The following is a 70,312-nucleotide window of genomic DNA, read 5'->3' as shown; positions in this document are numbered from 1 at the left end:
GGAAGTTTAAAACGAACTTCCTCGATGCGACTTCACGCCGAAGTGCAGCATTTCTATTCAGTACAATCCAGAAGCTCGAGGGAATAAAGATGCTGTATGGAATCCTCAGTCGAAATTGAAATAGAAAAGCGTCACGGCGAAATGCCATCTGACAACGTTCACCGCAAGGCGCAAGCATCCCTCTGGGCCGCTAGCATACTTAAAGTGACAGAATATGAAGCAGATGGACGTTTCAAAAAACGCTTTTCAAGAAAAATCTATTGAACAGCATTGCCCCTTTACTCAGTACGATTCTACAAAAAAAAAAAGAACAGGCCTGTTCTTGTCAAGCCTGTAGGGGATTAATTAGCATGCGGTCGTGTTGGACGCCGCCAATGACTGAAAAATGGCTAAGGCCGAGATGGTAGGAACCCTTCTCGAAACTATAATATGAATCCCACAGCAATCCCGCCATAACGGGATAGAGCTGTTCTAACTATATACGGCTTTGTTGAGTCTCCCAAGGAGCCCAAAACGATGCCACGCTATTGAAACGCCGCTATGTCTTCGCCGGCTGTCTTGTCGGAGTCCATCTGAGGTGAATTTTAATGTTGAAACACTAGCTACAGCTACTCGTAAAGAAACTTCTTTAACTTCAGTGCGTCTTTCTGCACCTACTCGCAGTTTCCTTCAGCGGTAATAAAAGCGCCTGGATTGGAAACAAAGGCGAAGACGGCACTGGTCTCGGCTAACACTGGTTTCTTATAACATTGTCTTCCAATTCAAATACCACACATGTTAGCCCACACTCTAGCTTGTTTCTCCAGACCTGCTTTGTTAAAATGTAGCGTAGCTGGTATTTTTGAATTTGTTCTGTAGCGCCTCCCATGGTGAATGCATATTCCACCACTATGCAGAGTAGACTAAAAGTCTACGCAACCTGATTCCACTCATTTGATCATCTACTTGCCTGCTGCCGCACTTACTGTGGTAATTGCTCCCTAGCTTGCTTGCCGTTTCCTTTGATGGTTGACCTTTTGGTAATGGCATCTCATGACCTGTTTAATTTTAAAATGTAATAAACTGGGATTCGTGAACGAAGGACATTCAGCTCTGTCGCCCGATTGGCCACGATTACCGATTGGCCCGATTGGCCACAACATCAGATCGCAGTAGTACAATATATAATAGAATGCGTAGTATGTATAACATGTCTTCTTTGTACGGCGTTCCACAAGGCAGCCGTTGCTACCAGGACCGACATCGAGTCGCCTGAAGAACAAGGTTTTCTTGGGCCAGATGACTTTGATTAGCGACTACCATATTGATTGCTCGTCCCATGTCACCATCCCCGTCACGCCCATTTGCCGTGCCGTACATTTTGTGTGCTTTTTGATTTTTTTGTTATTTCCCTTTTGCGGAATTGCGTTACGGGGCCCCGACTTTTTACAGGTTTCACCATCTCACTTAAAGTACACACATTTAAACAGATTCCTTGCGCCATACGTTCAGCATAACAAAGCAATTTCTAAAGAGAAAACACAGAACATAGGCTCATGCATTTAAGCAAATGAAGTTCAATACTTCTACTCCTATATCTATGTGCTTAGATGAAGCGTTTATGAGGCCTGTCCAGCCGTGTAACGAAATACAAGTCAAACAAAGTCATATAAAGATACATCCCAGAAAAGCGCAGAGGGAACGAAGTGTAAATAAGGGAAGAGGCATGCGTTTTTAATAAGTACAGTAAATTCTCGATAAACGGAAATCACTTAAACGGAATTGCTGCCTAAACGGAGCAGTAGCCTGTAAGCTGGTTGGTTTTGTATTCAGACAACAAAAAAAAACTCTCGGTGATCGGAACTAAAATTTTTGAGTCACCGTGTAAACGGATCCACAAATGGAACTTCTTCTTAATCAGCCTTTTACTGTTACGGCTGTCTCGTTTTTGCGTTTTTTCTTCCTGCAAGTTTTTTTAAGCATCGGTGGCTTCGTAAGCCTCGTCTTGTCAGGGTTTAGCCGTGTTAGCGCAACGAATGCAACATCGTAGTTCTTGTTGCAGTCGTTCGATCTCGATTCAAAATGTTGAGTTTACGGGGCTCAGCTCCTCCCCCCTCGTTTGTGCCATTGTGGTGCTATTCACACTTCATTTTCGCGTTGCCGTCTTCTAAATTCGGTGGCTCGTAAGCACTCGTGAAGTTGAGGCATCTCGCTTCCGTGATGATGCAGTTGCAAGGGCTCAAACAAAAATAACTGAGGCGTTTTGTAGTGCGAAGCGACTGATTGTTGCCAAATTAACTTTGTGAATGCTGTGCCTAAACTTTCTTGTAGTTTTTTTGCTTTCTGAAAAATATCAGCTACATTCACCCTCTAGTGCTTGGAGTTCCATGAAATGGTATTAGGAGTATGTACGCACACAAATTAGCACTGTCCCACATCTGTATCACTAAACGGAGCACCTGTTAAATGGAACTAATTTTTTCGGTCCATTGAAGTTTTGTTTATAGAGATTCTACTGCAGCATGTACTCAATGAATCTAGTTGCACTATAACAAAGGCAGCACAAATGGGAGTTGCGTGTTGGAAGAAATATAACGATGGTATTGAGGTTAAAGTAAAAAGAAACAATGCTTCACAGTGTCCCGGCTTTTATAGTAGTACCAAGAAAAGAATGCAATCGCTATTGAATTAACCAAAGGGTTTGTTAAAATTTATGGTTACGTCACTCCTTTTACATATTCTGGTAGCTTCATAGGAGATGTTGTATTTACCATATATAATTGGTATTGTGGACGCTGTGGAGAACATGTATACCGCTTACGGGCATCGGCGGAAAATAGGGCTTCCGCACCACTTTGGCTGCCACACTTTAAGGCAAGTATATGTAGTCACCCAATAAATGGTACACGGAAACTTTATATCGTCAGGCACTTCACTATGGTCGTTTCCAACGAAACTCCGAAAAAACACTTGAAGTATTGGGTGCAAAGTATAGCAGGCGTGCTAAAAGCTTGTGCTTGAATCAACTAAATAATACAGCTCTTTTTCTTTTCTTTGGCACTATTGCACCTAATTGTGCCTAAAGAGTTGGGTGTGTGGAGAGGTAAAACACTGTACTGGCATCTATGTAACTTTAGACTAGGCGAGAAGCACGCGGATTAGCATTCAAACCCATCAAGACAATCAAAGGCACCACTGCGAAATAGACCATCGGATGATTCAGAGGTACGTCTACCCGCATGGTCCAAGATGTCTTTTTACTCATTGAAAATTGGTTTGAGATCCCACCCGTGCTCAAAAAGAGTTGAAATGGCTTTCACTACAAGAAGGTTCATACAACGATATACAATAATAATATACACGCTTGGTCAAAACGGAAGAAGTGTGATTTATTAAAAAGAAACCTTTTGATGCCTCATTGATGGTATGTAGTGCGCGGAAATACGCACTACAGGAAAGACATCTTCACACAAAGGACGTCTCAATGATTGAGCCATTCCTAGATGGCCGAAACAGTTTAGTTTTTAAAGAGCGGCTTCCTGTGCTTCACAGATGGTGACCGTCAAAACCGAAACGCACCGAGGGAAATCAAGCTTAAGTGATGATTATGATGATTATAGATGAAGTTAAAAACGGTTGAAACGCGAAGCTTTGTCTGGTCGAAAGCCAATATCTGCAAATTTCAAAGTCAAAATCCAAAATCCTAACCGCGTCGCCTAAAGTCCACTGCACCAACACCAACTTACGCAATAGGTTTCTACAACGGCCCATCAAGCGGAGTGCACAGTCAACACTTTGTCCCTGGCCAATCCCCCCGAGTGGCCACGTGTCACTCACTTCAAGATCATCATGATCATTTTCGTTATGTTCTTCATTCGAGCACGTGGGCAAGGTGGTGTGGGCTACACGAGTTTCCGCATGAAACGGAAATGCACATAGTCGTGGGATCGCGACCACCAGTCACTGCATCGCTGGTTGCTGTCGTGGGCAGACGACAACGAACCAATCCGTCTGGAGAGGGGGCTCGGCTTGCGCAAAAAAAGCTTCGCGTTTCAACCATCTTCTTTGTTAGATGAAGTGACTCTCGTGGTTGTAATGTTGTACGCAGAAAATACCAGGCGAATGAAGAGCGCACGCACCCACATGGATGAATGGCCAAGAATCGGGCGTTAGGAGGACTACTGTACCGGCTACATATAATTGAAAATTCGAAATTCAAGCATTTCAGTGATGAAGGGCATGCAATCGCAACCAGTGGTGGCGCGGGGGCTTGCACTACCTGAGGGCTGGCAAAAAAATACCCACATGGGGGACTGGCCGGCAATCAAGTGTTAGGAGGACGAATGCGCCCACTATACAGAATTGTAAATTAGAGGTCAGAATATAAAGAATAAAAGCTAACAGGGCACGCACCTAGTCTCAGATACGTATCCACAGTTGCACGTGGGCTTGCACCACGTGGGGAGATCGCTAAAACAAAAGAAAAATTTCCCCGCATTTCCCCGAGGGGAAGAATGTGAAAGTGCGAATGCACGAGTTGAATTTGCGCGGTTCGGTAATGTTCGCGAAAGAGAGATCACACACACACACACACACAACTACAAAGAAAGAAAGATGCATTTATTCACAGACACCTATTTGTGTTGGTTGTCGTTGTACTTGATTGCTAGAGCGGATCTCAGCTTTGAAATTTCGTGTCAGTACTCCTTTAAGCGGGTGCATTAGCCCTTCTCACGCCCGATTCCTGGCCAATCCCCCACGTGGGTATGTGCCATGTCAGCGGCCAGGCAGCACGCGCCCATCTTTGAAATTTCGTGTCAGTACTCCTTTAAGCGGGTGCAGTAGCCCTTCTCACGCCCGATTCCTGGCCAATCCCCCACATGGGTATGTGCCATGTCAGCGGCCAGGCAGCGCGCGCCCATCTCCCCCCGTTGCTAAGGAAGACGAGGAGCGCGCGCACCCGCAGCTGTTGCTATGCGGACTACGGCGGCGGACGATTCAGGCTCGCTTAAGAAGTGCATTCGCACTTAAAAAATACTGAGCCTAGGAGCCAGTCAGCGTTAGAGCGAACAACGTCGCCGACAAAGCGACTGTCGTCTGCTCTTAAAGTCACTCGCTGGGCTTTGAAGGGGCTCTGGCGAAGGTACTCTGTTCGAGTCGGTGCCATGAACACGTTAGATGGGGCGACCAAAGAAGATCCCGACGCCCAAAGAAGAGGTGGGTGATACGGCCCACGCACTGCCAGGCGAGAATGCAATCTCGCAGGAGAACGTGAAGAAAGAAAAGAATTTCAAGGCAAAGGTTTGGGCCAGTTCGTATATCATACTTGAACGTTTAATGCGCAAACTACACGAAGTCGAAAAAAAATGACGAGACAATGCGGAAGCTTGAAACTAACTTTATTATGAAGGAAAGCTTTTTTACATACACAAAATAATGATGTCATCTTACATTATCTCCCACACAAGAGTACTTGGTTACGTGTTTAGACCGTCTAATCATTACAAAGAGTCACTTTCTCTTAAAAAGTACATTTGTTTCTCGGTGAGACTGAGGGAGGGCACACTCACACAATTATCACCAGCGTGTGTGTGATCCCATGTTCCTCAATAATCTCGCGAGACCATTGACTCCTGTGTTTGGCGCAAATGCTGCTCTTATGAAACAAAGGCGTACAACGTACAACCATGGTCACGACAGTGGTCGGCCAAATGTCCAGTATGCCTTTACGCACGTTGTTATCGTGCTCACGCCGTCGTTCCTGGAGGCAACGGCCAGTCTGCCCAACGTACTTCTTGCCGCAATCTAACGGGATGACATAGACAACGATGTCCCAGAAATCGACGAACTTGGCCATCTTTTTAATACCACATTCACGTTTGACAGTGGTACGATAACTCTTCTTGCAGACAGTGACAAATCTTTGTGGTCCTGAAAAGATAACGTTGACGTCTGCATTTTCACCAATCTTTTTAAGACGGTTGGAAACGCCGTGCTTGTACGGAATGACTGCCTATTTTGTTTTGCTATTTTCGTGAAGCTAAACGATTTTTCGTGCAGCCTAACACGCGGCAACCACCAGCGCATGATGTAGGTATAAAGAAGCCGAAACCTTTTATTATAACGCCATTCGAACCGTTAAAAAAACCTTTTTTTTCATACAGATCTTCTGAAGTTCAGTGAATTTTAGTGAATAAGCCTAGAAAGTTTTGGGAAGTGATTAACCCTAAGAAAATACAAGGTATCATTTCGAATAATGCTTCGGGTGGAAACGTTAGCTATTCTGAATGGGCACAACTATTCAATGCAGCATTTCCTTCCGTGCTCCCAAACGAACTAACAGTCCCCTTCCGATTTTTCGGTTTAGCATCGTCTCAGTACTGCCCAGTATTCATTTCGTCGCTGCCGGAATAATACCGTTAATCGACAAACTAAAACTCTCTTCTTCAGCTGGATCACACGATATTAACCCTAAATTTCTAAAAAATACCGAACACATTTCTGCTATACATTTTTCACTGTTGTTCTGTCAGTCATTATCCACAGGTAACCTACCGATTCATTGGAAAATAGGAAAGGTCATTCCAGTCTTCAAATCAGGTGATAGATCATGTCCTCTCAATTATCGCGCGATTTCCTTAACAAGCGCGCCTTGCAAGCTCATGGAACACGTCATTTACACCGAAATCATGCACTGATTGGACTCTAATAATTTTTATTATCCAGCACAGCAGTGATTTAGAAAAAAAATTCGTGTGAAACCCAACTTGCTTTTTTCGTTGATGACCTGCACACTAACCTGGACAGACTGACGGTAATCAGACTGACGGTATCTTTCTTGACTTTTCAAAAGCATTCCACAAAGTACCCCACAACCGCCTGATGTTAAAACTTTCGAATTTAAACTTATACCCTAAAATTTTAACTTGAATTCCAGAAGTTTTGACTAATCGTCCCCAATTTGTTACTGTTAATGGACATACACCCTCTGGCAGTAACATCAGGCGTCCCGCAAGGATCTGTTCTCGACCCCGTATTATTCCTACTATATATCAACGATCTAGTTTTCGATGTATCCTGCAGTATTCGTATGTTTGCGGACGCTTGTGTAATATACCCGTACCGTTACTAACGCATCAGCTCAAGTTGCATTGCGATGTGATACTAACTATGTACTTAACTGGTGCAATCGTAGGATCATGACACTAAACACTAATAAATGCAAGTCCCTCTCTTTTCACTGTCGCCGCAGCCCCCTCACCTATTCTGATCAAATCGGTAACGTTGCATTGGAAAATGTCATCACTTATAAGTACTTAGGAGTCACTTTGAGTAACGATTTATCATGGCGCGCACATTACCAACATCATATCAGCTAACAGATCGCTTGGTTTTTTGAAACGACGCCTACGTCATGCACCCCTTCATGTAAAACCGCTAGCCTACAAATATTTTTTTCGCACCTAACTTGAGTACGCGTCGCCTATCTGGAGCCCTCATCAAGCATACTTAGACGAAGAACTACAATCAGTCCAGAATCAAGCAGCTAGATTCATTCATTCCTCATATTCGTAGAGCGTGACTGTTTCATCTATTAAACAAGGATCTGATCTTTTGAAGCTTAACATTCATCCCCGAGTTGCCAGCCTCGGTTTATTCCACAAGTTCTATCAGAGTTAACTCAGTCACCCTCCCGATATCTTGCCTCGTGTCCGCAAATCTCACCGCACCAGTCATTCTTTTTATGTCGCCCGGCCACGTGCCCGTACCACAACATTTGACGCCTCCTTTTTTCGCGCAGCCTCCGACTGGAATGGCCTTTCCGCTGTTCTTGCCACCATAATGTGCCACTCAACATTAACACAAAATGTCACTCGGTTCTTTTCAATTTGAATATTCAAGAGTGCTCCTTTTCGTACCCCTAGTTCTCGCTGTATTTTTTCTTCTGCTTTTCTGTCGGCAAGGTGTTACGCCTGTTATTGATTGATTGTAGGGTTTAACGCGCCGACGCAACGCAGGCGATGAGGCGCGCCGTAGTGGAGGGCTCCGGATTAATTTTGACCACCTGGGGATCTTTATCGTGCGCCGAAATCTCGTACACACGGGCGTTTTTGCTTTTCGCCTCCATCAGAAAAGCGGCCGCCGCGGCCGGGAATCGAACCCGCGACCTCGTGCTCAGCAGCGCAACGCCTTAGCCACTGAGCCACCGCGGCGGGTGTTACGCCTGTTATTATTTATACCGATCCTGTATGTGTATTCTTTTCTTTTCTGTAGTGGTTACCCCTGTTCGGACTTATACCCATCCTGCATATGCATTGCATTTGTTGCATCTGTTTCCCACCACTTATGCAGTACCCCCTCTAGGTGTCTTTAAGGTAATAAAGGGATGTGATGTGATGTGATGTGATGTGATAGTGACCTACTTTTCGCTGAGAGCCATGTTACCTTCGTTTCTTTATTTCAGTTTAAGTTTTGAGTGGCAAGTTTTCTTTGGCACGTGATTGTGACCACATCATCAGGGCGGTAGAGCCCAGGTTTATTGGTATTGCGACGGCTGTGGCATGGCGAGGACGACAACCGCACAAGAGGGTGCCACTCCAGGGCAGGTGCCAAGTGTGATATGAGTGGGAGCTATTTGGCTGTGATGATTGCGACGCTGATGAAGACATTGATGAAAGCGTCGCTAGAGAGCTGTCCCTTACCGCGGAGCGCGTAAAAAAATTATGCACCCTTCCGTCACACGACGACGACGATTGAACACGAAGCTTTCTCGTGCTCGATTCTTTGGTTGTCGTCTAACTTTTCCAAACCGCTTCGGCCATGTCAGCATGGAGCAATGAGAAAGGCGCCAGCTGCCTAAAGCGAGGGACCCAGGCTCGATTCCGCCTACCGAAGGCGTTTTTCTCTTTCACTTCAACCGTTTTCGCGTTGCGCACGCAATCAGTACGAACACCAAATCTTCTCTTTAAAATGAAGCGACTCATTGTTGATACAGCGCGGGAAACAAAACGATAGCTTGGTAGGGTATTGAGGAGCGGACGAGAAAGTAGATAGCGGAAAGTGGATGCGGTGACGGGGGTGCTGAAAGGATACACTTGTAGATATATACAGGTATACACTGTGTTTGTCTGTAGTCCCAAATATTCTTTCGAGAAGTCGGAAGTCGAATGACTGTGGTTGGCTAAATGGTACGACTGTACACGGCGGCGGCGAGGTAGCATCCGCGATGTTGGTACTCTCGGGGGGTCGGACCTGGGAGTGCGTGGCAGATGCGGGGTTGGTAATGGCCGACTGAACCTACGGTAGGTGGTTTGAGCAGCGGGCACAACTGCAATGAAAAATACAGGAGGAGCACCTGTGCAGTCTCACGTGACTTGAAGCACCCGCTTCTGAGGGCTTGAGTGGATACTTCTTCATCGACTGCTAGAGTAATTATAAGCGTCATTCATGTTTTTCAGATATTTTAGCGGCTCACAAATTTTACAACCAGGTATAGCGGAGCGCAAGAGAAGGTTTTTTAACTGCACCCGCACTGAATGGTGTTTCAGGCGAGAAAGGAACTTTTCCTTCGTATTGGAAGGAATATGGCCCTTGTTTGTGCCCGGCAAACGCGGTATGCAGAATGAAAAATTGCGTTGGTTTGAACTAAGGCTGAATGATAATCGCGTGAGGTAACTGCTCTTATTATACTTTCTCAAACGAAGCGAACCAAAACTGTTGAAAGGGACAGAAAGACCTAAAAACACCCGGATTTTCTGAAAAGGTTCTAGAGCGGCCCTTAGACCAAATGGGCCGTTAAAGCGGCGGCACTTTGAACAGAAACTACTAGCCAGCAACGCAATACCGTAAGAGCCCGTCTACCGGAGCTTGAAGTCTCGCTTCACCGTTTCACCATGTTAAAGCGAATACAAACACACACACAAAAAGGCTAACCTCGTCGTGGTATGCTGCTCGGCATTAGAGCGCGCACAACTTCAATGGGTAGCAAAACGGGGTGCATTAAACATGCCGAGCAACTGTTTCTACGAAAGCTACGCACGGGAGAGTACCTGTGGAAAACTAGGCTATTTTTCCCCGCACTAGCGAGGCACTGTTCAAAAAAGAAATGAATTAAGGGTTGCAGTAAATATCGCCGAGGTAGGCTGTTTCTGCTTGGTTATTTTTATGCTAAAGCCCAACTCTTTATTCTACGCGCTCTCATGTATACGTATTGAAGAAAGGTGTAGGAGGAAAAGCTGCATTGCCCCGTGTTCACTTAAACACCAGCTGAGCCGAGCGTCCTGAATTAAGCGGCGCCCCGGAGAATCCATTCGGTTATTTTTGCCTTTGATAAGTGCTTCATGCAGTTCTAAACAACAGCAAGCTTAGTCATAAACGCGTGCTGTAGAAAAAAGGGCAGCAGATGTTGTGCAATACCAAAAGTCCGCTGTTTCCTCACAAAACCTGATAAAACATTTCACGCGGATCATCTAACACGTAAACCCGCCCTGTGCAGAGTTTTCTAACCAGAATTATAACAGCAAATTCTGCGTGACATTGAAATCGGATTCAAAGTGCTTTTTCTGAGAATCTACAATCAAACTACGCCACTTAAAATTGTGCCAGCTTTTGACTTACCACTCTTGCTACTTCTGTAACACATAACACATTACATACATTACACATTTATACACACTGTGATTGTTTTTGCGTTTATTTCTTTGCTGTAGCAATAAGAAGTGTTTATTACCGCAGCGTATGTTTTTCCTTACTTCCAGTGTACGTGCACCTACATCCTTTGAGTAATCTTTCATCCGCACAGACCCATTGATTTCTTCTTGTGGGGCGAAGTAGTCTCCACGGCCCACGGAGGTAATCTTTTCTGCAATATATTGCCGCGAACCATGCATTGGGTTTGTTTATTTGTGTTTTGCTTTTACCGCCCGGCTACGCCGGCCTGTGTTATCTCTGTGCCAAGGGAAGCGCGTGTTCCATTCTTTCTTTTTTTTGCCGCATGTGTTATCTGTTCTGATAGGGAGAGCATTCCGATCTAACGTGAACAGCCTGGAATAATCTTCTTGGATCTACAATGTTCTCGATGCGAATCGACGGTTCGAGAACCACGCGCGCCGAAAGATATAAAGCCTGGGAAGAAGTTCAAAACGCTTTGGGAACTTCTGTGGCATCCGAAGTACACTGCGAGCCCCAAGCTATGACGTACTCCGCGGCTGTTCATCGACTCCGCCCTGCTCCAACACGTCGTCAAGAGGCACGTCGTCAAGATGCCCCGCCCTACCGCCGCCCACTGTCACCCGCCCTACCCATACCAGTCGCCCAACCGCCGTAGCAATGCTGAGTTCTCACGTGGAAGGTCCCCCAGCCCACGCGGGGGAAACTAAAGGAAGCAACTTCTGGAGGTGAAGTTGCTCTACGGCGAAAAACTGGAAACCCTCCAACGACGCAAGGACGCGCCGAAGACACCAATTCACGACATGCCCTCATCCCGACGACCCGACCTAACCCTGACGAGACTCCCGAACACGACGACAGCTACACGGTGCGACGCGTATCCGACATGACCGAGGCTGCCGCTGAGAAGGCAAGTACGACGCACAGTGCCCGACCGTCAATACGCACAAGCCGAGACGCGACGCCCCGACGCACCCGGAACTCGAGGAAGGCGGCGTCCGACGTCCAGTTGTCCATCGACGGCTTTGACGTAGTCGCCCTCATCGACACGGGAGCCGACTACTCGGTAATGAGCGGGTCATTCGCGTCTAAGCTGAAGAAAGTTACGACAAGATGGGACGGTCCACATATACGCACAGCAGGAGGCCACCTCGTGACGCCAAGTGGAACGTGCACATCGCGCGTCCCCATAGACGGCACGACGTACCCAGCGGCGTTCGTCATTTTGCCTAACTGCTCCCGCGACGTAATTCTCGGAATGGACTTTTTGACGGACAACGGCGCAATAATCGATCTGCAGACGAAGTCGATAACTTTTTCCTCCGATCACTCCATGACGCCGGAATCAAACCCCGATCACCGTGCTGCTGTCAGGATCGTCGACGATCAGGTCACCCTGCCACCCTGCGCAAGCTTGATGATCGCCGTCTACTGTGAGGATGCTGCTCCTGACATCGACGCTATCGTAGAGGGTGACCAAAGGTTGCTTCTCAACCGCGGTGTCTCCGTCGCAAGAGGCATTGCGCGCTTTAAGCAATGCAAATCCCATGTTTTGGTCACCAATTTCACCGAGGAGTACCAGCATCTAAACAAGGGCGCTGCAATTGCGTTCCACCCGCCGCGGTGGCGCAGTGGCTAAGGCGTTGCGCTGCTGAGCACGAGTTCGCGGGTTCGATTCCCGGCCGTGGCGGCAACTTTTCTGATGGAGGCGAAAAGCAAAAACGCCCGTGTGTACGAGATTTCTGCGCACGATAAAGATCCCCAGGTGGTCAAAATTAATCCGGAGCCCTCCACTACGACGCGCCTCATCGCCTGCGTTGCGTCGGCGCGTTAAACCCCACAATCAATCAAGCAATTGCGTTCCTCGAAGAAACGCAAGAAGCAAGTCAAGTGATCCCCGATGGTGACTCCGGCACATCACGATGAAACATGCGGCCCGAAGGCGTTCACGTGGTTCGCTTAAAACCTTTTTACGGACGAGGACGAACTTAAATTTTTATTTGTTCGGACTGTCGCCTATGTTAGCATCGGGTCGATGCACTCTTAGAGGGGGGGGGTAATGCCGCGAACCATGCATTGGGTTTGTTTATTTGTGTTTTGCTTTTACCGCCCGGCTGCGCCGGTCTGTGTTATCTCTGTGCTAACGCGTGTTCCATTCTTTCTTTCTTTGCCGCATGTGTTATCTGTTCTGATACGGAGAGCATTCAGATCTAACGGGAACAGCCTGGAATAATCTTCTTGGATCTACAATGTTCTCGATGCGAATCGACGGTTCGAGAACCACGTGCGCCGAAAGATAAAAAGCCTGCAGAGCAGACGCCGGTGCATTCGATTCTGGGACGCTCGCCGACGCAAGTCACTTTGTTGACCGCTGCTTCGCCGCCTCTGTATTCTTTTGAGTTGTTAGGGGAGCACAAGTTCGCCCCAAATAAACTTGTTTATCTTTCAAGACATTTGATTGATTGATTGATTGATTGATTGTAGGGTTTAACGCGCCGACGCCACGCAGGCGATGAGGCGCGCCGTAGTGGAGGGCTCCGGATTAATTTTGACCACCTGGGGATCTTTAACGTGCGCCGAAATCTCGTGCACACGGGCGTTTTTGCTTTTCGCCTCCATCAGAAAAGCGGCCGCCGCGGCCGGGAATCGAACCCGCGACCTCGTGCTCAGCAGCGCAACGCCTTAGCCACTGAGCCACCACGGCGGGTATCTTTCAAGACAACTGCGTCGTCCCTGGCTTCGTGACAATATGTTCAGCATAGACTTACTACATGAACATGTACCCCTAACTTTTGCGTAGAGGACGGGCCACACTGTTCAAACATCATCACTCTTGTGATGTAAGTGTCCCCTAGTTTGAAAGGAGCACTTTTACAAATAAATAGATATACTAATCTTTTCAGTGTAAATTGCGGTACATAAGACCCCGCTTCTTGATAGGGGACTCGATGGTGCTTCATCCGGAGATGTCAGCAAATGGTAAATGCAGCATGGGAATGGGGCGGTGGAAATATACATTATTTAGCGCTAAAATTGGGAATGTGAGTCAGCGACTGACCGGGTGAATGAGTCAGTGAGTGGCTGACTGATCGAGTGACGGAATGAGTGAGTGAAGGAAACGGAACAAGTGAAGTATCGTCTAAACCAAAAATAACCTCGCAAACATTTGAAGAAGACTTCGAAAACCAAATGTCAACTTGTCAATCACGTCCTTCTGAAAAAAAAAAATCTTTTGTGCCATACCATAAGGATGGACTGGCAGTCTGAAAGAGCAACGTTTCAATGAGAAAGACACAAGTTCGGCAAACTTTTAGGCAGCTCATATAATTTACATGCTTGCATCATCTTCAGGTTATATCTGACGATATCACGTTTGTCTTCACAAAAATATTACGGAGTGTAGAGTTTACTTGCGTTAGCACGGAGATTATGACGCTTAAGAATATTCAGACGCCTTCTGTGCTAAGAAATATGATATAGAAAACTGGGCCTTATTACAGCATTTGGAAAGGATTGGGAATTTCTCCAAGTTTAATCGCGATATACAGAACAACTCGTCTAAGCGATCACCCTGTCCCGGAAAAACTCATGGCAAAGCTTTCGTACCATGAGAAGGCATAAAAGACAGTGTTTGTTCAGAAATTTTTTATTGACGACCACTTCATTGGCCACCGGGAGAAGGCGCGCACGGGGCAGAAATTACCTTTTCCAGCTGAAAACGCGAGCACGGCAGTGCACCATAGGCGCCGTAGTCGTCGCTGATTTTCCGACCTGTACGGACCGGGTTTTCCACTGCGAAAGCCCGGTTTATACTACGACTGCCACCTCGTCAGCACAAGAAAAGTCTCACCGACTTCACACCTATGTACAGAATTCACTGTCATTTCATCTTTGTTAGTAATCCACATTCACATACTTGAATGGCTCATGCTTTATTCTCCGATCATGTTTCAAATTCAGACGCACTGACGAAGTTGATTTGGCTGAAATCCTGCTTTTAGTTATAATATATGTAGATATATAGTCAGCGAATCCCTTTCATATGCCTAAATCTTCGATGTTTCAAAATCGGGCCGGTGTCGCCACGTTTAAAACGAACGCTACAAGAAGCCCCTTTGCGACATAGTTTTAGGGCTAAAAATGGACGGACACGAGAAAAAAAAAAACAGGACAGGAGGTAACTAACTGGTTTTTTGCCTTCACGTGCAACGATATAAATAGGAAAAGAAAGGAGGAAGACGCGCAGATGAGCTGTGCGCACTACTTCATAACCCCATTTAGAAGGCTACCGGAGGGCGATGTCAAACCAACTAATCTCGCAGGAATACAGAGATATGAATGTAAGGCTAACGCAATCGCCTCCTTTTTTCTTCATGTTATAGGCCTCCAAGCGTTCACGGGCTGTTGGGTATCGGCACCTGCTTAGAATTTTCGTATGGCCAACCATCGGCTCACACGCTGCGCATTTTTCGTCAGTGAACGATAGATGGGCCCCATCGCTGCAAAAAATTTATATTACGCGATCAGCTCCTTTCACATTACTAGTCTGCTGCCATTATTTTTTGCGATCACTAGTTATCTCCGAGGAATTTAGCCATATACCGGTAATAGTAAGCCCAAAGGGAATAGCTTCAATCACGCATGAACATGCATAGAAAACAATACCTTCCCGACGAACTAGGCGCTAATTGGTTCCGTTCCGCCTGTCTCCCATTCTACATCAAAGGTTCTACAGAAATACCCGGTCATAATGAACACGCACTGCTCCTCATACGTGATTTGTGCGGCCCCTCGTAACGCTTGTCAAGTTGTGTTCCGTTTGAAATTTCTTCCCTCTGCCGGTGCTCCATTAGTAAGACGAAAGAGCAAAGCAGCTGCCCAGCGGTCATCATTTTCACCAACCATAGTTTTAGTTTCTTTTCGTCGTCCCGGCGTCAAATTTTCCCCACGTGCGCTGTCCTGAGTCGTCCTCTCCAAATGAAGCCTATTTCCGCGCTGAATGGTTGATGAGCGACTGGAATGAAAGTTCAGCAGATTACTGAGACTTTTCTGTCCAAGACCCCGCTCCGCCTCCTCCGCTCATGGCCAGTTCGTTAGAGCCGTTAGGAGCACGCATGTCAAACTTTTCAGTCGGTTTGTATTTACTTATTTTGATCACCCATATATATTCGGAGGTATTTTTTTGCTTTACCTGTGCGAACACAAAGAATGAGCGAAGCGCCCACTTCTGGGCTCTATATTGTTACGGGGAAGGTATTGTATTCACCAAAGGTATTTACAGGGGAAAAGCCAGAGTAGAGTGTCTGGATTCACGCACCAACCTAGTCGAGACGGATCGTCGTCATCTTCCTCTTCTACCTGCTCAGCTCTCATCAGTCCCTCTCTCCAGCACAGAAACCGAAGCATACCCGTCGGCTCAGTACATAGCCCAACGTCCTCGTCACATAGGCCCCCGGCCAGGAGAGCACCGACTTGGTGCTGACTAAGGTGTTGCGTCCAAGCTGGGAGAATTGTAGGGCTGCAGCCGCAGCACATGCACGATGTCGGTCTTCGGCGTGGAAGACGATGTGGACTCTGCAACAGGACTGATCTCATACGTCACATCGGTGACCATCCGCAGGACCTTGTAGGGGTAATGATAAGGTGAAAGAAGCTTTTCAGAGAGGCCCACACGGCGAGGAGGAGACCATAACAATACGAGCGTTCCAGGAGGATAATAGATGTTGCGGTGCTTTAGGTGATAACGTGTTTTCTGTGAAACCTGCGAGGGCGAAAGGCGGGCGCGGGCGACTTCACGGGCTAGAGTTGGTGTAGAAGTAGCTTCGAAGGCATATTCAGTCGGTGGAGTGATCGATGAGGGTATCAAGGTGTCAAGCGGCAAAGTGGGCTCAGGTCCATAGAGGAGATAAAAGGGTGAAAAACCAGCCGTATCGTGGCGCAAGGAGTTCTACGCAAACGCCACGTACGGCAACGTCAAGTCCAAATCTTTGTGATCCGTGGAGGCATACATAGACAGCATATCCGTAAGGGTGCGGTTAAAAGGTTCCGTAAGTCCACTGGTTTGGGGATGGTAAGAAGTGGTGAGCTTGTGTGCCGGGGAACTTAAACGAAGGAGATCAGCGACCACTTTGGACAAAACGTATCGTCCCCGGTCGGTGCGAAGTTGATGTGGAGCGCCGTGGAATATGACGTCGCGAAGGAGGAAGTCGTGAAGGAGGAAGGAGAAAGTTTTGGGGTAGTACTTTTTCAAAAGTAAGTTTTCCTTGTAGTTATTCTACAGAGATTGAATTTCGGCGATTTATGATCGCTTCCAAAGGGACCGTGCAGGTAAGTGCAAATGCCTAATGCTTTTATTTTGCATGTATATATCTGTGCGTATCCATGCACAATTGATTTATTGATTGATTTACTTATTGATTACTTGATTGACTGATTGATTGATTGATTGATTGATTGATTGATTGATTGATTGATTGATTGATTGATTGATTGATTGATTGATTGATTGATTGATTGATTGATTGATTGATTGATTTCCGGGATTAGCGCACTAAATCTACACATGGGCTATGCGACGGCCGTAGTGGAAGGCTCGGACTACATTTGACCATAGGAATCTTAAAATGCGCGCAAAACTCGACCCACGGACGTTTGCGCTTTTCGCCGCATCAGAAAATCATCCACTAAGGAGGATATGTATGTATGTATGTATTGCTGTATGTATTGTGTGCCTAGCAGTATTCCCTAAAATGAGTTTGTTTTCCGCAATAACGTCGGAGAAGCACAAATGCATTTCTGGAACTGGTTAGAAGACACATCCAGCCACCATGCAGAAGCAACGTGAGGTGCTGTTGCCGCACAGATGCTCCTCGCAATGCGAAACCATGCTGCGTGTAGCCGGACACTCCTACAAGTTCCGGAATAGTGTGTTCGCTCCGAATTCAATCCTGGGAAGACACGTGCATGGCTACGCTCCTCCCGGGTGTGACAGGAAGAGGTTATCCGCGTCAACAGGAGGCTTAGACCCACCGGGAAGAAGAGAAATGTGAAGGTATTGATGGCTAGTACTCGAGATTCACGTTCAAGAAATGAGACAGGCACTTAGGGCGGGCGTATAAGACGCAGAGGAATATTTATCGAGGCGGAAATTATAATCACAAATTGAATGCGAAACTGAAGTCAATCCTAAAGACGCACGTTTCCGCGACGGCAAGACTAGCAAAAATTCAAAATGTAGACTAGAAAACACACCCGTTAGAGTATGAGTGGCTCACGCGGTCTCGTGTACTCGATTAAGTCTATGCTGGTACATTCCCGTTTGTCCGCGACCTCTTTATGTTGAGCACAAGGTACACAACGTTGTAAAGTCGAAGTCGGCGATTTAATGCACGCTGGACTAACATCTTGTAATCACCGCTGGAACTGAACCCTGTCTGGGTCTCCGGTGGTCCTGGCGGCGGCCTTGGTAGTGCATGCCTACTGCAATATTCCAGGCAGCTTTTTGAACCGTGGCTCCTTCGATACACCTCTGCGTCGTCATCCAGTCACCATCCCACTTCTTTCTCCCCCTTCACTGATATGTCTTTCGCTATTCCAGGGTCCCCTTCCGACAGCATCTGCTTAATTAACTTCCTCGTCATCGACGTTTGGTCGGGCGCACACCCCATTGCTCCCCTCTATATCAGTTCAAGGATACACCGGAAACAGGATGCGTGGGAACCCTGAATAATTTCCACGCATCGCCCTTGATCTTTCAAAAGTGCAACGTGAGAGTGGCTTCGGATTGAAGTTTGCGGTTGAGCTTCGAAAAAACAGGAGCTGCAGTTCTTGGACCTGCGTTTAAGATTTGAAGAAGGCCATGTGTGCTGGCTATGCTTGCGTCCCTCTGTGTAACCCCCCTCAGTTGCAGTTCAGGGTATTCGAAGTTGGTAAAGAATGGAGTGTGTTTCTCTGTGTTGCGAGCAGCTTTAATCCAGGCATGCTACCATGCTGTTGATTACAGCTTCTGGAGTCAGTTAAAGAGGCTAGAGGCGGAAGGTCACGCTAGAGAAGACCTCTTGACTTGTGGCAATAAGTTGATTAGGTTTGTGAAGTCTCGTGGGGTCACCGATTTAGAACGAAAAAAAAAGAAGGATAAGCTGGCCATGATTACCTATGTGCACCGTACTGCGCATGGTTTGAAGAATTCGCTAGTCGGTAATGCATACAAATCGTCTTTTGCGCCTCGCGTAAACTGAAGGGAATGTGCGCACCCGAACACCGAAATCCTATGTCGACAGATAGGGCAGCCAAATCGGGATGTGGCTCGAAGTATGAGCACATATATGTGGAAAGCGTACCCGGCGTCGTGTGCAAAGTTTACTATCCTGCGGTGCGTCATAGATAGGGCAGACTGGCAAGTGTGCCAAACTTAGATTGCGAGAGCATGCGCTCTCCATGGACAAATGTCCGCGATCCGGTGCCCTAAGTAAAAATAACGGCTAGTTTAAATAGGCCACTTCGCATTGATACGTAAAACGTAAGAAGTATTGCGGTAAGAGCGCTCTTGCGGCATGGCGACAAGGCAAGCATGCTAGCGAGGAGAAGGCAACATATCGCAGTGGGACTCACACCCTAGCTCCTGAGATCTCGATTGAGCCTGTCCGTGTCCTTTCCGCGGCCGCTGCCTGGTGACGGCCCCGGTATCTTCAGCCGCGCGTTGCGTGGTTCGTAATTGAATTGTCCATGACTGTACATACCACGCTCGTGACCCAATAGTCCCGTTTCTTTTGTCGCCACTATGTTCAGCTCCAAGTTAGGCGCACCCACCCTTAACGTAAGAGATGTAGCCAACAGCTGCCGACAACACCAAGATATTTATTTGGTGGCCCTGCAGGGAACAAAGCTTGAAATTAAACGAGAGACAGACAGCATGGTACACATTTTTCGCTATAGCTATGAAGTGGGCGAGTCACGCGGTGGGGCACTCCGCAGGTTCTTTATTGCTGCGCAAGTTTTTTGTTCCGGTAGTTCAATCTGCTGGGTCTTGCGCAGTTTCGCGTTTTGTTGCTCGCGATTTTTTGTTGGGGGACCCGGAGTTTAGATTCATTTGCGTGTAGAGCCACTGAATATCTTAATAATATTGCGGAAGCTTCGACCAGCGGGTGGGTCAGTGCCTTATCAGTATAGAAACTGGCGAAGCAAGCGAGAATAGGTCGCACAGTTCGCATGCGGAAAACGGTCCCTCCAGTGCAACTGTTGTTTGCTGCTCCTTCGTGTGCGAAACCACACCCCTCCACTTGTGATCAGCCGCCGGTTTTCATTGCCGTGACTAAGGCGCACGAGAAATCTCTGTCAACACCGGGCAATGAAGTTTGTCGGTTGATTAACAGCGGGAAGGGTCGTGTCGTGATTGTGGGAACAGCCTAGCAGACCACAGTTGCACGGGCGGGACCCTTCTGCGCATGCAAACTGTGCGACCTATTATCGCTCGTTTCACGGCTTTCTACCGTGATTGGGCGCTGACCCGCACGTCGATCGATGCTCCAGCAATATTTTTTAAATATTCGGTGGCTGTGCGCCCCAGCAAAGCTTAGGTCCTGTAGGGATTTCTGAAATAATAGTTTTTTTAGTGTGAAAGAAGCCTTATAGTGCTGGAAGGCTCTAATTGTGTGCATCAGACTTGTGACAGAGCCAACACAAATGCACCAGTAGAACCTAGTGCGCACTTGTTAGAGGCTCACACCGCTGAGCACAGCCTGCACGACGAAAACTGTTTTTTTTAGTGGTCTAGGTACCCCCTTTTTCACACGTTTTCAAGGGTGGGGCCATGCGCGTCTGAATCGAATATATTTGTCGTGATAGCTAGTTCCAGTGTGTCGTAATTATGACGTAGCATCAAAATCCTTAAATACTTCACCGATAATTGTCTTGCTGCGGTGTCGGTGGGTCAATAAAAAAGAAAAGTCAAACTCGAATTGGGGGCTGTGGAAACTGAATGCCAAACTGCGGTCGAATGGTTTATCTATGGAGCTGGTAAAGGAATGCTTAATGTGCGATAATGCAACACCCCGGGAATCGACTCTCAAAAGAATATGCATCAAACCTACTTGTTACAGCTGTCACTTGGCCACATTTTACGGCTATACTAAGGCACAAAACAAATTTTTACAGACGGGTCGTGTATGCTTGACCGCAGTTCCTTTGGGATCTTCATCTCGTACACTGCACAGATATTCTCTTATCCTCTCGAGCGGGCAACGTCATCAATGTCAGCCGAGTTTCACGCCATCAAGGAAGCCATCCGGAACATTTTCCACCAACCGCCGCGGCAATGGACCATCTTCACAAATTCCAAGGCAGCCCTCCTAAGTCTACTGCGCAACGACTGCTTCAGCATTCATGAACACGCCTCTCGTGAAATAACTTACTTGTACCTCCAGGCCAAAGACACTAAGTGACATTTCAGTGGCTTCCAGGCCTCTGTGGTGTTTCAGGTAATGAAAAGACAGATGAAGCAGCTTGAAGGGGTGTTCAAATGCAAAATATAAGGAAGGTCTTCACCAATCATGATGCCTCAACTATGACGAAGGCACTTGTTTTAATGGAGCGGAACCGTCTCTGGTATCTTAGAGAACCATTGTCCGTTTTTGCACTACATAGACCCTGAACGCAGGATTAAGCTGCCAGAGCGGCTTCCGCGGCGACTAGAAACGTCGTACCACCGATTACGCCTCAATGCACCTCTTACAAAAACTTACCTGTTTTGATTTGGCACCCCCTTGAAATCTTGCTGTGGTAACTGAGGAACGCCGGAAACCGTGGACCACGTACTGTAAGAGTGCCCCGCTTACATGATCCCAAGGTGCCGTTTGGATCAGAAGATCGAACCCCTACGCCCTGAACAATCAGCCTAAATGTGCTCCTTGGCCCCTGGCACACCCCTTCAGCGCAACGCAAAGCTATAATGACGTTGTTTGAATACATGGACGAGATGGGCGTCACTGAACTGATTTAAACTACTGAGAACATGACGTTCGTCGATCTGTTCACATTAACCTCATAACGCCTGCTTTTTTTTACTTATTCTCTTCTCTTTCTTCTGCCGTGTTATCTATAGGGCATTTTCTACTCTCCCCTACCCATTCCCCCACCGAGGAGCAAGCCGGTATTACGAATCCGGCAAACCTCTCGGTTTTCTTCTCTAGTAAAGAGCTTTCTCTCTTTCTCTCTCTCGATAATTAGGACAAGGGGAACAAAAATTGCTTCGAAGCCTGGGGGGATTTAAGGAAAACGTGAAGATGATAGCAATTGAACGCTCCAGTAAGACTTCCTGCGACGAGACTTAGGAGGGAAATGAGCTCCGAATCGTTTTAGCCCAACTCACAAAGAAATAAAATAAAATCCCCGACAGGTTCGCTTCGGACATGAGAAGCGTGAAAATTAGGATTGAAGCTCAGGATGCCGAAAAATACGCAAGAGCGGTAGTAAGAGCAAGAGGGAGAAGTTACTTGCGGGGCAGTAGCCCACTAAACGCGCACTTCCAAATAACAATTACACACACAAGCAGGGGATCAGCCAAATAGAATACTGGTGCGATAAAGAAAAAAGCAAGGGGACATATGAATGCGTTCACTGAACACTACACCAAACGGTTTGGGCAAAGAAAGCCCCCTAAAGGCGGATTCCAAACAGATTTCTTTTTTTACCTCAACTGAGCAACAACACTACGGAAAGTCTGCAAGTACCAACCATTCTAGATAAGATTGAACAAGCGATAGACGAACTACACGTGTCTCAAGAACACGTGTCTCAAGACGAACTACACGAACTAGCACATGTCTCAAGAATGTTCAAGACCGAAATTTCGCTGCTGATGCAAGTAGTTTTTGACGGCAGTTTACGGAGAAACATTCTGCTACCGTCTTTCTACTGAGCCCACATGGCACTCATACCAAAAAGCAAAGATGTGGAACAACTGCCAAAGGTGAGCCGATATCACCCTGTAACATTATTGAATATCGATTGTAAGGTGCTAACGAAAGTCCTTGCAAAAGGTCTACGGTCTCTCATCCAACACTTGGTCGAGCCACATCAAATAAAACGTGCGGCCTAACAGGAACATTCAGACGGTCAGGAGCATTCTCGAGTGTTGCGATGCTGATGACCGGAATGTGGAAGAAGCATCTGATAAAGCTGCAAACGATATTTTTTCCGGTTTTAGAGTGCGGAACGTTGGAATCGGTAATAGTAGGAGGAATTAGTGTACCGTGTGTGCAGTGCGCGACGAAACCTATATTTAATAAGCAGTGAGCAGAAAGAAAACACTTCAAGTAGTCAGTCTGGCAAGGTTTTCCCACTTCACGCCTGTTGTTCACGCTGAAACTAGAGCCACGTTGTGCAAAAATTATTCAGAGTGAGCAAATACGCGGATTTCGACTAGGCAAATGCGAACGTTACGTTTTGTGGTATACGGATGATGTGGCCGTATTTTGTGCTGATCAATCGAGGGTGAGTAATGTACTAGCGGTCCCAAGAGAATATTGCAAAACCAAACGCAGTACTGTAAATTTTATTAAATCCATAGGGACGTGGCACGGCAGAAGGAGCGATATGACTGCCGTGGACGACGAGGTGGAGTGGACAACCACGCTCACAAAGTATATATGAGACTACCGCTTGATAGGTATCGTGAGAACGCTATATTGGGCAAGGGAGAGCAAGAGAAATGTAAGCGCAAACGGAAGTGTCAGCCGGTCAGCATGCATCTATTTTCGCCCGAGCGACAATTTGTAATACGTTTTGGATAGCCAAGCTATGGCATGTCATGCAGGCGCATTGTTGTAGACTTCTTCCCTCCAAAATTTTGATAGGTTGCTTGCGGTGTACGTGTGGCAATCTTGCTTTGAACGAACGAAGCGCAGTAACTTGTTTCGCCCGTTAAAAGGGGGCGAACTAGAGTTCTCGAACCTATTTGTTACAAAACTCGTGTCGAGATTTTTGTATCTCTGCGACCAGATAGATCCATTTCTTCGGTCGTACATACAGATTTGGTTGAGCTCTACTATATCAAATTTCACTGTAACTACGAGGTATATGAAGAGAGTTGCAGTGAGTGGGCTCTTAGGCGCAGAAGTTATGTCTAAGAGGTTTTCAAGAGAGCGAGTTTCTACGAAGTGCTTGTCGAACGCGACGCGTACGTGGTTGGCCTGTCATGTAGTAGAACGTTTGCGTCCCGAAGCAGTGTATAGAATAAAATACCTCGAACTACATAAACAAGGCGTGCTCAAGCGCGTTAAGATAATGGTAATACCTGCAGAATTTAAAATATGCTTTTTGTAATTTCCTCAATCTGAGCTTATTTCTTGAAATGTGTGTTGATGAGATGGGGTTGTTTTTGCTATGGGGTAAGGATTGTAGAACATGTAATAAGCCTGAATGTGTACAACGTGGCTTTGCCGAATATTTGAATGCCTATCTTTCTCGAATGTCCCACAGTGGACTCTCAAAAAAGACCTGCCTCTGACACCGAAAAGCTTACGTTTTCTTGAAATTGAGCGTGATGACGCTCCTTATGATGTCTTCTTTCTCCTTGGTCTCCATGCTACATGGCGTAGCAAAATGGCTGTCAGAAAGCGACAGGAATGCTAGGCCAGTGGCTTCCTGCTTTGTAGAAAATATCAGCAAACCGGAGGAAGGTAAGCCAAAAAAGAGTACGGTGATGACGTTATCAGGCGTCGTGAAAGCACACAAATCACTGCCAATCAAACGTTAGACAGCGTTGTTATTGTGCCAACCTAAATGATTGGCTTTTGTGTTTTATGATGCTAAGATAAACGAAAAAAGAAAAGTTGAAAGTAAATGTCATGTACGACCGTTCACTACAAGTAGTATTGAAAAAATGGCAAGACCAACGTTGAGTGATGGCGGGCCACCTTATATTTTCTTTTTATTTTGTACCACGTTTAGTCGGTTGTACCTATTGTCGTGTCTTCGTTGTCTTATTTTACGTCGAGGAGCATGAATAAAGAAAAAAATACTAAATTGGTAGAGCGCTATGCTTTTAACATAACTGTCCTGGGTTCAAATCCTTGTTCCGGTGATCACATCTTTTTTTTCTTCGCACGTTTTTTTTCGTTTGTAACGTTCGAGAGACATCTATGGTACGCGTCTAGTGCGTGCTCACTGTACCTCAATTTGCCGTCGATAGACACATTATGTATCGCGCGATGGTCCTTCGTATTGTGCAGTAGTTCAACCTCATGATACGGAAGGACATTTTTGTGGAATTTAATGGCCCCGGATAGCTCAGCCGGTATACGGATAGGCTTTTAACATAGCGGTCTAGGGTTCAAGTCTTTGCTCGGGCGAGCACATCTTTTTTTCTGCGCGCGTTTTTTCTTGGTTTGTAAGGTTCGAGAGACACCTCTGGTAATCATCGCTAATGCGTTCTCCTTGTACCTTATTCTGCCGTCGATAGACCGATTATAAATAGAACGATGGTCCTCTCTATTCCGTATTAGTCCAACCTCAGGATACGGAAGGACATTGTACGGTCTTTTCAACGGGCCCGGATAGCTCAGTCGGTAGAGCGTTAGGCTTGTAACCTAACGGTTCAGAGTTCAAGTCCCTGTTCGGGCGAGCACATCTTTTTTTCTGCGCGCGTTTTTTCTTGGTTTGTAAGGTTCGAGAGACACCTCTGGTACTCATCGCTAATGCGTTCTCCTTGTACCTTATTCTGCCGTCGATAGACTGATTATGAATACAACGTTGGTGCTCTCTATTGCGTATTAGTCCAACCTCAGGATACGGAAGTACATTGTACGGTCTCTTCAACGGGCCCGGACAGCTCAGTCGGTAGAGCGTTAGGCTTTTAACCTAACGTTCCAGGGTTCAAGTCCCTGTTCTGGCGATCCCATCTTTTTTGTCAGCGTGTTCTTTGTTTATAAGGTTCGAGAGACACCTCTGGTACTCATGTCTAGAACGTGCTCCCTGTACCTCATTCTGCGGTCGATAGACTGATTATAAACGGAGCGATGGTCCTCTTTATTGCGTAGTACACCAACATCGGTATATGGAAGGACATTCTACAGGATCTTGAACCCTTCGAAAAGCTCAGTCAATAGAGCGTTAGGCTTTTAACCTAACAATCCAGGGTTCAAGTCCCTGTTTAGGCGATCACATCTTTTTTCTCCGCGATTTTTTTCTTGGTTTATAAGGTTCGAGAGACGTCTCTGGTACTCATGTCTAGAGCGTGCTCTCTGTATGTCATTCTGCCGTCGATAGAATGATTATATATGGAACGATGGTCCTCTCTATTGCGTATTAGTCCAACCTCAGGATACGGAAGGACATTGTACGGGCTCTTCAACGGGCCCGGATAGCTCAGTCCGTAGAGCGTTAGGCTTTTAACCTAACGCTCCAGGGTTCAATTCCCTGTTTGGGCGAGCACATCTTTTTTTCTCGGCACGTTTCTTCTTTGTTTATAAGGTTCGAGAGACACCTCTGGTACTCATGTCTAGAACGTGCTCCCTGTACCTAATTCTGCGGTCGATAGGCTGATTATAAACGGAGCGATGGTCCTCTTTATTGCGTAGTACACCAACATCGGTATATGGAAGGATATTCTACAGGATCTTGAACCCTTCTGATAGCTCAGTCAATAGAGCTTTAGACTTTTAACCCAACGATCCAGGGTTCAAGTCCCTGTTCGGGCGATCACATCTTTTTTCTCCGCGCTTTTGTACTTGGTTTATAAGGTTCGAGAGACATCTCTGGTACTCATGTCTAGAGCGTAATCCTTTTACCTCATTCTGCCGTTAATAGAATGATTATATATGGAACGATGGTCCTCTCTATTGCGTATTCATCCAACCTCAGGATACGGAAGGACATTGTACGGGCTCTTCAACGGGCCCGGACAGCTCAGTCGGTAGAGCGTTAGGCTTTTAACCTAACGTTCCAGGGTTCAAGTCCCTGTTCTGGCGATCCCATCTTTTTTGTCAGCGTGTTCTTTGTTTATAAGGTTCGAGAGACACCTCTGGTACTCATGTCTAGAACGTGCTCCCTGTACCTCATTCTGCGGTCGATAGACTGATTATAAACGGAGCGATGGTCCTCTTTATTGCGTAGTACACCAACATCGGTATATGGAAGGACATTCTACAGGATCTTGAACCCTTCGAATAGCTCAGTCAATAGAGCGTTAGGCTTTTAACCTAACAATCCAGGGTTCAAGTCCCTGTTTAGGCGATCACATCTTTTTTCTCCGCGATTTTTTTCTTGGTTTATAAGGTTCGAGAGACGTCTCTGGTACTCATGTCTAGAGCGTGCTCTCTGTATGTCATTCTGCCGTCGATAAAATGATTATATATGGAACGATGGTCCTCTCTATTGCGTATTAGTCCAACCTCAGGATACGGAAGGACATTGTACGGGCTCTTCAACGGGCCCGGATAGCTCAGTCCGTAGAGCGTTAGGCTTTTAACCTAACGCTCCAGGGTTCAATTCCCTGTTTGGGCGAGCACATCTTTTTTTCTCGGCACGTTTCTTCTTTGTTTATAAGGTTCGAGAGACACCTCTGGTACTCATGTCTAGAACGTGCTCCCTGTACCTAATTCTGCGGTCGATAGGCTGATTATAAACGGAGCGATGGTCCTCTTTATTGCGTAGTACACCAACATCGGTATATGGAAGGATATTCTACAGGATCTTGAACCCTTCTGATAGCTCAGTCAATAGAGCTTTAGACTTTTAACCCAACGATCCAGGGTTCAAGTCCCTGTTCGGGCGATCACATCTTCTTTCTCCGCGCTTTTGTACTTGGTTTATAAGGTTCGAGAGACATCTCTGGTACTCATGTCTAGAGCGTGCTCTCTGTATGTCATTCTGCCGTCGATAGAATGGTTAGATATGGAACGATGGTCTTCTCTATTTCGTATTAGTCCAACCTCAGGATACGGAAGGACATTGTACGAGCTCTTCAACGGGCCCGGATAGCTCAGTCGGTAGAGCGTTAGTCTTTTAACCTAACGGTCCAGGGTTCAAGTCCCTGTTCGGGCGATCCCATCTTTTTTGTCGGCGTGTTCTTTGTTTATAAGGTTCGAGAGACACCTCTGGTACTCATGTCTAGAACGTGCTCCCTGTACCTCATTCTGTGGTCGATAGACTGATTATAAACGGAGCGATGGTCCTCTTTATTGCGTAGTACACCAACATCGGTATATGGAAGGACATTGTACAGGATCTTGAACCCTTCGGATAGCTCAGTGAATAGAGCGTTAGGCTTTTAAGCTAATGGTCCAGGGTTCAAATCCCTGTTCGGGCGATCACATCTTTTTTATCCGTGCTTTTGTTCTTGGTTTATAAGGTTCGAGAGACATCTCTGGTACTTATGTCTAGAGCGTGCTCTCTGTATGTCATTCTGCCGTCGATAGAATGATTATATATGGAACGATGGTCCTCTCTATTGCGTATTAGTCCACCCTCAGGATACGGAAGGACATTGTACGGGTTCTTCAACGGGCCCGGATAGCTCAGTCGGTAGAGCGTTAGGCTTTTAACCTAACGGTCCAGGGTTCAAGTCGCTGTTCGGGTGATCCCATCTTTTTTGTCGGCATGTTCTTTGTGTATAAGGTTCCAAAGACACCTCTGGTACTCATGTCTAGAACGTGCTCCCTGTACCTCATTCTGCGGTCGATAGACTACTTATAAATGGAGCGATGGTCCTCTTTATTGCGTAGTACACCAACATGGGTATATGGAAGGACATTGTACAGGATCTTGAACCCTTCGGATAGCTCAGTGAATAGAGCGTTAGGCTTTTAACCTAACGGTGCAGGGTTCAAGTCCCTGTTCGGGCGATCACATCTTTTTTATCCGTGCTTTTGTTCTTGGTTTATAAGGTTCGAGAGACATCTCTGGTACTCATGTCTAGAGCGTGCTCTCTGTATGTCATTCTGCCGTCGATAGAATGGTTAGATATGGAACGATGGTCTTCTCTATTTCGTATTAGTCCAACCTCAGGATACGGAAGGACATTGTACGGGTTCTTCAACGGGCCCGGATAGCTCAGTCGGTAGAGCGTTAGGCTTTTAACCTAACGGTCCAGGGTTCAAGTCCCTGTTCGAGTGATCCCATCTTGTTTGTCGGCGTGTTCTTTGTTTATAAGGTTCTAAAGACACCTCTGGTTCTCATGTCTAGAACGTGCTCCCTGTACCTCATTCTGCGGTGGATAGACTGATTATAAACGAAGAGATGGTCCTCTTGGTTGCGTAGTACACCAACATCGGTATATGGAAGGACATTGTACAGGATCTTGTATATATATATATATATATATATATATATATATATATATATATATATATATATATATATATATATATATATATATATATATATATATATATATGTATATATATATATATATACATATAGCGAATCAGAATAGGAAATGAGGGGCTCGTTGTAATAAGACAGAAACTAAGGGTTGGCAGTCAAGAAAACCTCGGAAAGCAAAGGGGAGGCTGTGGTAGTTTATCGAAACAGATAAAGAATTTGGAAAGAAAGAAAGGGGAGAAAAAATGCCCGCCAGGTGGGATCCGAACCCATGACCTCCAGAATTCCGGTCCGGTGCGATAACCACTACGCTACTGGCGGGGCGATTTTCCCATCCACTTTGTGGGGTATTTATGTCAATGCGATTTTTTTTCCTGTGCTTGGGGGTGGTAGCCAGTGCCACTCCGTCTTCTCGGGGTGAAGGGGACCTTCTTTTTAACCCACGGGCCGTGACTCGAGCGTCTACGACGTGTCGAGAGTGGTCGACCAGAGTTGAACCCTGTTGAACGCTGAAAGCCAGCATTTGAAAGCCAGAGTTGAACGCTGGCTACCACACCCAAGCACAGAAAAAAAATTACATTGACATAAATACCCCAGAAAGTGGAGGGGAAAATCACCCCGCCGTTAGCGTAGTGGTTATCGCACCATACCGGTATTCTGGAGGTCGTGGGTTCAGATCCCACCTGGCGGGAATTTTTTCTCCACTTTCTTTCCAAATTCTTTATCTGTTTCAATGACCTACCACATCCTCCCCTCTGCTTTCCGAGGTTTTCTTGACTGCCAACCATTATTTTCTGTCCTATTACAAAGAGCCCCTCATTTCCTATTCTGATTCGCTACATGCATAGCGAGGGCCTCTGTTATGGCAGTCTTGGTGCCATAGGGAGCTTAACAGGGTTCAAAGCTGGTCGACTACTCTCGACACGTCGTAGACACTCGAGTCACGGCCCGGGGGTTAAAAAGAAGGTCCCCTTCACCCCGAGAAGTTGGAGTGGCGCCGGCTACTACCCCCAAGCACAGGAAAAAACATTATATTGACATAAATACCCCAGAAAGTGGAGGGGAAAATCGCCCCGCCGGTAGCATAGTGGTTATCGCACCAGACCGGTATTCTGGAGGTCGTGTGTTCGGATTCCACCCGGCGGGCATTTTTAGATGCGGAGAGAGAAAAGACTTTATTTGAGCACTAGTTGGGCTAACGACGAGTGGCGACCAACGCTTGGAGGGTGCCGGTGACCTGAGCTGCTCGTTCAGCAAGTCCTTGCTGGACTTGAGGGCCGAGCTGCGTAACGCCGCCTCCCAGTGCTCTTCAGAAGAGATGAGAGCGAATGAGTTGTGGGGGCATTGCCAAATGATATGAGACTGTTTCGGTGGCTCCGCAGTCGGGGCATCGGGGGGAAGGAAATATTGAGGGATAAATTGCATGTAGTCTGGCGCGACAAGGGAGGGTATTGGTTTGTATAAGGCGCCAGTATCGTTCCTCTGCGATAGAAAGCGACCAGTGGGGTGGAGGGTAGCGCCGGCGAGAGAGGCGGTAATGGCAGGTAATTTCCTGGAAAGTTAATAGGCTGTCACGGGCTGATTGGGCTCCATGGGAAGGAATGCGACTTGGCCCAGCTCGGACGGTTAGCTCTCGAGCTGCAAGGTTAGCCGCTTCGTTACCTTCCAGCCCCGCATGGGCTGGAGTCCAAATCAGCTCCGCGTGGGAGGTGGGAGGATTTCGAAGAAGAATTTTGAGAGCCTGCGGGGAAATGTTACCACGGGCAAAATTTCGAATGGCCGTTTTCGAATCAGAAATAACAATTGTTGGTGTAGGCCGGTGAGTGAGCGCAAGTGCAATGGCCGCCTCTTCCGCAGTGGCAGGGGAGCGCGTTACGATAGTTAGTGATTGGTAAGGGGGTGCTTTAGGATCGAACAGTGCGGTGACTGCATAAGCATTGTGGTGGCGATAACTGGCGGCGTCCACATATGCGGTGGTCGGGCCCATAGGGTACTTACGGGCGAGCACGCATGCACGATGTTCCCGGCGTTTAACATTGTGCTCCGGGTGCATATTACGGGGAATTGGCCGAACGAGTAGGAGATTGTGTAAGTCCGGAGGAATGCGTACTCTCTCGTCAGTAAAGGTCGGTGCATGAAGCCCGAGCGAATCTAAGATGGATCTGCCTGCAGGGGTGGTAGAAAGGCGGCAAAGTTGAATCACAGAGTGGGCTTCCATGAGCTCTTCAGCTGTGTTATACATACCTAGGCGTTCCAGTTTGGCAGTGGAAGTGCTTTGAGGGATTAGAAGCGCCGTTTTGTAGATTTTTCGTATGAGGCAATTTACATTATGCAGTTCTGTTTTAGTCGGATTTAGGTATGGGAGAGAGTATGTGATGCGACGTATCACGAAGGCATGAATTAGTCGGAGACGCTCAAATTCGGTCATTCCCTTGTTGCGGGCTGTTATGCGACGGATGAGGCCCATAGTTTGATTGACATGAGAAGTGAGCTAGGAGATGTATCGGGTGTTGGCTCTGTTGCGCTGTATGATCAAGCCCAGTACTTTAAGTATAAAGACACTTGGCACGGAATTATTCTGAATTTTGATCGCTATGTCCGGAGTGTAGCATGACCGGCGGGGAGCAGGGAGGGTCATGAACTCCGACTTAGTAGAGGAGCACTCAAGACCGGCGAGTGCCGCTTCCGCGACTACTACGTCTGTGCCTGCCTGAAGCGCCTCCTCAATTTGTGCATCACTACCTCCGGCGTACCAGAGAGTGATGTCATCGGCATACAAACTATGTTTAAGGTGGGGGATTTGAGCTAAGCGTTTAGGGAGATTAAGAGCCAGATTAAAAAGGAGGGGAGAGAGGACTGCTCCTTGAGGGGTACCAACTGAAGGCATGTGAATAGTGTCAGATACTAGGTCACCGACGTGTATTACAGCAGTACGATCAGTGAGAAACTCTTTAATGTAAGTGTAAACTCGCTGCCCGGGGTGAGTCATTGCCAGATTTTGGAGGATAGCTTTGTGTGAGACTCTATCGAAGGCTTTGGTGAGATCTAAGGCTAGAATAGCAGCAGTATCTACCTTAGATGGAGGGATGATGATCTCATGGTGGAGTTGGAGGAGGAGATCCTGGGTCGAGAGACCCTGCCTGAAGCCTAGCATTGTGTGGGGAAGTGCATTGGCCTGGGTGAGATGTTGAACTAAGCGGGTATGAATTACGTGTTCAAGAACGTTACCTACGCTGGAAGTTAGAGATATCGGCCTGAGATATTCCAGTTTCAATGGTTTTCCAGGTTTCGGTATCAATGTTATTTTAGCGTGTTTCCATGAAGAGGGAAGAATGCCTGTAGTCCAAAAGTTATTGTAAAATTGTGTAAGGATGGAGATGGAGTTGTCGTCCAAGTTTCGGAGGAGCTTATTGGTGATACCATTTTGCCCAGGCGCCGAGCCAGGCCGGATCTTCATGAGTGCTGCTCTAACTTCCATTTCTGAGATTTCCCTGTCCAAATCCGGATTACTATTGCCTGCGTATGCCGGGAGCTCTATGGTGTTCCCTTGGGCTATGTAAAGTGTACGAAGCTGTTCGAGGAGTTGTGTATCATCACCGGGAAATTGTTGAATGATTTTCATAAGCCGATTATTAGTAGCTGCGCGCGAGTGACTGGGATCTAGCATGTGTTTAAGGAGGGCCCAAGTACGCCTCATACTGAGGTTTCCTTTCATCTCTTCACACACTTGGCTCCACTGTGCTCGGGCGAGCTCAGAAGTATAAGATTCTATCAATGTAGCTAGGGTGGCTAACCTTACTTTAAGGCGTTTATTGTGTTTCTGCTTGCGCCACCTACGCTGTATGCTGCGATAGGCCTCCCAAAGATGATGCAGGTGGGAGTCTACTGTTTCCGCAGGTATTTCAGGGTCCACGGGACTGTCGTGAGCACTTTTGTAATCGATAATTTGATTGACCCATGACTGATACGTGTGTCCGCGGCGTCGGCGGTGGTCCGGCGTCTGCACACCACCGTTTCTTGGCCAATCCCCCACGTCTTATACTCGGGGGTATGTCTCGCAGCGTCAGGGGTGGTCCGGCGTCCGCAAGCCACCGTTTTTTGGCCAATCCCCCACGTGGGTACGTGTCCTAGAAGAGGAACAACAACAACAACAAAAACTCCAGTTGTGCTTGCGCTTGACTCCGTGATTGTTCAGATGAAGTAGGATGGAAGCAACAGTCTCGTCAGTGAGTGTGCTGACCCAAATAAGTGAGAGCATCAGCTCAAACACTAACAGCAATTACACCCGACTACAATCCACGGAACGTGTATCGATCTCGTCTCTACCAACTGCAACGGCGACGACTGCATACAACCGCTGCTACGAGATCCCCTGACAGTGCACTTCAGCGACCATAAGGCCGTCATACTCAAAGTAAGAAGACGTGCAAACCTAAATAAAGACCTTTAGATACCACTTCAATCTCGTCTCACTCGCGTATATACGCATACAATAAGGAAAATTACACACATCTCCCCGAAGGAAACCATGAGTAGGATATATGAGCATTACGTGGCTCACGACATTTCCACCAAATTTCGCTGACAAACATAAATGAAACGCAAACGGAACCCCCATGACGCTCCCCATCCTACACATGGTCCCCTTCGAAGAGATGGGTATTTCTCCACTTTCTTTCTTTCCAAATTCTCTATCTGTTTCAATTACCTACCACATCCTGCCCTGTGCTTTCCGAGGTTTTCTGGACTACCAACCCTTATTTTCTCTCTCTCTCTCTCTCTCTCTCTCTCTATATATATATATATATATATATATATATATATATATATATATATATATATATATATATATATATATATATATGTATATATATATATATATATAATGGGTACAGGCATGGGTACAGGCGTCCCTGGTCGAGTGCGGACCCTTGAAAGGGGAATCCACGCCTGGACAGCTGCCTTTACCCTATCGAGGGGCCCCTGACCCTTGTCCATCTGGCGGGGCCCCCGGCCATCACGCCGCGTTGCGCCATTGCCGGGGGTGAAAGAGTCTGGCGGCATGTCCTGCCACAGGCGGTTGCGAGTTGAGCGTCCATCGTGGCTGTGGAAGGCACCATGTGAATTCGTGTTCCTTGGTGGCGCCGGGCACCTACCGACAAAATAGGTACAAGCGACTCCCCGGCCTGGCGCTCGCGTGTGGGACTACAACGCTCGGGAAGTTCACCCGGCTTGCACAGGAAATCGCCCCTATGCAAAGGGGCGGCTGCAAAAACGCAGGAACTTTATATATATATACTAGCGGTAGTACCCGGCGATGCCCGGGAGTGCCCAGACATTCAGTCAGTCAGTCCGTCGGGCCCATGTCTTTATAGCCATAGATTGCGACTGTATGCCGCGATGTCCGGATAGGGCAATATACTAATGGGTATATTTCATGTTGAACGAATTTTTATTCGCTTTTTGAGGTTTTATTGTTAGTTTTTAAAATAACCTATTACATCTATTTACACTGGTATGATAATGAAATCTGTCATTTTCGCCAATGTGGCCTATTGTGCCTATTCCATGGTTGGTGCCGTGAGATACTGGGGAATAAACGCTCACACCATGAAAAAGAGAATTTATTGCAATTTAATATCAACAACAAAAATCTAAATCATAGGATTCTATGTACATTGTTGAACAAATACGTAAGAGCACAGAATTGAATTGCACGAGACCGTTTCCATGACATCGCCACAGGTGTACCAAAAAACGAAAGGAAGCAAACAACGACACACACACACCACGAATCTGTGTGTTAATTACGTATAGTGAAATAGTTTGCCAGAAAGAGAGCTACACCTTTGTGCTGAAACAGTAGGTACAGTCACTAAAACGCCAAAACACTTCAGAGTGAATTTTTAACACCACCGCATAAAAGACAACACCCAAGATGACGTATGGAAGGCTTGTCCTACTGCATAACCACACCAGTAAAACGGGTATTCACCAACGTTGGTAACTCTAGGCAGTGGAACAAAATTATACTGTGAAGTAATCAGTCGGTACCACATCTCTCAGGACATGCGTAAACTTCTACAAAGACCGAAAATAGACACAAAAACGAACAGAATGAAAACCCGTTGTGTGGGCGGCTCCGGGAGCGGAAACATGTTTCACAAACTATGAGTCAAGACTATATATACAAAAAAGGAAAATTGTACATGAAACGTAATTTTTCGATCTTAGTTACTACAGAGGATGTAGAATAATCATGTAGCGTCTCTTTTAGTCCCCATGGTCACTTCAGCACTTCTTTGTACACCACGTTTGCAGTTTTCCCTTCGGGTGCGAGTATCACAAGGCTGCTGGGTGAGCTCACTCGGGAGCAAGCCACATAGAACTGCCCATGAGAGAAGCAGTCGTCTGTTAAGTCAATACCTGCTACCTTGAGAGACTGCCCCTGGGATTTGTTGATGGTCATAGCAAAGCAGAGCTTTACTGGAAACTGCAACCTCTTAAACTGGAAGGGGCACTCCGATGGTATCAGCGGTATGCGTGGTATGAAGACGGACTCCCCTCGAGCACAGCCGGTTAACACTGTGGCCTCGATTACGTTCCTGTAGAGGGCCGTCACTTTCAGCCTTGTACCATTGCACAGTTTAGGAGGGTTAAGGTTTCGTAACAGCATGACTGGAGCTCCAACTTTGAGAATGAGCCTGTGGTCAGGGATACCAGGAGGAGTAAGCGTGTTCAGGAACTCTATGGGGTAGTGAACCGCATCTTCTATTTGGATCACAGAATCCACAGATCTGAACTCCATTTGTGGCCCTGCGAATGACTTTAGCAAGGTATCATTAATGAGGGCAGCCCTGTTGTTCTTGGGGGTGAGAATTGCGCGCTCGCACAGCCAGTCCATGGATTTCATAGTTATGTCTGCGATATCCGGGTATATCTTGGCCGTGAGCTGTTCTACGGTCGTCACCACTGAGGCGAGACCTACAGGAATTTGAACCTTACCACCGGATTCGGGGTACTCGCCGTCCCCTATTCTTAGTAACAGTTTGGAAAATGCATCAGCGGAGGCGCCCCCGTTCAAGTGGACCCGCATATTTTTCTTGAGAGACAGTTTGCAGATGAGGGGCCATAGATAGGATGTCCTTATACATGCCTTCACCTGGTCCGCTCGAGTACCTCTTGGCACTACAGGAAGAGTCCGGCGAAAGTCTCCAGCCAGCAGCATAGTCACTCCGCCCATCAATCCATCATTCTCCCTGATGTCTTTGAGGGTTCTGCTTAGAGCTTCAAAACCCCCCTTATGCGCCATTGTGCTCTCATCCCAGACAATGAGCTTGCAATCTCGTAGCACTTGGCTCATGCTGCTCTGTTTCGATATGTAGCATAGAGGGGTTTCTACTTTGGTGAGGTTGAATGGGAGTTTGAATGCCGAATGGGCCGTCTTGCCTCCTTCCAGCAGTGTAGAAGCTATGCCGGACGATGCAACAGCCAATGCGATTCCACCCCCACTCCGTACCTTCGCCAGGAGCAAGTTGATAAGGAAGGTCTTCCCAGTGCCACCAGGAGCATCCAAGAAAAACACCTTCCCAGCAGCTGACTGCACGCTGGACAGAATCTGTTGGTAGGCAGAGAGCTGCTCATTCGTCAGTAAACTTTCGTTGCCTGACACTACCAGAGCCAAAGCATTTGTGTCGTAGCTTGTCTCCCTGAGGTACTCTTTGTTTTTTAAGAAGTCTTCACCCCTTGTTGGATTAGGCAAGCCGTAAAGTGGCAGGCCCTGTCCTCCAAATTCCAGCACAGCGTCCTCGATGAGCCCAAGGCACCGGTTGTACACCTCGTCCATCACCTGCCTTGACCTGCACTGTACGTCCCTCTGCACCTGCCGCGCAATGTCCTCCGAGAGATTGTCTTTGTACTTTTGCCAAAGACTGAGTGGATCAGAGAGCTGGCAGAAAACCAACATCACAGTGAACAGCTCTCTCAACTTGAAAGGTGAGTCACACAGGGCAGCTTCCTGTAAAGTCAAGTCCCAATTTCCGTCCTCTTCAAGCAAGCCTCGTGCCTTGCATGCAGACTGGAATGTGGCATGGAGCACACCATCTACAGTCTTCAGATCTGCGAAAGACGTGGGACCCCGAACCTCATGTAGCAGCAGGCGGAGATGATAACACTCGCTGTTGTATGGATGGACGGTGTACACTCTTCCCAGCGTGTTGTCTTTCTTCACTCCTTCCCAACCGGCAACGTTCTTTCCCTGCTTCCTTCTCGTGAACTTGGAGTTGTTCCACACAAAGTAAGAAGGGACCTCACAGTACAGTAAAGTTTTTGCAAACGTGTCAGTTTTGCACAACTCAAAGAAAGACAACAGCGTTGTCCTCGGAGGGTTACTAATTTTCTGCGCCAGATTATGGGAGTTGAAATACACACGCTGACCATTCTCGAGGTGAACAGCGAGATGGAAGACAGAAGGAAACCTCTCATGTATAGGGAATGCCAAGATTCTCCAAACTGCCTCCGAGGAGCTGATATACCGGCCACTCTCATACAATGTGACCTCATCCCGGTCATTTCCTAATGCAAAGGATGCTTGATCACTGCCTTTATTCACATACTTACAAACGTACTTGATAGACTTGACAGAGTTACAGTACTCCACATTGATGTGAGCATTGAAAGTACGTGACAGGACGGGGTTATAGGGCACCACCCACCGGTTGTCAAGTTCCATTCCTTTAATTTCGACAGTGAATGCACCGTCAGATGGGGCCCTTCTTCTGTACTGCGGGTATCCATCTTCTCCTGTCTGGGTGTCGTTAATAAATGGTCGGGGGTACCTCTTGCTGCAGCTTCCTCGCTTCATGCATGGAGATTCTTTGTTGATGGTGCCGCAGGGGCCATGGATCATATTGGCTTTGACGATGTCGTAGAGAAGGGGGTCTTGGTCAGGGTCAGGTATTTCAGCCGAAATTACCTGGTCAATTATTTCAGGAGAGATCCGGTGCTCCAGCCAGAGCAAAATGTGCACATGAGGAAGACCCCGCTTTTGCCACTCGACAGAGAACATGAAGCACTGCAATGTCCCAAATAAAGCACCCTTTTGCAAGAGAGACATCATTTTTTTCACCTTCAGATGGAACACCCTGGCTACGATGTCGTGTCTGTCGTGAGACCTCTGGCCGGGTAGCAGTGCATCATTGATGTCCTTCCATCGAGGGTTGCAGGTGAAAGTTACAAAGAGATCGGGACGTCCGTAGTGACGAACATATGTCATAGCATCTTGAGTCCGCTCATGCATGTAGCGAGGTCCACCAGTGAAGCTTGCGGGGAGAACCACCAAGTGGCCGAGCTGAGAAGCGTCTGCATCTTTTCTTCCAACGGCGTCTTTTAGGTTAATGTAGCTGTCCGCCCTCAGCAGCGCCTGATTGTTCCTGATGAACATTAGCCTTTCAGACTCGATTTTAGCGTACATATCCACCAAGTACTGACTGAAGAGCGAGCGGAATTGCACCAGATGGTTTACCTCCGCTTGCCTGACCATGATTCGGTAGGAGTAGAAGCTCGCGGGAGAGACTGTCTTTTTAGGGGCAACTTGGTCTTGGGGTCACGCTGGTGTAGGTCAATGGAGTACCCATCCTCTCCACGACAAAAGAGTAGTGGGTACTGAAGGGCGTCATATGCTCTGTGAATTTCACTAATACGGTGCAGGGTGTTGTCGTGGCTGTGCAGCACGATGTCGCGGTGCTGAAATTGCTGACCAACCATGACCAGAGCCACCTCATTCGCCGTAGGTACGTTGAAGCGACCTTTATGAGCGTCTGCGGGTTTGGTGTGTTCCAAAATTACGACGTCGAACGACTTACACGTCGGAGGCACTTTTTCCATGGTGGTCTTGAAGTCCTTGACGTAGCTGTTGACGTCGTGCAGCATTTTCTGCAGCTGTTTCACCAAACGGTTTTTTACATCTGGAAAGTTGGCACATCTTAACTGCACTTCCCTATCGTCCTCGCCAACGAAATAGATTTGCAAGAATTGCGCTTCTCGTTCAGGTTGCGGCAGAAGTCCCCCCACCAAGTGATATACTTGCCCCTGAACTTTGAATGTGGGCATGAAGCAATCTTCAGCAATCTGCTTGGCACCGAACGACGTCATTTGGAAGCACCCATTGTACTTCCGCACACGGTCCATGAAATGGCCATGTTGTGGGTGGGTGCTCATCAAGAGGCTGTTGAGAGGCTCGGGTAGAGGCTGAAAGGGCGGAAGCTGCACTTTGCCAGCGCTGCAGCACATGCCTAGGGCCTCATCCTTCCACTTGAATGCATTGCAAAACTGGCACTTGTGGGTCATGCTGCCTAAGGCTACTGTGCTGTCCACCTCATAAGCCAGGTGGGGATCATAAGCCATGCCTGAGAAAGCTTTGACCTTCCACGGAAGCCCTCGCCCTTCCACTCGTCTTCCGGGATGTCTTTGCTCATACCGTGATTTGGCTGCTATCACCACCGCTGACTCATTTACTTGGTAGGAAGCCACCGATGCCCTGTGTAACTGAGGGTGATCTCGTTGGTACGTGGCCGCTGTTACTCTGTGTACCTCAGGGTGATCTCGTTGGCACGTGGCTGTTGCTCGTCTGTGTACTACGGGATGATGTTGCTGGTACCTTTGCGCAGCAGAACGGTGCACCGCGGGATTACTTTGGGTATATTTTGTAGCCGCTTCCTTAAGTTGCTTTGTTCTTTGACGGTCGGTGTACCTGAGACGACGTTTGCCCCTTGTACGACGTTTAGCCGGAGCTTTCTTGGGAGTGGAGGCAACAGATTGCTGTAACAGCATCAAGGGCCGGTCCGGCTCGGAATGGGGGTTCAGAGAAAGCACCTGCATAGGTTCTTGTGGTACGTACACATCAAAATGGCCGCTAGAGAGGTCCTGCGTAAAACGTAGCCTTCTAACTGGGTGGCCTTCCACACCGAAACGCGCATACAGGTCACCATTACGGTAAACCTCAAACACGAAAGCGAAGAGTTGGCTAGCAGCCACCAGTTCACACAAACCACCATAGGTTGAGGTACGAGACATGTCAGCGAAGTACTCAGCTGAGCTGCTGTAGTTATCCCCTGAACTGTCATGTGACATAACAGAAAAGTTCTCCCAGTTGTTCACCACGTGTCTGACGATTAACTCACGCACTTCTTGCGCCAATAGTTCCGTGTCATACATAAGGTAGGAAAGAGACCGGAACAGACAGGCTCCATCCCCTTTGATGGGAATGATGGAGTGCAGCACCTTCATACCATTAACGTTCAAAAATTGAAATTCCATTGTACGCAACACGTGAAATGCAAGGTGAAATGAAAATGTTGCAGCACGTGAAATCCGGAAAAATTATAAAACCACTGCAGACGTGCAAAATTATCAATGGAAGTGGTGAGCATGAGCCATTTTCCACACTAAGAAGCAAAAATAAAACCCAAAGAATCAAAAAACAAAATAACCGAAACGTTTAAGGGGCACGGTTAGATAGAAATGAAAAAAAAAAAAACAGGTTGCTTGCTACCACGGATACATTTTTGCCATGCCAGGGCGCGCGTCAGACGGAAGATGCAAAATGGCGCATAACGGCAAGAAACAGAATGCACGTGAGAAAGGATCGAGCACGGCTGCAGTAAAATATGGTGGAAAATTTGAAAAGTAACACTGCTTAAGAATCAGTTCATCTCTGGCATGCGAGGACAAGTAGATCACACAGCCATTACCACGTAGATGTCACCGATCCCGGCTTCTTTGGGACATGTGGGCACCGTGGGTCCATGAATGGCACCTTCCAAGACGAAAGCTGCGGACCACAACGTCTCCTAGACACCGCGTGGCGTCCACACACAGCTGAAACACGTGGAACCGTAGATTTTCTTTGAAAGTGCAGAAGCCGCGAAGAAGGCACAGTTGGAAAGCACGTTTGCAGCACTCAGTGGGCGGCGATGACACGAGTGAATTAAACAGACACCATTCAACGACAGCCACTGAACGAAAAAACGCAGACGCACATGGCGAGCGAGAACTTGTTACATGCGTTTCTTCCACCATTCGCTCATCGTGGTGCGCGTAAGGCACAGTAGCGTCGTGCGGCGGCCATGAGTTTCAATTGTAGGTGCGATAGAAAAGCATGGATCTGCGTTGTTTGATTAAAATAATATGGATTCCTAAAGGAGGCGAGTGGTTGCTGAAAGCTTAAACAGATTGTGCGCGGCAATAAATAACATGGGTGCCTACGGTAGGCATGTCGTTGAAGAAAGATTTAAGAGATGGCGCGCGGGTTTCTAACGCGCGAAAATTCAACTGAATGCGACTTACGGAGCGGTAGTATATAAAAAAGACTGCTGGTCTGGTAATATGAGTGTTAAGGCAAAACGCCCAAATTGGTTCTTGAGAAATGTATGCGCAGTGTTTTTAAGAGAACGGGAAGCGTGTAAAAAACGCGTACACGCGCGTAAAAGCCACCTGCGTACAGGAGGCCAGAAAATCTCTAAAACCGGAAGGGACAGGAGCAGACAATGTACCAATGAGCCTTAGCGCTTCTTAGCGGTCACCTCTTCTCTTTTACATTTATGATATATGACACCGGCTCCTACTGGAGGCGCGTAGTTGCCGAAGATGCGTACAGATGGCGAGCGCTATGCGAACGCGGGAAAATTCAAGTGTATTTTACGTGCAAAGGCATGCAAATTGAAAAATCTCGCTGTCCTTCTTGTCCGCATGTTAAGGCAAAATCCTGAAATTGGTTTTTGGGCAATTAAATGGGCAGCATTTTCAAGAAAAAACGAATCATAGATATCAACTGGCTGCGTAGTTATTTGCGAATATGTAACAACACAGTCCTTTCCAGAAATCCTGCTTGCCGCTATTGGGAGGGTGTCATTTAAAAACGTTGTATAACAGTGTTGCGATACGTCAGTAAGTTTTCTATCTCAACAAAAACCAGTTCGATATCTGAGATGGCGGGCGGTAAAAAAATTAATATGTGAAAAACTATTTTACCGCTTTTCACTGTCTCCAGGGTGGAATTTTTAAAATTTTAAGAAATATTGACCTCCAACACCGTAATCAGAATGTGCCCTTGCAATCTGTAGCCGTTTGAAAAAGCAGTTTCGCTAGACGTGTACATAACTTGTCAGGCCTTTTTGGCTCATCAGCCGTGTCATTTGTAAAAAACAAATTGACCCCTTTAGCGGCGTCGCAGAGCGAAATCCTTAGAAATGGTTCTGTGCATTTGTATGAGTAACATATCCAGCAAAAATCAGTTGGATTACTGAATCGGTGAAAGATTTATTCGAGAATCTTTAGGAACACTGTTCTAGTTCCGGAATGCGGTATCACCTCGCTGGTGTAGGTTAGGGCGAATTCCAAAAACTACTTTTTAGGTATTCTTAAGGGCTACTTATATCAGCAAAAAGCGCTTCGATATGTGGGTGGGTGACCGAGGAAATCACGAATTTGCGAAACCACAATTTTGCCCTTTTCTTCGGCTAGGAGGGCAATTTCTGAAAAACCCGCCTTAGTGAGCACCTACTCAATGACGCAAATAAACTCGTGAAATTTCAAGTCTCTAGGTCTAACAGTTTAGGCTGGGCGTTGATGAGTCAGTCAGTCAGTCAGTCGGGCACTTCTCTTTATAGGTAGAGATATATATATATATGTATATATATATATCTATATATATATATATATATATATATATATATATATATATATATATATATATATATATATATATATATATATATATATATATATATATATAGATATATATATAACACAGAAATAAGGGTTGGCAGTCAAGAACACCTCGGAAAGCAAAGGGGAGGTTGTGTTAGCTCATTGAAACAGATAAAGAATTTGGAAAGAAAGAAAGAAAGCGAAGGTCGTGGGTTCGGATCCCACCTGGCGGGCATTTTTTCTTCGCTTTCTTTCTTTCTTTCCAAATTCTTTATCTGTTTCAATGAGCTAACACAACCTCCCCTTTGCTTTCCGAGGTGTTCTTGACTGCCAACCCTTATTTCTGTGTTATTTCTACGAGTCCCTCATTTCCTATTCTGATTCGCTAGATATATATATATATATATATATATATATATATATATATATATATATATATATATATATATATATATATATATATATATATAGGAAAATGAGGGACTCGTAGAAATAACACAGAAATAAGGGTTGGCAGTCAAGAACACCTCGGAAAGCAAAGGGGAGGTTGTGTTAGCTCATTGAAACAGATAAAGAATTTGGAAAGAAAGAAAGAAAGCGAAGGACCATCTGGGACGCCTCGCTGAACTAAAGGACGCAAACCTTATATCAGGACTCATCGACGGCCTTCCTGCTGAAATGGAAATGGCTCTTGCCGGGCTTACTCCACCCACCCCAGCAGTGTGGCTTTCAGCTGCGCTTAGAGTAGAGGCTGCTATGAACCGAGCTAAGTCGCACTGTGTTCCACCAGGTCGACACGCACAGATCAATGCACCGAGCGGCAATTCCCATCAGCGTCCGCCTAATACGCCGGGCCGAGCACCCATGTCCGAATGCAGGCATTGCGCCATGGCCGGCTTGCCACGACAGATGCACTGGCACAATGAATGCCCACAACGCGCAAGCATTTCCGCCCTCGCTACCAACCAGGGAAACGAGGAGGGCGACCCAAAGCTATGTTAATTCACTTTGATGCACTCATTAACGGGCACCCAGTCAGCGCTACTCTTGATACCGGAGCCACAATTACCTGTATCAGCGAAGCAGTGCTGACAGCCCTTCGCCTACAAATAATGAGAGATTCATGCATCACTGTAGATCAAGTAACATCATCTACCAAAACTTTGGGTCGCGTCAATATAAAAGTACGAATGGGAAAAATCTCCAAGGAAATAGAAGCGCACGTTCTGCAAGGAATGAAGAGCAATCTACTTCTTGGCTTGGACAGCGCCAGCCTCTTCAACTTGTTTCTAGACCTCGACACCCTGACCCTACGCCAAGGAAATGATGTCCTACACTCCCAACGCCCACAAGTCCGTTACGCGGCTGACAAAAACGCTTGTGTACAGGAACCTCAAGCTTCCGATTTGGGCCACCTAAATGAAACTCAGAGGTGTGCACTTAAGCAACTTCTCCACAAGTATGAGAACATTTTTTCCAAATCACAAACTGACATTGGGTGTATCAGTAGCGAGATGCATCGCATTCCCGTCACAAACAACGTCCCCATCCGCAGGGATCCCTATCGGGCATTTTTTCTTCGCTTTCTTTCTTTCTTTCCAAATTCTTTATCTGTTTCAATGAGCTAACACAACCTCCCCTTTGCTTTCCGAGGTGTTCTTGACTGCCAACCCTTATTTCTATATATATATATATATATATATATATATATATATATACATATGTATATACATATATATGTAACGCAGGAGACATGGCGTCCGTCGAACCAACACCTTTATTAACAACTTCTTCTTCATCGTCCACCACTATCGCACCGCACCGTCTCCTTTCGGTGCGCAAAAGCCCAAACATAACGAGTGGCATGATCAACGGCCAAGTGAATGAACCTTTTTGGAGAACCGTAGTTCGCAAAACCTCCGATGGTATCCATGGCCAGAAGATCAAATGGTTGTTCAGCTGGTGGTAGGGACTCCAAAGATCCGAAACGCTTGGTCTTCGTCTTCTCGCAGCGCTGACAAGTGTCACAGTGGCGAATGTATTTTGAGACGTCGGTGATGATGTCAGGCCAGTAATATTGGGGAGACAAAAGTCGCAATGTCTTCTTGACTCCAACGTGACCAAAAGCGTCATGAGCCTTCTGAAGAAGAGAAGGTCGCAAAGCAGCAGGAACGTAGACTTTTCCAATCCCTCTACGCGTCACTATGACCATTCCGTTCTCAATGACGTGCTTGCAAGGCGGTTTGTCGTTGGAATGCTCTTGCAGTTGGTTAGATGATAGAAGCTGAATAATCGGGTTTCGCGATAGTGCATCAGCTTCGATGTTTTCAGAGCCCTTTTGGTGCTTGATGTTTACATCATACATGGAGAGTTTCAAGGACCATCGAAACAGACGGCCTCGCGGATTCTTGATGTTTTTAAGCCACTGTAGCGCAGCGTGATCGGTGACCACCGTAAAAGGTTTTCCATGTAGATAGCAGTGCCCTTTGTCGATAGCGTCAATAATTGCCAAGCATTCAAGCTCTGTGATGGCGTAATTGACTTCATGCTTGAGCAGCTTGCGTGAGTGGTATGCAACTGGGTGCTCCCGGCCTTCTTCATCAGCCTGCTTCAAAACGGCGCCGATACCTTTGCTGGACGCATCACAGTACAGCAGACAAGGTTTGGAGGCATCGTAGATGGCAAGAACCGGCTCTTCCGTGACACATTTCTTCAGCTTTGTGAAAGCCAGTTGGCAGTCAGAGTCCCAGTTCCACGTAGCATCTTTGCTGAGGAGGCACGTCAGTGGATGGGCAATTTCACTGAAGTGAGCGATGTACCGACGGTAAACGTTCACGGTACCGAGAAACCGCTGCAGCTCTTTCGGGCGCGATGGTGTGGGAGAACGCAAAATCTCCTCCACGTTGCTTCGTTTCGGAGTGACTACGCCATTTGAAACCCTGTGTCCCAGGTACTCAATGGATGTTTGTGCGAATTGACATTTCTTCATTTTGAGCCTGACGCATTCGCTTTTAAAAGCGTTTAGAACGGCGTCGAGATGCTTCAGATGGTCAGAAAACGTATCAGAATACACCACAATATCATCGAAGTAGTTCGTGACGTGCGCTAAGCGGTGTTTTGCTAGGATGGACTTGACAGCCCGCTCAAAAGTGGCTGGGGCGTTCCGGAGACCGAAAGGCATAACAAGCCATTCGTAGTGACCGGTACGTGTCACAAAGGCTGTTTTCGGAATGTCTTCCGGGTGCATCTTGACGTGCCAGTAACCCGATGTGATGTCTAATGTGGAAAAGTGCGTCGATTTCCCGAGAGAGTCTAGAACGTCATCAATGCGAGGGATGGGTTGGTAGTCGGGCACCGTCACTGCGTTCAGCTTGCGGTAATCTATGCAGAAACGTGTGCGCCCTTCTCCCTTTTTCTCTGCCAGAAGTGCCGGGGCAGCGTACGGAGACGTAGACAGCCGTATTACGCCTTGCGTGAGAAGGTCGCTGACTTGTCTGTCCATTTCGACGCTATCGGCTTCTGAGCATCGATAGGGATCCCTGCGGATGGGGACGTTGTTTGTGACGGGAATGCGATGCATCTCGCTACTGATACACCCAATGTCAGTTTGTGATTTGGAAAAAATGTTCTCATACTTGTGGAGAAGTTGCTTAAGTGCACACCTCTGAGTTTCATTTAGGTGGCCCAAATCGGAAGCTTGAGGTTCCTGTACACAAGCGTTTTTGTCAGCCGCGTAACGGACTTGTGGGCGTTGGGAGTGTAGGACATCATTTCCTTGGCGTAGGGTCAGGGTGTCGAGGTCTAGAAACAAGTTGAAGAGGCTGGCGCTGTCCAAGCCAAGAAGTAGATTGCTCTTCATTCCTTGCAGAACGTGCGCTTCTATTTCCTTGGAGATTTTTCCCATTCGTACTTTTATATTGACGCGACCCAAAGTTTTGGTAGATGATGTTACTTGATCTACAGTGATGCATGAATCTCTCATTATTTGTAGGCGAAGGGCTGTCAGCACTGCTTCGCTGATACAGGTAATTGTGGCTCCGGTATCAAGAGTAGCGCTGACTGGGTGCCCGTTAATGAGTGCATCAAAGTGAATTAACATAGCTTTGGGTCGCCCTCCTCGTTTCCCTGGTTGGTAGCGAGGGCGGAAATGCTTGCGCGTTGTGGGCATTCATTGTGCCAGTGCATCTGTCGTGGCAAGCCGGCCATGGCGCAATGCCTGCATTCGGACATGGGTGCTCGGCCCGGCGTATTAGGCGGACGCTGATGGGAATTGCCGCTCGGTGCATTGATCTGTGCGTGTCGACCTGGTGGAACACAGTGCGACTTAGCTCGGTTCATAGCAGCCTCTACTCTAAGCGCAGCTGAAAGCCACGCTGCTGGGGTGGGTGGAGTAAGCCCGGCAAGAGCCATTTCCATTTCAGCAGGAAGGCCGTCGATGAGTCCTGATATAAGGTTTGCGTCCTTTAGTTCAGCGAGGCGTCCCAGATGGTCCTTCGTATTGTGCAGTAGTTCAACCTCATGATACGGAAGGACATTTTTGCGGAATTTAATGGCCCCGGATAGCTCAGCCGGTATACGGATAGGCTTTTAACATAGCGGTCTAGGGTTCAAGTCTTTGCTCGGGCGAGCACATCTTTTTTTCTGCGCGCGTTTTTTCTTGGTTTGTAAGGTTCGAGAGACACCTCTGGTAATCATCGCTAATGCGTTCTCCTTGTACCTTAATCTGCCGTCGATATACCGATTATAAATAGAACGATGGTCCTCTCTATTCCGTATAAGTCCAACCTCAGGATACGGAAGGACATTGTACGGTCTTTTCAACGGGCCCGGATAGCTCAGTCGGTAGAGCGTTAAGCTTGTAACCTAACGGTCCAGGGTTCAAGTCCCTGTTCGGGCGAGCACATCTTTTTTTCTGCGCGCGTTTTTTCTTGGTTTGTAAGGTTCGAGAGACACCTCTGGTACTCATCGCTAATGCGTTCTCCTTGTACCTTATTCTGCCGTCGATAGACTGATTATGAATACAACGTTGGTGCTCTCTATTGCGTATTAGTCCAACCTCAGGATACGGAAGTACATTGTACGGTCTCTTCAACGGGCCCGGATAGCTCAGTCGGTAGAGCATTAGGCTTTTAACCTAACGGTCCAGGGTTCAAGTCCCTGTTCGGGCGAGCCCGTATTTTTTTGTCAGCGCGTTTGTTGTTCGTTTATAAGGTTTGAGAGACATCTCTGGTACTCATGTCTAGAGCGTAATCCTTTTACCTCATTCTGCCGTTGATAGAATGATTATATATGGAACGATGGTCCTCTCTATTGCGTATTCGTCCAACCTCAGGATACGGAAGGACATTGTACGGGCTCTTCAACGGGCCCGGACAGCTCAGTCGGTAGAGCGTTAGGCTTTAACCTAACGTTCCAGGGTTCAAGTCCCTGTTCTGGCGATCCCATCTTTTTTGTCAGCGTGTTCTTTGTTTATAAGGTTCGAGAGACACCTCTGGTACTCATGTCTGAAACGTGCTCCCTGTACCTCATTCTGCGGTCGATAGACTGATTATAAACGGAGCGATGGTCCTCTTTATTGCGTAGTACACCAACATCGGTATATGGAAGGACATTCTACAGGATCTTGAACCCTTCGAATAGCTCAGTCAATAGAGCGTTAGGCTTTTAACCTAACAATCCAGGGTTCAAGTCCCTGTTTAGGCGATCACATCTTTTTTCTCCGCGATTTTTTTCTTGGTTTATAAGGTTCGAGAGACGTCTCTAGTACTCATGTCTAGAGCGTGCTCTCTGTATGTCATTCTGCCGTCGATAGAATGATTATATATGGAACGATGGTCCTCTCTATTGCGTATTAGTCCAACCTCAGGATACGGAAGGAAATTGTACGGGCTCTTCAACGGGCCCGGATAGCTCAGTCCGTAGAGCGTTAGGCTTTTAACCTAACGCTCCAGGGTTCAATTCCCTGTTTGGGCGAGCACATCTTTTTTTCTCGGCACGTTTCTTCTTTGTTTATAAGGTTCGAGAGACACCTCTGGTACTCATGTCTAGAACGTGCTCCCTGTACCTAATTCTGCGGTCGATAGGCTGATTATAAACGGAGCTATGGTCCTCTTTATTGCGTAGTACACCAACATCGGTTTATGGAAGGATATTCTACAGGATCTTGAACCCTTCTGATAGCTCAGTCAATAGAGCTTTAGACTTTTAACCCAACGATCCAGGGTTCGAGTCCCTGTTCGGGCGATCACATCTTTTTTCTCCGCGCTTTGGTACTTGGTTTATAAGGTTCGAGAGACATCTCTGGTACTCATGTCTAGAGCGTGCTCTCTGTATGTCATTCTGCCGTCGATAGAATGGTTAGATATGGAACGATGGTCTTCTCTATTGCGTATTAGTCCAACCTCAGGATACGGAAGGACATTGTACGAGCTCTTCAACGGGCCCGGATAGCTCAGTCGGTAGAGCGTTAGTCTTTTACCCTAACGGTCCAGGGTTCAAGTCCCTGTTCGGGCGATCCCATCTTTTTTGTCGGCGTGTTCTTTGTTTATAAGGTTCGAGAGACACCTCTGGTACTCATGTCTAGAACGTGCTCCCTGTACCTCATTCTGTGGTCGATAGACTGATTATAAACGGAGCGATGGTCCTCTTTATTGCGTAGTACACCAACATCGGTATATGGAAGGAGATTGTACAGGATCTTGAACCCTTCGGATAGCTCAGTGAATAGAGCGTTAGGCTTTTAAGCTAATGGTCCAGGGTTCAAATCCCTGTTCGGGCGATCACATCTTTTTTATCCGTGCTTTTGTTCTTGGTTTATAAGGTTCGAGAGACATCTCTGGTACTCATGTCTAGAGCGTGCTCTCTGTATGTCATTCTGCCGTCGATAGAATGATTATATATGGAACGATGGTCCTCTCTATTGCGTATTAGTCCACCCTCAGGATACGGAAGGACATTGTACGGGTTCTTCAACGGGCCCGGATAGCTCAGTCGGTAGAGCGTTAGGCTTTTAACCTAACGGTCCAGGGTTCAAGTCGCTGTTCGGGTGATCCCACCTTTTTTGTCGGCGTGTTCTTTGTTTATAAGGTTCCAAAGACACCTCTGCTACTCATGTCTAGAACGTGCTCCCTGTACCTCATTCTGCGGTGGATAGACTGATTATAAACGAAGAGCTGGTCCTCTTTGTTGCGTAGTACACCAACATCGGTATATGGAAGGACATTGTACAGGATCTTGTATATATATATATATATATATATATATATATATATATATATATATATATATATATATATATATATATATATATATATATATATATATATATATATATATATATATATATATATATATATATATATATAGCGAATCAGAATAGGAAATGAGGGGCTCGTTGTAATAAGACAGAACTAATGGTTGGCAGTCAAGAAAACCTCGGAAAGCAAAGGGGAGGCTGTGGTAGTTTATCGAAACAGATAAAGAATTTGGAAAGACAGAAAGGGGAGAAAAAATGCCCGCCAGGTGGGATCCGAACCCATGACCTCCAGAATTCCGGTCCGGTGCGATAACCACTACGCTACTGGCGGGGCGATTTTCCCATCCACTTTGTGGGGTATTTATGTCAACGCGATTTTTTTTCCTGTGCTTGGGGGTGGTAGCCAGTGCCATTCCGTCTTCTCGGGGTGAAGGGGACCTTCTTTTTAACCCACGGGCCGTGACTCGAGCGTCTACGACGTGTCGAGAGTGGTTGACCAGAGTTGAACCCTGTTGAACGCTGAAAGCCAGCATTTGAAAGCCAGAGTTGAACGCTGGCTACCACACCCAAGCACAGAAAAAAAATTACATTGACATAAATACCCCAGAAAGTGGAGGGGAAAATCACCCCGCCGTTAGCGTAGTGGTTATCGCACCATACCGGTATTCTGGAGGTCGTGGGTTCAGATCCCACCTGGCGGGAATTTTTCTCCACTTTCTTTCCAAGTTCTTTATCTGTTTCAATGACCTACCACATCCTCCCCTCTGCTTTCCGAGGTTTTCTTGACTGCCAACCATTATTTTCTGTCCTATTACAAAGAGCCCCTCATTTCCTATTCTGATTCGCTACATGCATAGCGAGGGCCTCTGTTATGGCAGTCTTGGTGCCATAGGGAGCTTAACAGGGTTCAAAGCTGGTCGACTACTCTCGACACGTCGTAGACACTCGAGTCACGGCCCGGGGGTTAAAAAGAAGGTCCCCTTCACCCCGAGAAGTCGAAGTGGCGCCGGCTACTACCCCCAAGCACAGGAAAAAACATTATATTGACATAAATACCCCAGAAAGTGGAGGGGAAAATCGCCCCGCCGGTAGCATAGTGGTTATCGCACCAGACCGGTATTCTGGAGGTCGTGTGTTCGGATTCCACGCGGCGGGCATTTTTAGATGCGGAGAGAGAAAAGACTTTATTTGAGCACTAGTTGGGCTAACGACGAGTGGCGACGAACGCTTGGAGGGTGCCGGTGACCTGAGCTGCTCGTTCAGCAAGTCCTTGCTGGACTTGAGGGCCGAGCTGCGTAACGCCGCCTCCCAGTGCTCTTCAGAAGAGATGAGAGCGAATGAGTTGTGGGGGCATTGCCAAATGATATGAGACTGTTTCGGTGGCTCCGCAGTCGGGGCATTGGGGGGAAGGAAATATTGAGGGATAAATTGCATGTAGTCTGGCGCGACAAGGGAGGGTATTGGTTTGTATAAGGCGCCAGTATCGTTCCTCTGCGATAGAAAGCGACCAGTGGGGTGGAGGGTAGCGCCGGCGAGAGAGGCGGTAATGGCAGGTAATTTCCTGGAAAGTTAATAGGCTGTCACGGGCTGATTGGGAAGGAATGCGACTTGGCCCAGCTCGGACGGTTAGCTCTCGAGCTGCAAGGTTAGCCGCTTCGTTACCTTCCAGCCCCGCATGGGCTGGAGTCCAAATCAGCTCCGCGTGGGAGGTGGGAGGATTTCGAAGAAGAATTTTGAGAGCCTGCGGGGAAATGTTACCACGGGCAAAATTTCGAATGGCCGTTTTCGAATCAGAAATAACAATTGTTGGTGTAGGCCGGTGAGTGAGCGCAAGTGCAATGGCCGCCTCTTCCGCAGTGGCAGGGGAGCGCGTTACGATAGTTAGTGATTGGTAAGGGGGTGCTTTAGGATCGAACAGTGCGGTGACTGCATAAGCATTGTGGTGGCGATAACTGGCGGCGTCCACATATGCGGTGGTCGGGCCCATAGGGTACTTACGGGCGAGCACGCATGCACGATGTTCCCGGCGTTTAACATTGTGCTCCGGGTGCATATTACGGGGAATTGGCCGAACGAGTAGGAGATTGTGTAAGTCCGGAGGAATGCGTACTCTCTCGTCAGTAAAGGTCGGTGCATGAAGCCCGAGCGAATCTAAGATGGATCTGCCTGCAGGGGTGGTAGAAAGGCGGTAAAGTTGAATCACAGAGTGGGCTTCCATGAGCTCTTCAGCTGTGTTATACATGCCTAGGCGTTCCAGTTTGGCAGTGGAAGTGCTTTGAGGGATTAGAAGCGCCGTTTTGTAGATTTTTCGTATGAGGCAATTTACATTATGCAGTTCTGTTTTAGTCGGATTTAGGTATGGAGAGAGTATGTGATGCGACGTATCACGAAGGCATGAATTAGTCGGAGACGCTCAAATTCGGTCATTCCCTTGTTGCGGGCTGTTATGCGACGGATGAGGCCCATAGTTTGATTGACATGAGATGTGAGCTAGGAGATGTATCGGGTGTTGGCTCTGTTGCGCTGTATGATCAAGCCCAGTACTTTAAGTATAGAGACACTTCGCACGGAATTATTCTGAATTTTGATCGCTATGTCCGGAGTGTAGCATGACCGGCGGGGAGCAGGGAGGGTCATGAACTCCGACTTAGTAGAGGAGCACTCAAGACCGGCGAGTGCCGCTTCGCGACTACTACGTCTGTGCCTGCCTGAAGCGCCTCCTCAATTTGTGCATCACTACCTCCGGCGCACCAGAGAGTGATGTCATCGGCATACAAACTATGTTTAAGGTGGGGGATTTGAGCTAAGCGTTTAGGGAGATTAAGAGCCAGATTAAAAAGGAGGGGAGAGAGGACTGCTCCTTGAGGGGTACCAACTGAAGGCATGTGAATAGTGTCAGATACTAGGTCACCGACGTGTATTACAGCAGTACGATCAGTGAGAAACTCTTTAATGTAAGTGTAAACTCGCTGCCCGGGGTGAGTCATTGCCAGATTTTGGAGGATAGCTTTGTGTGAGACTCTACCGAAGGCTTTGGTGAGATCTAAGGCTAGAATAGCAGCAGTATCTACCTTAGATGGAGGGATGATGATCTCATGGTGGAGTTGGAGGAGGAGATCCTGGGTCGAGAGACCCTGCCTGAAGCCTAGCATTGTGTGGGGAAGTGAATTGGCCTGGGTGAGATGTTGAACTAAGCGGGTATGAATTACGTGTTCAAGAACGTTACCTACGCTGGAAGTTAGAGATATCGGCCTGAGATATTCCAGTTTCAATGGTTTTCCAGGTTTCGGTATCAATGTTATTTTAGCGTGTTTCCATGAAGAGGGAAGAATGCCTGTAGTCCAAAAGTGATTGTAAAATTGTGTAAGGATGGAGATGGAGTTGTCGTCCAAGTTTCGGAGGAGTTTATTGGTGATACCATTTTGCCCAGGCGCCGAGCCAGGCCGGATCTTCATGAGTGCTGCTCTAACTTCCATTTCTGAGATTTCCCTGTCCAAATCCGGATTACTATTGCCTGCGTATGCCGGGAGCTCTATGGTGTTCCCTTGGGCTATGTAAAGTGTACGAAGCTGTTCGAGGAGTTGTGTATCATCACCGGGAAATTGTTGAATGATTTTCATAAGCCGATTATTAGTAGCTGCGCGCGAGTGACTGGGATCTAGCATGTGTTTAAGGAGGGCCCAAGTACGCCTCATACTGAGGTTTCCTTTCATCTCTTCACACACTTGGCTCCACTGTGCTCGGGCGAGCTCAGAAGTATAAGATTCTATCAATGTAGCTAGGGTGGCTAACCTTACTTTAAGGCGTTTATTGTGTTTCTGCTTGCGCCACCTACGCTGTATGCTGCGATAGGCCTCCCAAAGATGATGCAGGTGGGAGTCTACTGTTTCCGCAGGTATTTCAGGGTCCACGGGACTGTCGTGAGCACTTTTGTAATCGATAATTTGATTGACCCATGACTGATACGTGTGTCCGCGGCGTCGGCGGTGGTCCGGCGTCTGCACACCACCGTTTCTTGGCCAATCCCCCACGTCTTATACTCGGGGGTATGTCTCGCAGCGTCAGGGGTGGTCCGGCGTCCGCAAGCCACCGTTTTTTGGCCAATCCCCCACGTGGGTACGTGTCCTAGAAGAGGAACAACAACAACAACAAAAACTCCAGTTGTGCTTGCGCTTGACTCCGTGATTGTTCAGATGAAGTAGGATGGAAGCAACAGTCTCGTCAGTGAGTGTGCTGACCCAAATAAGTGAGAGCATCAGCTCAAACACTAACAGCAATTACACCCGACTACAATCCACGGAACGTGTATCGATCTCGTCTCTACCAACTGCAACGGCGACGACTGCATACAACCGCTGCTACGAGATCCCCTGACAGTGCACTTCAGCGACCATAAGGCCGTCATACTCAAAGTAGGAAGACGTGCAAACCTAAATAAAGACCTTTAGATACCACTTCAATCTCGTCTCACTCGCGTATATACGCATACAATAAGGAAAATTACACACATCTCCCCGAAGGAAACCATGAGTAGGATATATGAGCATTACGCGGCTCACGACATTTCCACCAAATTTCGCTGACAAACATAAATGAAACGCAAACGGAACCCCCATGACGCTCCCCATCCTACACATGGTCCCCTTCGAAGAGATGGGTATTTCTCCACTTTCTTTCTTTCCAAATTCTCTATCTGTTTCAATTACCTACCACATCCTGCCCTCTCTCTCTCTCTATATATATATATATATATATATATATATATATATATATATATATATATATAATGGGTACAGGCATGGGTACAGGCGTCCCTGGTCGAGTGCAGACCCTTGAAAGGGGAATCCACGCCTGGACAGCTGCCTTTACCCTATCGAGGTGCCCCTGACCCTTGTCCATCTGGCGGGGCCCCCGGCCATCATGCCGCGTTGCGCCATTTCCGGGGGTGAAAGAGTCTGGCGGCATGTCCTGCCACAGGCGGTTGCGAGTTGAGCGTCCATCGTGGCTGTGGAAGGCACCATGTGAATTCGTGTTCCTTGGTGGCGCCGGGCACCTACCGACAAAATAGGTACAAGCGACTCCCCGGCCTGGCGCTCGCGTGTGGGACTACAACGCTCGGGAAGTTCACCCGGCTTGCACAGGAAATCGCCCCTATGCAAAGGGGCGGCTGCAAAAAAGCAGGAACTTTATATATATATATATATATATATATATATGTGTATATATATATATATATGTAACGCAGGAGACATGGCGTCCGTCGAACCAACACCTTTATTAACAACTTCTCCTTCATCGTCCACCACTATCGCACCGCACCGTCTGATTTCGGTGCGCAAAAGCCCAAACATAACGAGTGGCATGATCAACGGCCAAGTGAATGAACCTTTTTGAAGAACCGTAGTTCGCAAAACCTCCGATGGTATCCATGGCCAGAAGATCAAATGGTTGTTCAGCTGGTGGTAGGGACTCCAAAGATCCGAAACGCTTGGTCTTCGTCTTCTCGCAGCGCTGACAAGTGTCACAGTGGCGAATGTATTTTGAGACGTCGGTGATGATGTCAGGCCAGTAATATTGGGGAGACAAAAGTCGCAATGTCTTCTTGACTCCAACGTGACCAAAAGCGTCATGAGCCTTCTGAAGAAGAGAAGGTCGCAAAGCAGCAGGAACGTAGACTTTTCGAATCCCTCTACGCGTCACTATGACCATTCCGTTCTCAATAACGTGCTTGCAAGGCGGTTTGTCGTTGGAATGCTCTTGCAGTTGGTTAGATGATAGAAGCTGAATAATCGGGTTTCGCGATAGTGCATCAGCTTCGATGTTTTCAGAGCCCTTTTGGTGCTTGATGTTTACATCATACATGGAGAGTTTCAAGGACCATCGAAACAGACGGCCTCGCGGATTCTTGATGTTTTTAAGCCACTGTAGCGCAGCGTGATCGGTGACCACCGTAAAAGGTTTTCCATGTAGATAGCAGTGCCATTTGTTGATAGCGTCAATAATTGCCAAGCATTCAAGCTCTGTGATGGCGTAATTGACTTCATGCTTGAGCAGCTTGCGTGAGTGGTATGCAACTGGGTGCTCCCGGCCTTCTTCATCAGCCTGCTTCAAAACGGCGCCGATACCTTTGCTGGACGCATCACAGTACAGCAGACAAGGTTTGGAGGCATCGTAGATGGCAAGAACCGGCTCTTCCGTGACACATTTCTTCAGCTTTGTGAAAGCCAGTTGGCAGTCAGAGTCCCAGTTCCACGTAGCATCTTTGCTGAGGAGGCACGTCAGTGGATGGGCAATTTCACTGAAGTGAGCGATGTACCGACGGTAAACGTTCACGGTACCGAGAAACCGCTGCAGCTCTTTCGGGCGCGATGGTGTGGGAGAACGCAAAATCTCCTCCACGTTGCTTCGTTTCGGAGTGACTACGCCATTTGAAACCCTGTGTCCCAGGTACTCAATGGATGTTTGTGCGAATTGACATTTCTTCATTTTGAGCCTGACGCATTCGCTTTTAAAAGCGTTTAGAACGGCGTCGAGATGCTTCAGATGGTCAGAAAACGTATCAGAATACACCACAATATCATCGAAGTAGTTCGTGACGTGCGCTAAGCGGTGTTTTGCTAGGATGGACTTGACAGCCCGCTCAAAAGTGGCTGGGGCGTTCCGGAGACCGAAAGGCATAACAAGCCATTCGTAGTGACCGGTACGTGTCACAAAGGCTGTTTTCGGAATGTCTTCCGGGTGCATCTTGACGTGCCAGTAACCCGATGTGATGTCTAATGTTGAAAAGTGCGTCGATTTCCCGAGAGAGTCTAGAACGTCATCAATGCGAGGGATGGGTTGGTAGTCGGGCACCGTCACTGCGTTCAGCTTGCGGTAATCTATGCAGAAACGTGTGCGCCCTTCTCCCTTTTTCTCTGCCAGAAGTGCCGGGGCAGCGTACGGAGACGTAGACAGCCGTATTACGCCTTGCGTGAGAAGGTCGCTGACTTGTCTGTCCATTTCGACGCTATCGGCTTCTGAGCATCGATAGGGATCCCTGCGGATGGGGACGTTGTTTGTGACGGGAATGCGATGCATCTCGCTACTGATACACCCAATGTCAGTTTGTGATTTGGAAAAAATGTTCTCATACTTGTGGAGAAGTTGCTTAAGTGCACACCTCTGAGTTTCATTTAGGTGGCCCAAATCGGAAGCTTGAGGTTCCTGTACACAAGCGTTTTTGTCAGCCGCGTAACGGACTTGTGGGCGTTGGGAGTGGAGGACATCATTTCCTTGGCTTAGGGTCAGGGTGTCGAGGTCTAGAAACAAGTTGAAGAGGCTGGCGCTGTCCAAGCCAAGAAGTAGATTGCTCTTCATTCCTTGCAGAACGTGCGCTTCTATTTCCTTGGAGATTTTTCCCATTCGTACTTTTATATTGACGCGACCCAAAGTTTTGGTAGATGATGTTACTTGATCTACAGTGATGCATGAATCTCTCATTATTTGTAGGCGAAGGGCTGTCAGCACTGCTTCGCTGATACAGATAATTGTGGCTCCGGTATCAAGAGTAGCGCTGACTGGGTGCCCGTTAATGAGTGCATCAAAGTGAATTAACATAGCTTTGGGTCGCCCTCCTCGTTTCCCTGGTTGGTAGCGAGGGCGGAAATGCTTGCGCGTTGTGGGCATTCATTGTGCCAGTGCATCTGTCGTGGCAAGCCGGCCATGGCGCAATGCCTGCATTCGGACATGGGTGCTCGGCCCGGCGTATTAGGCGGACGCTGATGGGAATTGCCGCTCGGTGCATTGATCTGTGCGTGTCGACCTGGTGGAACACAGTGCGACTTAGCTCGGTTCATAGCAGCCTCTACTCTAAGCGCAGCTGAAAGCCACGCTGCTGGGGTGGGTGGAGTAAGCCCGGCAAGAGCCATTTCCATTTCAGCAGGAAGGCCGTCGATGAGTCCTGATATAAGGTTTGCGTCCTTTAGTTCAGCGAGGCGTCCCAGACACATTTTTTCATCGTAATACTCCTTGAGGCTCTGGCCCGATTTCAGGCGGCAATGAATGAACTGACGGAATGGATCCGCGATGGCGCTTGCGAACCGTTCGGTCATGCATGCAACGAGGTCCTCCCAAGCTGTGCCAGTGTGAAACACCTCGGTAAGGTACCAGCGAAAGGCCTCACCTTCAAGGTAATCGGAGAAATTGCACAACTTGTCTCGCTCGGTCCATGCAGCGGCCGCAGTCTTCACCTCGAAGAGTCGGAGCCACTTGTCAAAGGGAACATCGTCGCTTGCTCCCGAGTACTTGGGGATGGTGATGGCTTTCTTGGATGTTGTCATGATGCGGGGTTGCACGGTAAATCCTGTCGACTAGTGTAACGCAGGAGACATGGCGTCCGTCGAACCAACACCTTTATTAACAACTTCTTCTTCATCGTCCACCACTATCGCGCCGCACCGTCTCTTGGTGGCTAATCTCCCATTCCGGCCAACTGCCCTGCACCATCCATCTGCGGGACGTCACATATATATATATATATATATATATATATATATATATATATATATATATATATATATATATATATATATATATATATATATATATATATATATATATATATATATATATATATTGTGAGCGCTGTCTTCACAATGATTGCTTGAGTGGTCATTCTCCCTATTGTGTCCAAACACACTATCATCAGCATCGTCTCGCCCACGCATCGTTTGGTGTCATCATCGTATCGCTGGGCTCGCGCGATCCTTATCATCACCGGAGTTCGTTGGTTTGGCTGGCTGCTGAGTAACGGCTGCCGGAATAAACACCGACCTGCATTAGGCCTGCTTGCCTGCTTTCCTCTCTCAATATATATATATATATATATATATATATATATATATATATATATATATATATATATATATATATATATACATATATATATATGTGATGACTGGCGTCCCACGAGTGGGGAAAAACCCGGACGACGGCGCAGAGCAGGTTCCACGAGAAGAAGAAGAAGATGGTGACCGGGCCATTTTCCATTAGAGGGTGTGTGCCAGGAGGGGAGTAGCATCATCATGGAGGGCTGGCCTAGGTAGCGGAGCGAGCGGCGGAGGTTCCGGAGGGCAGCTGGACCAAAACGACCGGCAGGCGGGTCGAGGCTTTCGTGGCTTTCAAGGTTCGAGGCTCGTGGTCGCTCCAGCGGGGTGATGTCGACGGGCCTGTGACGCGGAAGACCGACGTCGCCGTTCGCGAAGCTGTCAGATCGCCGCGACGTCCCTCGGAGTCGCAGTTCCGAGGCAAGGCCTAGCGAGCGGAGCCAGCGGCGAGTGACTCAGCGGAACTGTGACTGGTCCGCCGTCTTCCGAAACCCTGCAGCGAGGGCGTCAACGCCGTGGCGACTGAGCGCCATCACTGTGGGACCGAGCGTGAGCGTGGCATTGATTTTTTTTTTTCCCGCTTCTTTCCCGAACTCTAGTGGGTCGGACCTGTTTGTATTTTTTTATTTCGCTTGTGTGCGCGTTCCGTTTCCAATATATTCAGTGTTGAGTTACCTGTTCAAGACCATGGCGTCAACTTTCTTGTGATCTTCCTCCGCGAGTCACACACCCCGTCTGCTTAACCCCAACGTCCTCACAATATATATATATATATATATACACATTAAATTAGAGTCACCACGAAAAACATAACAATATTAAAGTTATGTTTTTTCGTGGTGACTCTAATTTAATATACTATTCAGCTGCCAAGCCCTGCACTGTTATATATATATATATATATATATATATATATATATATATATATATATATATATATATATATATATATATATATATATTTATATATATATATATGTATATATATATATATAGTATAAGTAAAGAGTCGGATACACAGCCGCGACGGCCGCTTTTCTGCTGGAGGCGAAAAGCAAAAACGCCCGTGTGTACGAGATTTCGGCGCACGATAAAGATCCCCAGGTGGTCAAAATTAATCCGGAGCCCTCCACTACGGCGCGCCTCATCGCCTGCGTTGCGTCGGCGCGTTAAACCCTACAATCAATCAACGGATACACAGCAAGAACAATAACAAACAATGTTTACTTACGTAGCGGCAACGGAACTTGCCTTCATCAGAGTAAAGTTACATAATATTACATGCCGAATTGGTAAGGCATTCGAGATCTAATCGACTACTACTACTATGTGCGTTTTATTGGCGCAAGGGCGTCTGAGGCCAAAGAGCGCCAAGACAATGTTTGTTCACGTTTATTGCTAAAATACCATGGCGATGATGGGGATGTACTTGATAAAAAATAGTGTACAGATGGGTGTAAAGGGCCCTTACTCTAAAAGGGGAGGATGATTAAGATGAGAGGTAACAATGATGATTTGTAAGTGTGACAGGGCTGGGGGCATCATAACATGACCCTAGCTCCAGCGATGGCAGTGACGTCCATGAAACCTGTTATGAAAACGCTCCGAACCACCCTCACTGTCATCGGGTGGCCCTGATGTCACACATGGTATGAGATGAGTGCTAAAAATCCAATGTCAGCGAGGTAGGCTAAAAGGCGTTCACTTCTGATCGGGGGTTGATCGGATAAAAACAAAGATGGGTGTAAGGGTATCGTGTAGGTGTATAGTTCGGTGAAGTGTCGTTTCCTTGCTTCATGGTATGCCAAACATTCAGTTAATACGTGGAGAAGTGTAAGTCGTCGTCCGCACTTCTCACAAGCAGGTGGTGCTGTTCCGTTTAAAAGGTATGAGTGAGTAGCATGTGTGTGACCTATCCTTAATCTACATATTGATATTTCTGTGAACCTGTTCCGTTTGTCTGTGTTGTATTTCCCTATTTGTGGTTTTATAATGTGTAGTTTGTTTTCGATTTGTGTGTCCCAATGTAACTGCCAGCGCCTCCGAATCCTACTCCGAACTGATTGCTTCATGTCTAGGTAGGGAACATGTGGAATATCTACAACACTGCGGAGAGCCGCCACAGCGGCATTCTGGTCAGCAATTTCATTGCCCGAAATGCCGCTGTGCCCAGGTACCCAGCAAACTATTACAGTGAGTTTTAGAGCGTAGGCAGCCATTATGGACTTTATAAGTCGATTTAAAATGAAGTTCTTCGTTGGTTTTCCTGAATGAAGAGCTAGTACTACGCTTAGGGAGTCTGTAAAAATAATGGAACTGTGTATTCTGTTTTGTGTAATGTGTTCCACAGTTGTTAAAATGCCGTGTGCCTCTGCTGTGAAAATACTGGTACTTTTGTTCATTGTCTTTGTGATAGCAAAGTTTGGGCCATGTGCAGCGCATGACACAGAATTAGCAGACTTGGAGGCATCTGTGTAAAACGTTGTGTAGGGATATTTATGCCGTAGGTGTAGGAAATGCTGTAAGACGAGTTCTCTTGGTGCAGTTTTTTTGTTAATGGCTCGAAAAGATAAATCACAAGAAACCGGGGACATTTCCCAAGGAGCGACAAGGTCTGTGATCGAAGTTCTGTAAGTCTCGGTAAGAGAAATCCTAAGCTCCTCAGCTTGCACTTTCACTCTCAACGAGAAGGGCAGAGATAAAGACGGCCGACTGAGAAACAAGTGCATGGCAGAGCTGTCGTGGATAATAAGTGAGGAAGGATGATTTTTTATAGAGGCTGTCTTCACAGCATACAATAGGTCTGTGTATAAGCGCTGGTCTTCCAGGCACCACTGATCACATTCCACGTATAGGCTTTGCGCAGGACTTGTTCGGAAGGCTCCAGACGAAAGGCGAAGCCCCAGGTGCAGAACAGGGTCAAGCATTTTTAAAGCGGTTTTCCAAGCTGACCCGTATACTACGCTCCCATAGTCCAACCGCGACTTCACTAAACTGTTGTAGAGACGTAGCAGGCACAGCTTATCTGCGCCGTAGGAGTGGTGGGATAGGACTTTTAGGATATTCATCGCCTCTATACATTTTATTTTGAGTAGCTTTATATGAGGAATAAATGACAGCTTTTCATCTAGCAGAATGCCTAAAAACTTGTGCTCCTTTTTCACAGGCACAACTACTCCATTGAGCAGGACGGTGGGCTGAGGGTGAATACCACGCCTCTTCGAAAACAGGATGCATGTGCTCTTTTGAGGATTTAGCTTAAAGCCATTTTCTTCTGTCCACTTTACAAGCCTGTTTGTGGCAAGTTGTACCTGCCGCTCACAAATAGATAGATTACAGGACCGGAAACTGATGTGAACATCATCCACATAAATGGAGTAAGAAATTGTACGGGGCAGAGCTTTTCCGAGGGTGTTCATTTTAACTATGAAAAGTGTGCAACTCAGTACTCCACCCTGAGGAACGCCATTTTCTTGCATATACAGCGCAGATACTGCAGCCCCGACCCTCACTCTGAATGTTCGTTCAGACAAATAGCTTTGAATGGCATTAAGCATATTTCCACAAATACCAAAACATTTTAGGTCCCGCAGGATGCCGTAGCGCCAAGCAGTGTCATATGCTTTTTCTAGATCAAAAAATATAGACATACAATAAAGTTTGTTCACAAAGGCATTTTTCACATAAGATTCAAAAGCGACAAGTTGGTCCATTGTTGACCTGCCCGACCGAAACCCTGCCTGGCAGCTGTCGAGAATACCATTGTATTCCAGGAAGTATAGTAACCTTCTGTTAATCATTTTTTCGAACAGCTTACACAAGCAGCTGGTCAAGGCAATGGGGCGATAACTTGAAACGCAGGAGGGATCCTTTCCCTGTTTAAGCAATGGCACAATCACAGCTTGTTTCCATGTCTTAGGAAAGTGCCCGACCCGCCATATCTTGTTAAACAAAAAGAGGAGAGTATGAATTGTGTCTGTATGAAGGTGTTTGATCATGGTGTACGTAATGTTATCAGCACCTGGCGCAGAAGGCTTGCAACCGGCCAACGCAGTCATGAGCTCGTGAAGAGAGAATGGACAGTTATAGGAGTCATTCGATTGTTTGTGGTCACGTATGGACTTCCGCTCAGCCGACTTTTTGTAGTGCATAAATGTGCTTGTGTAATGTGAGGAGCTTGAGATGTGTTCAAAATGTTGCGCCAGCGCATTTGCCTGGTCCTCTAAGGTGTCACCAGTGGTGTTAACAAGGGGTAAGTTATATGTCCTTTGTCCATTTAGTTTTCTTATCCTATTCCAAACCTTTCGCGTATCTGTGAAGGCATTTATGGAGCTTAAGAAGGACCTCCAGCTATTGCTTTTGGCCTGACGCCGAATGCGCCTTCCCATGGCTTTGGCGCGCTTGAATGCTACAAGGTTGTCTGCAGTTGGATATCTGCGAAGAATGCCCCACGCCTTGTTCTGTGCCTGGCGCGCTTGTCGACATTCTTCATTCCACCAGGGTCGCTTTAGGTTACTTTTGCTACCAGAAGTCTGGGGAATGAATTTCTCTGCAGCATCAAGAATATGGGCTGTGACAAGGCTACACGCTTCATCAATACCCAAGTGTTCTATGGAGGTGTGCGAGAGTTGAGATTTCTGCTTAAATTTCTCCCAGTCTGCAGCGCTTTCTTTAAACCTTTTATTTGAGGTTGCAGGGTAGGGGTCTTTGTCTAGGCACTTCAAGATTACTGGGAAGTGGTCACTCCCTAACGGGTTTTTGTCCACCTGCCACTCAATGAGTGGGAGAAGAACCGCAGAACCTATTACCAAGTCTATGTGTGAGTACGTGTTATGTGTGGTGTTATAGTATGTTGGTTGTTTGTTGTTAAACAGACACGCACCAGACGATACCAAGAACTGTTCAATTAAACGGCCACGGGCATCGGTTCTCCCAGAGCCCCAGAGTTCGTTGTGTGCATTTAAATCTCCGACTAGGATGAAGGGTTCCGGAAGCTGGTCCACCAGGGACTCGAATTCTGAGGTAGACAGACGATAATCCGGGGGAATGTATAAAGCGCATATGATAATCAGCCGACCGAAAATGATAACGCGGACAGCAACCGCCTCAAGGCTGGTGAGCAGTCTAATGGACTGGGAGGGGATCGATTTTCGGGTCACAATGGCAACCCCGCCAGAGGAATGAGCAAAGACATCTCTATCTTTCCTAAAGACAGTGTATTGCCTCAGAAAGTTACTTTGCTTGTGATTGAGGTGTGTCTCTTGGAGGCAAACAATACTAGATTGATGTTTATAAAGAAGTTCAATACATCATCTAAGTTTTTTATGAGACCCCTACAGTTCCATTGAACTATGTTCTCAACAGCAATTATGCGTCAGAAATAATAAATCGAAGTTTTTTTTTTTTTTTCAGATCAGTGAGTCTTGTTTAGGGCCTGTGATGCGAGGAGCTGGTTTTTTCCCACGGCCAAGAGTGCTGCGGCGCTCATTTCGTTCCTTAGGTGCTGGTTCAAATGCCAAAGTGTCCATATCCTCATATGACACTTCAGGTGTCATCGAATTGGTACCCTTCCGTCGAAAACCTCGAGGAATGGTCCCTGAGGTGGCCTCAGCCTTCTCAGTCGGAGCCTGCGGTGCAGGAGGGGACGGGGTCTGTGTGGAGCCCCGACAGTTCGTGCTCTCAACGCCCTCGAGTGTTGTGGGGGCGAACGGAGCTGGACTGGAAGCAGAACCAGTCCCAACAGCGTCCGTCGCCACGTCCTCCACGGGCTCCGCAGGGGTAGCGTTTGGGCGCTGGGCTGTGAGTGGCAGCCCGGCAGGATCAGGAACCACCAGGGACTCTGCTGTGGAGGCAGGAGAGATCTAATCGAAAGGCGTGGGTTCGGTCCCCACTCTGGGCGCGTGTTTTTCTTTCTTTCGTTCTTCCGTATATTTTTAAAAAATATATTAACTTCATTAACCGTACTAAAAAAAAGAGCCTAACCAAACCCCTATGCCTCCTTTGGCGTTGTAGACTGCCGACTTATCTTTCTGTATATATCTATATATATATATATATATATCTATATATATATATATATATATATATATATATATATATATATGCGGGGGCACGGCACCGCATCCAGTATGCACGCGATTTACCCGCTGCTCTTCCAGGTTATGATATGCGCCACTTGCTCCTGGTGGACGGATTCCAGTCAACTGATTCCCGTCGATCCACCTGTGCCTGTGCGTTCACCGATTTGCGACGTTCCCCCGCCGAGATTGGACGCAACGCCATTCCGCAGCTGGCAACCCGGATGGATGACGACAGCGCTCAACAAGACCGGCGCGGGGCATATAACTGACCGACGCATCGTCCGCCTCGGGCACGGCACCGCATCCAGTATGCACGCGACTTACCCGCTGCTCTTGCAGGTTATGATATGCGCCACTTGCTCCTGGTGGACGGATTCCAGTCAACTGATTCCCGTCGATCCACCTGTGCCTGTACGTTCACCGATTTGCGACGTTCCCCCGCCGAGATTGGACGCAACGCCATTCCGCAGCTGGCAACCCGGATGGATGACGACAGCGCTCAACACGACCGGCGCGGGACATATAACTGACCGACGCATCGTCCGCCTCGGGCACGGCACCGCATCCAGTATGCACGCGACTTACCCGCTGCTCTTGCAGGTTAGTTACCTCCGCGGTACTTCATGCTTTAGTAGTAGTAGTCGCTGTGTGATAGCGGTGTCGTGCCCAACTGAGTCGATTGAAGTGCTGAAGCGATCCTTGGCGCCTTGACATTCCTTGTGTTCGCGTTTATTCAGTTTGCTACTCATGATTTCTGGTGATGTTGAGTCAAACCCGGGGCCAACGATGACAAGGTCGGGGGCTGAATCATCACACACACTGGTTTCAGCGCTTGAAGCAATTCAAGCGCTAGAGACGACTCAGGCAGTTCTGTTGGCTGACCTAAAAATTCTTAAAGAAAAACAAGCAGCCTGCGACATCACTATTGGTAACTTGACAGCGAAGGTTGCAGCATTAGAATCAAGCATAGGTACGAATATTGTGCCCGAGACGAACGTGCCCAACATTGCCTTATGCGACTTGACAACGAAGGTAGCGGCGTTGGAGTCAAGCATCGCCTCGAGAAGTGCAGCTGAACCAGGCAACGCAGTAGCTCCCTCGAGCGACATTTCACAACAACTTGCAGCCATTACGTCCAGGTGTGAGGACGCCGAAAATAGACTCCGGAGATCAAATCTTTTGTTCTTTGGGATTGAAGACGACCAAAAAGAAAAGTGGGCAGCATCTGAACTTAAAGTAATTAAATTCTGCTCAGAGAAGCTACAAATTTCAACCAACAGTGCACAGTTTGAGCGAGTACACAGGCTGGGCAAGTACGTGGAAGGGAAGAACAGACCCATTATCGCCAAACTAACATTTTGTAAAGACAAGCAAACTATACTCTCATCGGCGCACAAGCTAAAGGGTACACAGCAATCAATTGGGAAAGATTTCTCGCCAGCTACGCGACTAATCCGAAAAAAGTTATTGGACTTCGCTAAGCCACTAAACGTGTCTTTCAAACTTGCAGTAGACAAGCTTCTAATCGATAACAAGACTTACATTTATGACCCTATCACCAGCACCATCGTTTTGTCGAAAAGATAGCTCAAAGCTAGGCGCCGCACAATGAGCGTGCGCCAGGCAACTAAGCTACCTCTCACCCCCCCGTCCATGTTATCATTATCTTTTAGTAACATACGAAGCATAATACCTAAACGCGACCTTGTTGGTTCCTTCATAGATGATAAGACCTCTGATCTTCTCGCCTTTACTGAAACTTGGTTGCATCCCGATGTTAACGATAATGAAATTCTTCCTGATCACAATTCTTACAATATTTACCGTAAAGATCGCAATGACAGAAGAGGTGGTGGCGTCCTTCTTGGTGTTAAAAAAACATTAACTTCGTATTTAGTCAGCTCTGCTTCCGCTTTGGAAATTGTATGGGTTGTCGTAGTGGTTAATTCCGTCAAAATACTAACCGGAGTTTGCTACAGACCACCTGACTCATGCAGTTCTTTTGTTTCCCAACTGCAAGACAGCATCACCGAAGCAATTCAAACAAGTGGTACAAACACAATTTAACTCTTTGGTGACTTTAACTTTCCGCTAATCGACTGGGAACAATTATCCTCTCCTTGTGGCATCTACGAACAGTTCATTACTTTAACTCTTGATTTCAACTTCTCGCAGGTCATTAACCAGCCAACTCGCGGAAACAACATATTAGATCTAATACTAACAAATGCACCGGAATCCCTTCACACTGTATTGCACATCGACGGATTTAGTGATCACCAATTACTGCAGGCATCAATTCAACTTCCGGTGCCGTTTTCCGGTGTTGAAACAAAACAAATTCATGACTATAACAGAGCAGACTTCACTAAAATTAATGAAGAGCTGGATATATTCTTTAACCAAATAATACTACCATCTTTTTACAGCAGAAGGGTTCAAGATAACTGGCTGAAATTTAAAAACAAGATGTCTACCCTTATCAACCAGTATGTCCCCCTGATCTCAATAACTAATGATAAATCTAATCCCTGGTTTACTAAAACACTAAAAAGAATGAGGAACAAAAAGAAACTCCTCTATAAACGCGCGAAGCTCACCCATACTCCAGCTGCTTGGCAAAATTACCGGGATTATCTTGATACTTACTGCCGCGCATTAGACTCAGCAAAGAAAAAGTACTTTTCCCATGACCTCCCATCACTGCTGATATCAAAACCAAAAAAGTTCTGGCGAGTAATATCACCTGACCATGATAATAACACAATAACTTTGCATGACGATAACCACATCCCGCTACCTGAAAATGACTGTCCCTCAACCTTTAATTCATTCTTTTCATCTGTGTTTATGCAGGAAGATTATTCTAAATTGCCTCATTTTCCTCACTATGCCTGGCCATACATGGAACCCATTGAAATTACTGAGGAAGGTGTCGCTTCTCTGATCAATAACCTAAAAATTTCTACATCTTCTGGTGTAGATAACATTAATTCTAAAATACTAAAAAACACCCTCTTCGTTTCCAGCAAAATTCTTTATCACATCTTTGGGCATTCAAATCATCTGGACTGCTACCAGGCGATTGGAAACTCGCTAAGGTCATACCCATATTCAAAGCAGGAAATAAGCATTACCCAGAGAACTACCGCCCGATATCACTCACGTGCATTTGTTGCAAAATGCTTGAGCACACTATCGCTTCACACGTGTACAATCACCTCGAGTCTACCTGCTTCTTTTTTTCTAACCAACATGGATTCAGGAAAGGCCTCTCGTGTGAGGCACAGTTATTTGAATTTACGATAGACTTGCATAATAATATGGCCAATAACCAGCAAACTGACTGCATATTTTTAGATTTTTCGAAAGCATTTGACCGTGTGCCTCATTGCCGCTTAATTTCTAAATTGTCTGCTCTTCGATTAGATTCACTAACCCTTTCATGGATTCGCAAATTTCTTTCACTAAGACAACAGTTTACAGCTGTTAATAATTTAATTTCTCCCACATGTTACGTTACCTCCGGTGTACCACAGGGAAGTGTTCTTGGCCCCTTGCTTTTTCTAATATACATAAATGACTTGCCGGTTAATATATCATCTCGCATGCGTATTTTTCCCGATGACTGTATTATCTACCAATCAATCTGCAGTACTAATGATCACCTGTCCCTTCAAAGTGACCTGAACATAATTTCTAATTGGTGTAACACATGGTTAATATCACTAAACATCTCAAAGTGCAATGTTGTCTCATTTACCCGTAAGCGTGCAAAATCCATTTTCAACTATCACATTAATAGCAGCCACCTTAACCACGTTTCATCCTGCAAATACTTAGGTGTTACATTCACAGAAGGCCTTTCCTGGAGTAACCACATCGACGTCATCTGCGCCAACGCTTCCAGGTCATTAAGTTTCTTGCGTCGAAATTTGCGTCATGCTCCATCTGACATTCGCAAACTAGCTTACACAACATACGTTCGATCACAGCCAGGGTGTCGAACCGGAACCGGAAGCGAACCGAAAACCGGAACCGAACCCGAATTTTTGCCCGGAACCGGAACTGAACCGGAACCATATTTTTTCCGCCATTTTGGAACTGAACCCGAACCGGAACGAATTGAAGGAACCGTTCCGAACCGGTTCCGGGGCCTCAAAACTGTGATTTCTAGTTTTCCATCCCGGTACCCTACCTTGCATCCGAAGATATTTTTACCATTCGCCAGACAGCACCACGCAATATTTTGCATAGTCTGCAGTTCCCAAGGCCCATCATGTTCTCTTCTAACTACTGCCCTCAATTTAATGTAAAGTTGTCCGTATATACTATCAGTTTGCGTTAGGTACTGCCCATCTCCTTAAATTATCTTTTTGCATTTACAATAACTTAATTTAGAACGCATATTCCCTGGCAACGTATCATGGGGTATTCTTTATGGTTTCTATCTGCAGCGTGTTCAAAATCGGGAGAAATTTTCATGTTGTTAATTCCAATGCATCCGTGTCCGCTTGCGAAGGCCTTCAGGGACACCATCAACAATAAATCCGTATCTTCCACTTATATTAGTTTGAGTGGGCACTTATAGAAAAACAGCACTGAGACACAAACACTCACAGTTCTCTACATCACCATCACTTTCTCTTGTACAGTGCCGTTGTGTCCTTTGGTTACTGCCCTAGGAGAACATGAGAACTGAAAAAAAAAAATTGGGGCCTTCTCATTTTCACTTTTAAAGTAAATGCGATAGCATTTCGATGCATGGATTTAAGTCGATCAACGCGGATTAGCGGGTAGACTAGGGTGGTTTAGTGAGATGAGTGAATGAACTAATGTGAATTAGTGGGACTCTGGTGTTGATTAATATGGATTAGAGGAATTAGCGAGTCAGTTAAGGCGGATTAGAAGGTTGGACCAAACATGATAGATTTAGGGTCCTTGGCATTTGTAAATTTTGCAGCGTTCTCTTTCTCGACCAATCAGGAAATTTAGTTACGCACAAAATAGGCGGAACGTTATGTGTCGACCACCTGAATGCTATAAAAGGCCTTTTTTTATGCACGTATTACGCTCTTATGGTATTTCTCGCGTAAGATATACATCTCGCAATGAAGTTAAAAAATTATTGCCTAGTGCATGTCTTATATTCACCAAAAGGTTCTCAAAATGTGTATATATATGAGGTAAGACTAGGAAGAAACTAAACTGAAAGAAAAAAAAAGGAATAATCAACTGGTGTGATGCGAAGGCACCCCATAGCATTCTCCGATACCTTCTCTTTCTTCGTGCTATCGTTCGGCAGCCTTACGCAGGTGTAGCATCTCAACCCCCGAACACAGCCCCTTCCAAGCTGAGGAAGAGGCGATAGCACGTGCGCTTAGCCTAAGGGCCTCCAAATGTCTAATAACAGACTTATATCAGGTGTTGCGCAACTTTGT

At 46.9% G+C, this 70,312-nt stretch overlaps 1 protein-coding gene and 18 non-coding genes across 19 annotated transcripts; 16 read left to right on the top strand and 3 right to left on the bottom strand.

Moving 5' to 3' along the window:
• Positions 1-25,193: 25,193 nt before the first annotated feature.
• Trnat-ugu (transfer RNA threonine (anticodon UGU)) lies at positions 25,194-25,266 on the top strand. Its single transcript has one exon. It is a non-coding gene; the product is annotated as a tRNA-Thr (tRNA).
• Positions 25,267-25,464: 198 nt separating this feature from the next.
• Positions 25,465-25,537, top strand: Trnak-uuu (transfer RNA lysine (anticodon UUU)). The gene has a single exon. It is a non-coding gene; the product is annotated as a tRNA-Lys (tRNA).
• A 462-nt stretch (positions 25,538-25,999) lies between these two features.
• On the top strand, positions 26,000-26,072 carry Trnak-uuu (transfer RNA lysine (anticodon UUU)). The gene has a single exon. It is a non-coding gene; the product is annotated as a tRNA-Lys (tRNA).
• Positions 26,073-26,539: 467 nt separating this feature from the next.
• On the top strand, positions 26,540-26,612 carry Trnak-uuu (transfer RNA lysine (anticodon UUU)). Its single transcript has one exon. It is a non-coding gene; the product is annotated as a tRNA-Lys (tRNA).
• A 462-nt stretch (positions 26,613-27,074) lies between these two features.
• Trnak-uuu (transfer RNA lysine (anticodon UUU)) lies at positions 27,075-27,147 on the top strand. The gene has a single exon. It is a non-coding gene; the product is annotated as a tRNA-Lys (tRNA).
• Positions 27,148-27,614: 467 nt separating this feature from the next.
• Positions 27,615-27,687, top strand: Trnak-uuu (transfer RNA lysine (anticodon UUU)). Its single transcript has one exon. It is a non-coding gene; the product is annotated as a tRNA-Lys (tRNA).
• A 189-nt stretch (positions 27,688-27,876) lies between these two features.
• On the top strand, positions 27,877-27,952 carry Trnak-uuu (transfer RNA lysine (anticodon UUU)). The gene has a single exon. It is a non-coding gene; the product is annotated as a tRNA-Lys (tRNA).
• A 197-nt stretch (positions 27,953-28,149) lies between these two features.
• Trnak-uuu (transfer RNA lysine (anticodon UUU)) lies at positions 28,150-28,222 on the top strand. Its single transcript has one exon. It is a non-coding gene; the product is annotated as a tRNA-Lys (tRNA).
• A 189-nt stretch (positions 28,223-28,411) lies between these two features.
• On the top strand, positions 28,412-28,487 carry Trnak-uuu (transfer RNA lysine (anticodon UUU)). Its single transcript has one exon. It is a non-coding gene; the product is annotated as a tRNA-Lys (tRNA).
• Positions 28,488-28,684: 197 nt separating this feature from the next.
• Trnak-uuu (transfer RNA lysine (anticodon UUU)) lies at positions 28,685-28,757 on the top strand. Its single transcript has one exon. It is a non-coding gene; the product is annotated as a tRNA-Lys (tRNA).
• A 456-nt stretch (positions 28,758-29,213) lies between these two features.
• On the bottom strand, positions 29,214-29,286 carry Trnas-gga (transfer RNA serine (anticodon GGA)). The gene has a single exon. It is a non-coding gene; the product is annotated as a tRNA-Ser (tRNA).
• A 5,965-nt stretch (positions 29,287-35,251) lies between these two features.
• Positions 35,252-39,369, bottom strand: LOC144180182 (uncharacterized). The gene is made up of 3 exons (XM_077708570.1): positions 38,728-39,369; positions 37,585-38,038; positions 35,252-37,083 (listed from the first exon to the last, which is right to left on the bottom strand). The coding sequence occupies exons 1-3, from the start codon at positions 39,367-39,369 to the stop codon at positions 35,252-35,254; spliced, it is 2,928 nt and encodes a 975-aa protein (XP_077564696.1).
• An 8,127-nt stretch (positions 39,370-47,496) lies between these two features.
• Trnat-ugu (transfer RNA threonine (anticodon UGU)) lies at positions 47,497-47,569 on the top strand. Its single transcript has one exon. It is a non-coding gene; the product is annotated as a tRNA-Thr (tRNA).
• A 198-nt stretch (positions 47,570-47,767) lies between these two features.
• On the top strand, positions 47,768-47,840 carry Trnak-uuu (transfer RNA lysine (anticodon UUU)). The gene has a single exon. It is a non-coding gene; the product is annotated as a tRNA-Lys (tRNA).
• A 732-nt stretch (positions 47,841-48,572) lies between these two features.
• Positions 48,573-48,645, top strand: Trnak-uuu (transfer RNA lysine (anticodon UUU)). The gene has a single exon. It is a non-coding gene; the product is annotated as a tRNA-Lys (tRNA).
• Positions 48,646-49,112: 467 nt separating this feature from the next.
• Positions 49,113-49,185, top strand: Trnak-uuu (transfer RNA lysine (anticodon UUU)). The gene has a single exon. It is a non-coding gene; the product is annotated as a tRNA-Lys (tRNA).
• A 189-nt stretch (positions 49,186-49,374) lies between these two features.
• Trnak-uuu (transfer RNA lysine (anticodon UUU)) lies at positions 49,375-49,450 on the top strand. The gene has a single exon. It is a non-coding gene; the product is annotated as a tRNA-Lys (tRNA).
• Positions 49,451-49,647: 197 nt separating this feature from the next.
• On the top strand, positions 49,648-49,720 carry Trnak-uuu (transfer RNA lysine (anticodon UUU)). The gene has a single exon. It is a non-coding gene; the product is annotated as a tRNA-Lys (tRNA).
• A 465-nt stretch (positions 49,721-50,185) lies between these two features.
• Trnas-gga (transfer RNA serine (anticodon GGA)) lies at positions 50,186-50,258 on the bottom strand. Its single transcript has one exon. It is a non-coding gene; the product is annotated as a tRNA-Ser (tRNA).
• Positions 50,259-70,312: the final 20,054 nt, after the last annotated feature.

Source organism: Haemaphysalis longicornis, unplaced genomic scaffold, assembly GCF_048455015.1.
Source record: "Haemaphysalis longicornis isolate Haplotype H1 unplaced genomic scaffold, Haemaphysalis longicornis Haplotype H1 scaffold_4, whole genome shotgun sequence".
In the NCBI taxonomy this organism is placed as follows: domain Eukaryota; kingdom Metazoa; phylum Arthropoda; class Arachnida; order Ixodida; family Ixodidae; genus Haemaphysalis; species Haemaphysalis longicornis.
The sequence above is the reverse complement of the archived record's forward strand: the minus strand, read 5'-3'. Positions and strand labels throughout refer to the sequence as shown.

Excerpts from the sequence above, each read along its gene's own strand:
- LOC144180182 (XM_077708570.1), bottom strand. The coding sequence starts at position 39,369 with ATGGCTTATGATCCCCACCTGGCTTATGAGGTGGACAGCACAGTAGCC. Across the intron at positions 38,039-38,727 it reads ATGAGGTGGCTCTGGTCATG|TGCTTCATGTTCTCTGTCGA; the intron begins GTTGGTCAGCAA and ends GGGACATTGCAG. Across the intron at positions 37,084-37,584 it reads CAAGTCTATCAAGTACGTTT|ATCTGAAGACTGTAGATGGT; the intron begins GTAAGTATGTGA and ends CGTCTTTCGCAG.